Genomic DNA, 72,089 nt, shown 5'->3' on the forward strand with positions numbered 1-72,089 from the left:
AAACAGGCTAGACTACATTTATGTTTTTGTTCTTTGCTATTCTTCTTCCTGAGTGTACACAGTACAAATACAACAGGGTCCCTGGCCTTGTCAGTCTCTTAATGGCTGGCTATACTGTTGTTGTTCACTGACTTCATAACATTTAATAATTGTGACCACCCACCAGCCACTAATAAGTTATATATTATATTATGGATCTTTTGACTGATGTTCTTCTGGATTTTTTGCTTTTAGGTGCACAAAAGACAGAGGAGGTGTGTCATCATCATCCACCGTTGTGGTGCCAGACCGACGTCCTGCTGCTGTACACAACATGACGTGTCAGTGACCTGACCAGGCATCTCTGCAACTTGTGCAACTGAGTGCTGTTTTGACATCTGTTGAAGATGCCCCCAAAGAAAGCAGGTAGCAGGTCCTCCGGTACCAAGAAAGTTGCCATGGAGAAGATGGAACAGAAGAAGAAGGAAGTGTTACTTAAGTCTGGTGTGCCTCCCAAAACCTTTTTTGGTACACCAAAAATGACGCCTGCAGCAGCGGTGTCGGGGGGCCAAGCTGGGGGCAGCACTTCCACATCAGTGGGCCCAACCCACCATCCCAGGCCCAAGCAGATGAGTGTGGAAGAGGTAGCCAGCCTTATGGTGGAAAGCAGTGATGCTGAGCCTGAACTAAACTTATCGCTATCTCAAAGTAGTACACAATCAACGCAGGAGGGAACACAGCAGATAAGTGGTCAACAGCCGCAGCTGCAGCCACCGCCCGCAATAGTAGCTGTTGTTCCTCCCGAAGTAGGGGCAGTTCAGGAAATTGAGCCTCATGCAGAGGAAGAAGAGGAAGCCACTCCTTTAGAAGTTCCATTGACTTCCAAATCCCCAGCAAGGAAAAGCAGGGTTAGTACATCAAGTTCTTCACCAAGCCCCCCTTCTGATGATCTAGATGCCCCTTGGAAGCCACAAACTGAGTCTGAGAGGGAAACACATCACAAGAGCAGGCATGGGAAAAGGAAGGTTCCAGAAAGCCTTACACTTATGGATGTTGATGTAGAAGAGCAGGATGATGATGATGATGAGCCAGTCATCTCAAACATCACTCCCGGGCCTGAGGAGATGGAGACCAACATTTTTACACTATCCAAAATGGGTGCGAGGAATGTAGCACGCATACCTTCAACACAGGTAACACCAACATGACCTCCAGCTTCCATATTTACATTAGTAAAGGGCCGGCAGCGTCCTACATCCAGCACAAGCACCACCTCAGCAGAAGTAGGTAGTGGTACTGCACAGAGTCAAATTCAACAAACACCCTCCAGTTCATCCGGCATTGGAAGTGGGAGTGGCACCTCCAGCAGGAGACAAAAGTTAAGCTCGCCAGTGTGGGACTTCTTTACGGTTAGCGGAAAGGAGGAGAACATTGCTATATGCTCCGTTTGTCATACCTCTGTTAGTCGTGGTAAGCTTGGTACAAACTATGGTACCGGAGGCCAAATGACCCATCTGAAAAAACACCACGCAATCCAGTGGGAGGAGCACCTTAGTCTTATCAAAAGTGGAACCATTGCTGTTGGGCATAAACAAGTAGAAAGTCCGCTCACGGTGGAACAGGAAGAAGAGGGAGACATTCTCTGTGGTAGTGGTACACAAGGTAGCTCTGTCCCCAGCACTGCAGTGGTAACGCCCACATCCTCAGCCACATCTCATTGGCACAAGAGTAAGAGTCAGCCTGAGACACCAAGGAGTACTGCTGGCCAAAAAAGTGCGACGTTGACCAGAGAAAGGAATACCATGCAGCCTACCATTCTTAGCATGTTTAGTAGGCCGGAGGGGCAGTACGAACGCAACCACCCGGTAGCACGTTTGTACAATGCAAAGCTGGCTAAAATGTTAGCACTGGACCTTCTCCCTTTTTCTCTTGTTGAAGGGGTGGGTTTTCTTGAATTTGTGACCACCATCTGCCCAAAATGGAAAGTTCCCAGTCGCTACTATTTCGCAAGAGTTGCTATTCCAGCACTACATCACGATGTGCTGGAATTGCTTGGAAAAGCCTTAAAACAGAGTGCTGTTCAGAGTATACACCTAACAACAGACATGTGGACCAGTTGCCAAGCTACTGATTACATGTGCATCACTTCACACTGGGTCTCTTTTTCGGGTGTTAACCCCTTCCATGCTCATGACGGAACGGTTCCGTCATGAGCCACGGTTGAGCTGTGCTCATGACGGAACCGTTCCGTCATGGTCCCGCCCGCGCTCGAACCCTTCAGCACCGCGGCGGAATTCGCCCAGCGCTGAAGGGGTTAAAGATAAGATATCTGACAGTGTTGTTGACACCGCTGAGATTTTTAAAGACACTCGCAAACATGCAACTGTAGCCATGTTTGCTATGGAGAAATCTCATACTGCTGCAAACATTTTGGATGAGTTTAACAGCAAGGTGTTTGAGTGGCTGCAACCAAGAGGGCTTACCATTGGTTTTATTGCCACGGACAATGGCAGTAATGTAGTTAGGGCCATGAAAGATGGTGGCTATTTCAGGGTGCCATGTTTGGCACACTGCATTAACATTGTTGTTCAGGACTTTCTAAAAAATGAAAGCAAAGTCAGCAGCTTACTGACCACCTGCAGAAGAATATGCACACATTTCAACCATTCTTTTAAAGCCCGGAAGCAGCTGAGGGTCATTCAACGTGAGCATAAAATGCCAGTCAAAGCACTCATCCAGGAGGTGCCAACACGTTGGAACTAAACGTATTACATGCTTGAGCGTCTGTTTGAGCAGTACATACCACTTAATGCTTATGTCATGAAAAGGTCAGGGGATCCTACTGTGAAAGGCATGAGAGTTGAGATGGCCCAATGGGACCTCGTCAAATGCCTGACAGAGATGCTACTTCCTTTTGAGGTCTTCACACGTGAAGTGAGTAGGGAGGACTGTACTATGGGCCAAGCTATCCCATTGTTGTACATGCTAGAGCAAGAGCTGAAGGAGGTGTTAGAAATGTACGCAGGTGTGGATGACAAAGTAGACACATATTATTTGGCAGACACCTTAGTCGCTCGCTTATCTGACAATACAAGGATTCAAAATAACATTGTGTCACATCCACATTACATTACTGCCTCAAATTTGGATCCACGTTACAAATTATTGCTGCGCAGTAATGAAGTTATTCCTTTTTCAGAAGTGGATGTTGCCCAGTACAAAGCTTTGATAGCTGAGGAAGCCACTGACTTTGAAAACAAAAGGATCTTAATTAGAGGCCCGCCCCCCAGGGCAGAAAAAGTACTGCAGGGCACCCACAGTCAAGTTCACTTCAGAGTCCAAGAGCAGTGCGTTTGCCTTCCAGCAGTCAACAACGCTGCCAGCAATAACATCAACAGCACCAACAGGATCATCAGGCACATTTAAAAAAACGGCAGGTGATTAGTTTCTACGGAAAGGGTATTGTACGTCCATGACTGATGCAAAGGCAAAAGAGGCCCAGGAAATCGGAGCACGCCTGAACATTGAGCGGATGGTTCAGGCCTATCTAGATGACACAACAGAGGTCTTCATGGAGCAAAGCCCATTGGTGTATTGGTATGGGAAAAGAAGCCAATGGCCAGTGCTCAGCAGGCTGGCGATAAAGTATGTGGCTTGCCCTGTTGCAAGTGTCTCTTCAGAGCGTGTTTTCAGTGCTGCTGGTGCCATTGTTACTGTCAAAAGGATCAGTCTCTCGACCAAAAGCGTTGAGAGGTTAACCATGATCAAAATGAATCAACACTTTATACCACCGGAGTACAAAATACGTGAATCACAGCAGGAAGAGGAGAGCGACTTCGATTACATAAGTAGTGGGTTGTTAGACGTACTTCTGTCCGAACCACCAGAGTTTGAGGACGAGCTCCTCTTCCCTGACAACTAGGCTTTCAAATTGTTCTCCCTTCCTTTATTTGTGTGTGACTGTGTATCTGTTTTTCTGGTTCAAAATCTAATCACAACAAATCCATCAACAGTCTCCTCTTTTTATTTCCCTATTGGAGTTGCACGTCTGTGCATAACTGTCCACTCCACTCCTCAGGGCCCTGCTCCATCTTCCTTACTCTCCCTAAGTACATTTCAAGCAAGCCAGACATTGGATGGAGATGAAGAATAGTACAATACATGTTGCCTCTAACAGTCCCTCCATAAGAAGAGAAACGTGACTCCAGCTATATTCCATTTTTTTTCCAAGCCGAAAGAAACTCATCACTGACTGCCAGAAGGCTAGGCAGGCATCAGATCAGACAGCCAAAGAGAACACCAAGACAGGTAATGAGTGATTATTGTGAATGATGGTGGCATGCATTGGGTGTGGTCACAGTTAATGTTTCCTTGTTGTTTAATAATAACCACATTGTACTCCTACCACTGCAGGTGCCGGCCAATATCCATTGCAATTTTGTAATATGGAATATATTATAAACTTAATCAGTCACTACAGACTGAGTTGGTGTTGGAGAATACGTACCACACGGTCATCATCATGATGCTGCTGAGCATACTATCTTTGCACACAGTCAGTTGGATCGGAGAAAATTGATGGAATAACTGCGTTTCATGGCCTGACTTAAAAGGTAAACAGTTTGAACAAGAACCACAGCAGACCTAGGCTAGATGTGCGTGTAGTGGTGTGGACTGGAGTAGAGTGTAGTGGTATGAGGGACAGTGGCGCATTGATTTAGTCACTTCATTTGGAAAATGCTAGGTTGCTGCAGTGCATATGACATTTCTCTGGCTCGTTCAAAATGTAAGTAAGGGGTAGGGTGCCTGGCCTGTGCCGCGGTTCTCCTGTTCTGTGGCTGTGCTGGCTCCTGATTCCTGTCCCGTTGTTGTTGTACCTTAATGCTGTAGAGTAGAGACTATGTATCCTATCCAAGCTGCCTCAGTCTGAAAGTGTTCTCTCCAGAGTGTTGTCTTCTCGTCTTGCACTCCACTGTAATTGAGTTTATTGTTTTAAATGCAGTAATTTTTCAATACCCCGTTTGTTTTTCCGTCTACACTTACAGGCCGGCCTTTAACCTGTGCTATAGTGGGAGAAACGACTCACACTTACCTTACCAATCCGCATCAGGCAGGCAGTGGTACCCAAGATTGATGTGCGGAGTGTCCATGAAAGGGAGGACCAAAAGGAATGACGAGAATGATGCAACTCCACATTTGGACCAGGATAATACAGTAACTTTAGTATCATTCATCATTCGTCTTTAAATGTATTTGATTGCTTTTTTCTCTTCAATCATTACGACTGTGTGTTGTGGTTTGTTTGGTAATTGATCCCTACAACTATTTTTTAATTTCCTTTGCTAGCTTGAAAAATAAAAGTAAGCCCGGTACAGCATGTAATTGGGTTCGGTCTGAGCTCTGAGGGCGGCAGACAGGCAAGTCAAATTTCAATTTCTTCCCTGACTGTACTGTCTCATTGGGTAATAGTAGTTATTGTAAGTACAACTCATTATCATTAACCATCAAGTTCTCTTCCTCAGCATGCATGCATTTGCTTTTTCTCACTTTATACTTTGATTTATTTGATAATGGATCATGGTCGTCTCGTCTTACAAGATTGTGTTTTACTTTTGTTGTGTCCATGCATACTGTCTGTTTTTCTTTCTCAAACCTTTCCCAAAACCCCACTTCCCATCCATTCATCAATCCCTAACCCTCTTCCCCCGGGCTGTGTGATTTATATTGAGGTGTGATGTCATGCTAAATGTACACCAATTGATCACATGCTTGCTGGGGCAGATGTGGTGAAAGCAACACTAATTGAATTTCAACTAAGGCAGGGCAAGGATCTTCTTCTGCTTGCCCACCCATGCTGTAGTTTACTTTGTGTTCTGTTCTACTACTCCTCCCACAGTCTCTCAGTCAAGTGACTTTCTATTTCTTTTTTCAAATGCTATTGCCAGTGTCTACTACTACCACCACAATAATGGCATCTTGTCCGTTAATTTGGGAAACCAACCATGCAGCCATCAGTGTGCCGAACTTCATTAATCACAGGTAAGATAAGTTTGGTGGGAGGTATGGACTAGGAGGAGAGACTGACAGTACTATTATGACAATTAAAAATAAGTCAGTGAGGGGTACTGCATCTATCGGTTTGTGTGTTACAAAATCGGCAGATCTTTTAAATCAAACACTGGCTGTGGGCATGCAGCAGCACGGAAACAAAGTAACAAACCATGTAACTTAGATTGAATTCTGAAAACTGTAACCCACCACAAAACATTAACATCATATAAGTAAATAGAATAAAATGTAATCTCCCCTAACAAAAATAAACTATCCCACTCTGACCTAACCCACCCCCCTCCCTAACCCCAACCAATGTCCAAAACGAAACGAAACCGAAAGTTGAAGAGTCCCAAATGTCCGAAAGAATCCCCAACGCCCAAAAACCCACCCACCAACAAAAGGAATTAAAAAAGGGGCAAATGACGAGGTCCTCTATTGTCGGCGGGCCTTAAGGTGTTTGTCGACCAGGATCTTTACCCGCTCCTCCATGTTCTCCTCTAAGCGGGCCATCCGGCGGAGCAGCTGGCGGCGAAATGCCCTGCAGTTACATGCAGGGTGGTGGACAGCAGTGCTTGAGATCGAGGCGCGGCGGCGGGCGGATGCCGGACCATGGCGCCATGAAAGTGGAGGCAGGGCCTGACTGGGGCCCGGGGCATTGGAGGAGGCTGCAGCTGCAGCCTCCTCCTCTGCCTGAGCCACCAGCCGGCGATAATGTTCGCAGATGGCCTCCAGTTTCCGGTGCCGGGCCGTAGCGGCCAACTCCTTTCTTGATGGTTTAGTGGATGTGGAAGGAGTATCTATATCAAGAAAGAAAAAGAGCATGTAGCCAATACTCTTAGCAAAACAGAAACACTAAAATCATTCAACACATAGTGTCACAGTATCACTAGCAAGCACAGTTCATAACATTTGTGATTTGGTGGTAAGTATCTCTACTCCTACTTCCTTGGACTCTAACATTCGTGGGAGTTTCCGACATTATAAATATAATCGTACTATGTACTCCGGTACACCAGTCGTGTTGTTCTTATCTGTAGTTTAGCCCAATTACATAACCTTGTTGTAGCCGGCATGCCAGCTCAGTCAGCTAAGCTTGCACCCTAGAGAAACAGATATGAGCCACATGATGCAGACTCACGTTAGTTTTATTTACTACTACTGTCTGCAGGTGGGGAAGCTCATATTTTTGTATGCCGCCTTACGGCCATTGGCACTGGCCATACTCTGTTACATGAGGGCAAATGGCATGCACAATTTCACTTACACCCTGCCATGGCTACTACAAAAAGGCTGATTATTTATCTGATCCAATGATCATTGCTTATATATTCAGATTATAGATGCTAATACGATACGACATCAGGTCAGTAGCAGTCGGTGGTGGGAGTGCTGCCGGGCGGTGAGTCGGTGACGTGGGAAGGTGCAGGGTGGGGATAGTAAACTATGGATTAAGGACAATCACAGGTAATTAAACAATACATTAAAAAAAAAATGTTGCACGCACTGCATCGCATTCGGCGGTGCAGTGCGCACATTGAAAATAATTTTCTTTATTTTTATGTTGATTATTACCTGTATTTGGCCGTAATACACAGTTTACTCGCCAGTGCCACCCACCAGTCCCCTCCCCATGTCACCGCCCGCCAACACTCCCACCACCAACCGCTACTGCAGAGGGTACTTTGCTTTCATTGATTGTGTAACCAATAACCATAAACAACAGATAGCCCACCCTTTGCAGGCTGGATGCCCCAATCGAACATACATTAATAATAATAGGTAGGGAGTGGTCCCCAGAGTGGGAGGAAGGGGCTTCCGCTTGATAATAGATATATATATATATATAAATATATATGACGTGCTTGCAAACTACTGCAAGTGTTCTGTATTCTGATAAATACTACCTATATTCCCCTAGGCTTTGCTACTGTCGCGCAGTTTCTTTTACATTTTCTTCAAAGTAAGAATCTCCAGTGACACTTTCCACCTATAGTGTCTATATTGATGATAGTACATCCAGGCATACATCCATTAAAGTAAACGTTTATCCTTTCTCATACTTAGTTGGTTTCACCAACAACCACCCATGCTGCTGCTCCTTCCTTGCTTGCCTTGGCTTTGAATTTGAACCAAACAACGCTGATTTTTGCTATCTAGCACTATCCACCCATACTGTGTCGCCCACCCAGGCAGGCATTCTTTCACCTTCCACCCATCCTTCAACAACCCATGCATCTGATCTGATTACTATCAGCCAACTATGCATGCTTCCAACAACATATCCTCCTCTGCCAGTTAGTCATATTATTTCTCTCGCCCGTCCTTTCCCTCTTTGTTCAACACATCCATCAAGGTCATCTGATCTGAGTTTGTCTTCTCCATAAAACTTTCACAGCTGATTTTGAAGTCAAATAGAAGAGGCCATTGGTTACTCTACTCACGCTGCTAATGCTAAGTAAAGGGTGTCTTCTTCAACCGTTGTATAATAATAAGTCGCACAGTACAGTGAAATAGTGAACACACTTCCATCCAGTAGTAATGTCAAGAAGTAATGAATATAACTTACCGCCGCCGGCCACTGCTGCTGGATCCCCCCTGTCTCTCCTGCAGGTGCCGCCAGTTCGCCTGCCCCCTCCGGAATGGCCGCATCGCTAGCCCCGACGGCACTGGTGGATGGTAGTGTGCCTAGAAAAAAACATCACAAATTTTTAGATGCCTGGAAACCTCCCCCTATTTTAAGTGTTCACTTGGAACATTAAAAAAAAAAGTTAATACAACATACATCAGCACTAGACAGTAAGTACAGTCAGTAGACAGACACTAGTAGTAGTGATATGGTTCCACTTCCTAGGGTCATCTAGTCCTACTCTACTCTTTTGAAAGTTAGCCTGAGCCATGTGTAACCCTTTTAGATTCATCATGTCGACTACTACTCTTTTTGCGCATATTTAATTATACCTGCCAGCTTATTGACATGTGCAGTAGATGCCTTTGAGGCCACTTGACTGTTGCATACAAGTGAAGAGGTCGGAAAAAAAAACACTTATTGAGTTTGTTTAGTTCATATTGCTTAGCCATCACATACATGTTACACTTTTTGCCATGACTGCACAATGCTAGCATTCACCAGTATACTATCTAACGGCTAACTCGCAGCATTTTTCTCATATAATAGGCCGAAGATTCCCTTCTACAAACCAGAGATTTACAGAAAATGTTATGATGCAAGATGATGTAACCAGTATTTCTACGTTCTACGGTGAGAGGTCTTCCAGGATTCTAAAGATCTTGGCTCTTGTTCTTGTTGTCATGCACTTGTAAATGTTTACTGTTTTAATCTTTGGCTTTTTGCTGGCTTATTGACTATGGCTGTAGTAAATAAAATTTCATTTTAACGATGTACAGAGTTTGATACTTGTTTCAAATAAACCTTTTGAACTTACACATAGACTCTGTGGTATTTGGTGTGGTGGGGTGGACTTACACAGGCGAGTGAGCAAAATAGTGTTATTATGTTCTGGGTTGTCTGTCTCAGTCATCATCAACATTGTGTATCTTCTTCATGGGGGGGGTCGGGAGTGGGACCCTAATGTGAGACACTCACACTTTAGCTAGTCGGTCAGGTGATCCTGGGTTCTTCGGACTGAAGTGTGATCAGTAAGGTCCAACCTCCCATCAGCAACATCCTATTTTGTTGTGCATAGTTCTGTATGTGGCTCTGCAGAATCACTAGATAAGAGTAGTATCATGTACTATCCAATCAAAAATACTAGTCAAATATCTGGTTGGCCATTTTGTTTGTGGTAATTGTCAAAGCCTCAACATTGAGAAGACTTGAAGAGGACAACCCAAAGGACAGGACACAGTGGCTAGAGCTATTGGTCAATCAGAGTTTTATTATTCCAAAGATAACCTTCTATAAAGAGTGGGCAACTGTGCAAGCTTCGCTACAGACAGAGTAATGTAATAGTAGTAGTAGTAGTAGTAGTAGTACAGAGAGTCATAGCAGAGGCAGTTAGAAGCAACTTAGTTAGAGGCAGGGATAAGCAGAATTTGGAAACAGATAGTCAAGGTCAAAGAAGTAAGCTTTTGTAAAAAATAGAATTAGAAAGTGGAACCATAATTTATAGTTCGGAAAAAAAAGATGCAGTAAAAGTTAGGGAAATATAAATGTCAATATAACCACTGGAGGACTTACTGGGGCCAGCAGCAGGAGCCTCGGTAGAGGAGCGGTCCTCTGGTTCCCCCGCCGACTCTGACCCCGTCTTCTTGCCCCTGGGTGGTGCTGATGATTATGTAAAATATAATAAAGCAAGAGACAAACATTAAGGAGTGCTGTGAAAGAAATAATAATAAATCATTTGGAAAAATAAGTCAAACAACATTTTAGGAAACAACAATTGCAATAAAATTGACCTATCTAATCAGATGGATCGACTACTGGCTTCTTCCTGCATTCACGGATCGTCTACTTATTTAGGAACACTCCAGTGTTCCATAATCATTCTGATTACAAATACTAACGAAGCCTAGTAAGTACCACCTGATCTACACCACCTATTCCAGACGGGCCAATTGTTCACTAAGTCTGCATTTCCTTTTTTATTTCAGCCATCAAATGCATTGATGAGATGGAGGACACATGCATACATTAGTGCATACATACATACAACAAATTGTGGGTTGGTTGCATGATTCTGATCTAGTTGTGCTACTGACTGACCATGCTGCTAAGCCTACCACTCACTAAACAAAGTACAAAAGGTTCGACGGAGGACTGGGGTAAGCAGCACTCAGTGACAGAGGAGGCGTCACGCAGACAGCATAAAACAATTATTAACTAATACTAACAAACTAAACCTAGTATCCAATATCCATCCACCACTATTTCACAGTAGGACAATGGAAGGACTAGAGTCTCTCTAGCAAATCGCATTACCTAACTTCAGTTCTGTAAAATAAACTCTTATATAATCAGCATCAGCACAAGCTAGCGCAAACTAAGTTGCAAACAAGTAAGAGTACCACCGAGCACCTGGGTCCTAGTTAAATCAAAGAACATTTTGCTTTTTGGAACTTAATTTACCAGCAACGCTTGGCACGCAGCAGTAATCTTGTTCATCAAATTTAATAATAGTATACACAATAAGTTACTCACCAAGCCCGATGACCTCGACACCTAGCAGGTCCAACAGGTCCTGCTCCCGGTCCAGGATGTCGGACCACCGGTGGGCTAGTTGATTGTGGGTGCGCCGGACTCCAGAGCACCGGAACACAGCCCGTCGCACCTTCGCCCACCGACGGTGCTGCTCCTGGGTAACGTACCCAGAGCCGGGCCTGCCGCCTGCTGCCAAGGTCAAGGGGAGGTGGCGCTGGATGGAAAAAACAAGGGCAGCTACCTCCTCCTCCCCAAACAGTTGCCGGGCCTGCACCCCTGCAGGACGCATTCTGCCGCAAGGCAGGCGGCCCTTCTCTGCTCCTGCAGGTCCCTTGCCCTTGCCACTCGGTCTGCCCTTGGCCATGGTTCTGGGGTGGGTGGGAGGCGGAAAAAAAGTTAGGGGGAAGAAGATAGAAAGAACTTTATAAAAGTAAAAAAAACACAGTAAAAGTAGAAATACAATGCAAAATATAAACTTAGGCAAAGAGAGAGATAGATAATAACTAAAAAAGTCAGAATAAATGTTTTAAAGACAAAGGATTGAACAGATAAAGGGAGGATACAAAAGTAGGCCCAGAACCATAGAATAGAGTGAAAAACAAGATGGCCGCGCCCATTCGCGACCGCGTGGGTAAGTTCGCATGATATTTCTCGCGAACATGTACTATTCATCGCGAACAAGTAAAATGCGCTCCCGAACACGTCAATGCACATCGCGAACACGCTATCCGCGACCCGGAACAGGAAATAAGGCATCACGAGCGGGCAGGACAATAGAAAAACAAGATGGCCGCGCCCGTTGGCGACCGCATGGGTAAGATCGGGAGATATATCCCCCGAGCATGCAAACAGCTCCCCGAACACGTTTCCGTACGCAGAAACTGTAGTGAGGAGGAGGTTTTCATACAAGAACTAAACAATCTACAGGAACGTTTTAAACATAGGGGTTATTCCTCTGACGTTCTAGAAACTGCTAAAATGCGAATATTACATACACCTAGACACACATTCCTTAAGAAGAAAAAACACAATGAGAGCAGAACACAAGAGAGCTCCAAAAAAGTAGGTCTTATTACGGATTTTCACGTAGAAAGCAATGCTATTTATAAGATCATGTCCAAACACTGGCATCCTTATTATTGGACACATCATTAGAGAAACATCTAAAAACTAAACCTAAGATTATACACAGAAGGAATAAAACCCTTAGGGACATTCTTTGTACCAGTTACTCACCACCCAAACCAATGACTTTATCCTGGTTACCACCAAAACCCAAAGGTTTCTACAAATGCACACATTGCAATATGTGTCCATTGGCCAAGAATGGCATTAAAGAATTTTGTTACAATACTTCAACTGTACACACCATCAGAGACTTCATGAACTGTGATTCCAAATTTATAGTGTACTGTATTAAATGCCTGTGTGATTTAATCTACATTGGTAGCACCATTCGAGCTCTAAAAGAGAGAATTCAGGAACACATCAGGGCTATCCGCAAAAATGATAATAGTTACCCATTGGCAGTACATTTCAACACAGTTCACCCAAGAAGTTCCCTTTTAAATATTAAGTTCCACCGAATAGCTCAAGCTTTCAACAATCCTAGAGGTGGGGATCGCACTTCCGCCCTTAGAAAACTAGAAGCTCAATGGATTATCCGTCTTCGGACGGTCGAACAGGGGATCAATCTTGATAAAGAATTACATGTGTTTCTCAATGACTAATACTAACGTTGAACACATTACTACTGAATAATGTAATAAGGGTATTTAGAAAATGGTTAGGATCAAATGACATCTGTAATGACAATATATTTGTCTGATGGTCTCCTGTTCCAGCTATTCTTTACTTTTTCTGTGCTTTCTATGCCCCCTCTTTTCTTGCACAAACAAAAACCTCAGCAACACTGTTACACTTGGGTGTTTTTACGACAAGGTCCTCCACAATACTTTTTGACGTCTATCCCTATTTGGACTCCTATGCACGATCTATCACTACTGTGATTCTCAGTAGGTGTGTACTGACCATCATGATTCTAGTACATTAGGGTTCCACCATCACATCCATGTGTATTTTGAATCTTATCTTGAATCATGGAAAATATGCGGAACTACTTGGGTATATCCTCACCCTCATTCGCTGACTGGGCTACTTTCATTATTCGCATGAGATATATGGACTTTCCTCCCACTACAACATGGCGGGTGCTTATACTCCCTGACTCCACACAATCACGTTTTCACTGTTTCGGGCAAGAAACTCATCTAGGCGCGTTGTCCTTTTACTATTTTTATGATCGTACTATATAAAACGTGCAGCCTACGACTGGGGCAGCTCCGACGGATGACGCCCGAACTGCTGCTCGCACATTGTGTTTAGAAGTAAGTGCTCACTAACTACTGGCTGGCTACAACAGTAAACAGTGAAATGTCGAGTCACTCTGACTTGAATACGGTATCCTGAATATCGGGTTGTTTGTTCTCTTTTTAGGCACCTATCATAGTGCTTCAGAGGGTAACAACTCGCTCTTGGGCAATGTGAGTATCATATTCCGCTTTTTTACATAGGTTCAGTTTGGGGCTTTAAAATAGACATTACATTATTTTTCCTCTGTTGGAAAATCATGATTGGACCAACACTGTTACTCTTTATACTTGTTCTGGCAGGAAGAACACCTAGGTGCTTTGTCCTTCCTCTATTTTCATGGTCGCACTTTTCAAATAGGTGCATCTAACGACTGGGGCTGCTCCGACGGATCGACGCCCAAACTACTGCCTGTAAACTGTTTGGAAGTAAGTTCTTAGAGATCATTGGCTGACCACGATAGCATAAAGTGAAATGTCGAGCTACTTTGACGTAAATATGGTCTTACGAATATTTGACTACTCATTCTTTTTTCAGGCACCTATCATAGTGCTTCCTATGGTCTAAAAAATACTGTTGATTATTGTGAGTATGATACTCTCTTCTTATTATTACACAAGTCTAGATCAGGGCTTATAGGACCCCAAAATAGAGATTGCTAGGTTTTCTTTTCTGGTAAATTAGATTGGAGCAATATACAACAGCTTCAGAACACTGCAGCGTCAACGGATGGACGACTCAATTGCTGCTCGCACACTGTGTTTGGAAGTAAGTTCTCAGAGGATATTTCAACCGAATGTGGATACTGATAGTCTGAGTTTTCGCATGTTAAAGAAATCTTTTTTCGCTATTAAGGTCCGGACTGTGGCTTGTAATACCACCGGATGGAAATCATGATTTACAATCTGCCGAACAATGGGATTAGAACAACTTATATTTGTTTTTGTATACTGCAGCTTTGTGTACAGTTGTACCAGATTTGCGACACGTGACATGTCCGTTATGGTCCTCTAGGAACCGTCACTGTTAGGATTTGACTGTTTGACTAGGGGTATCATATCACAACTAGGTACCAGCTCCTACATTGTACGTGCATTGAATAATTGGGTATCTCTTAGACTAATCATAGTCTTCCTTTTGCTTTTCCAAACAAACTTTTCCTTTCATTCTTGTCCGCCGTAGACAACCGGATGATGAATCAGTAAAAACAGGTCTTATACGGTCACTCTGCCGACCTTTGGACAACAATTTACTTTGGATCGGGACACATGTAAACTCATCCTGCAGTATTATAACATTGAAGGTACTTGCCATCTATCTAGGATGGTGGGGGTGACTTACCTATTTCAAATGTAACACTATGATTGGATGTTGCATGATACCCCACTCACGTGTCATGGGTCATGTTCGCAAGCTTTGGTACTTTATTTTTTTCTTCTATTTATGATACTTTCCTATCTTTTTTACACGATTCTGTAGAATTTTTCTTGCACTTTGGCATTGACTCTCTTGGGCGACTTCCTGCTCTTGGCCCTTTCCTTTTTGGGTTTGCTAAGGAACTATTCAAAACACCAGGGATTTGATCACTTATCCGTTATGACCAACTCTCTTCTGAGAAATTTCTCCCTTTTTTCCTTTTGAATTGTAGCCAACCACATGCCTCCGTGCACTAGTGCACAGATTTTTGTACAAAGACCAATATGTTTGATTTCACATGTTAATATAAGTATTTTTTGTGATAATTACATTTACAGCCTTGAAAAAGTTACATTACGTAACGAAACGCGTGTCGGCTGTTCTGGATTGTCTCCTCGATGGGGTGGCGACGTTTGACTCTTCTCCCCCCACAGCGTTCTTGTATGTCTTCAAAGGACTAAATGTGTATATTGGGTGATCAATGTGTACACCGTAGTGTTCAAATGTAACAATGGAATAATGAGAATGGTTTTTTGAATTGTGTAACTTTCATCGTCAGTCAGAGTGGATAAGTATTTACTTTTTGTAACAAAACATGATACAGTAAACCTTATGAGAAAAATATGTTGGGACATTATTGTCTTTTCTTATAAAAGTGCCAAAACATACTAATGGTTGGTAGCTCAGGGGACAGCAAGGACCATTTATATAGCTACTTAGGGGTTTATGTGACCTAATCTAGAAAATATCTGGCTGACATTGCCACCTCAACGATAGAGTGCCGGGGTAGTACCCAGTAAGAAAACGTTTTGTGTAACAAGTGTCCCCCTGAGGGCCTTGTTCTTTATCACATCCATGTAGTGGGATGTTTTTCTACCTTGATGGGCACCGTAAATTGATAAGATATTTGGGAATTTGATGTGCGACTGGTATATCCATCACTACCACTATAACATTGTGTAAAGCTCCCCGAACACGCTCACCACGCTCCCGAACAAGAAAAATCCATCGCGAACGGGCGCACCAAGCAACTACGCAGGGTTAGTGGTGATGGACGGAGCATCAGAACCAATCAAACACTCACACACAGTCAACAGATCTGGGTTTGATCCATCACTGTTCTTTAGCCCACTCTGCCACCCCAGTTCAGACATGGCCATATGCAAATCAGTCTGACCCTGTGCCTCATGGGAACAGTCCAGCCCGAACTGCCAAGCCATGCCTTCCCTGGACCGGAAACAAGCTTCCTAGGATCGGTTTCTGGCATTTCAGCCGTCTTCAGCCAGGCTTGCTTGAATCCAGTGGCAAAGTGAGCAAAGGACTCACAACTGAGTATACCCTGCCAACTTATGGCGAACAAAGCGGTACAAAGGCGGCAGTGCCATTAAAAAAGGCATCATAATGGGACCGCACTACAAGGTTCCTGCACTGCATGGACTTAAATGTCCATGCTGTGCTGGAACCTATGTGCATGCAGAAGGGGGGCACATGTTATGCCAGCCTGTATGCATTCACATTCGGTTGAGGTACAGGAGGGCCCTGTAAGGACCCCTTCATTTGCTCTCCTCTAAGGTTTACATGGTGGAAGAACCTCCATGTAAACCCTGGAGGAGAGGAAACTTGTAATATGCTAGGCCGGACCATGGCGGGCCTGCCAAGCATAGTGCCACCTCTGACCACCGCATCTACACCAGGAAATGGCGGGTGGTCTGACTCCCAAAGTCGTAATTGGGCAGTCAGAGCGCTGGAGCGGTGGTGACTAGATCAACAACCACCGTGCCACCACAAGTCTGGCGGGTCTCGGACCACCAGACTTGTAATAGTGCACTAAAGAGGTGACATTTACTATTCCCAGCCCAATCTATGCCAATTTGAGAAAGTGTTGGACACTAAAGGGTGACTTTTGCCACTTCCAATCCCATATATACCAATTTGGGAAAGGTGTTGATACTAAAACTGTGATATTCACTATTCCCACTTGAAACTGAACCAATTTGCGGGAGGTGTTGGACACTGAAAGGGTGAAATTTGCTATTTCCAGTCCAATCTACGTCCACTTTCGGGAAAGTGTTGGACACTGAAAGGATGACGATTGCTATTTCTACTCTATGTATACATATTTGAGAATGGTGTTGGACACTGAAAGAATGGCATTTAGGGGCTGATTAGGATGTTGGTCTAAAAGCCTCCGACTGTAGGTCGTGACTTTCCGACCGACATCCATGGTCTAAAGTCCTACTGCTTAATTACAATGTAGGGGGTCAGAGTTAAAACCAGCCGGTTCAACTGACTGGCTTCCGAGGGGCTCAAGAAGCACATTGGGCAGTCAGAGGCCGCACATAATCCCTTACAGATGGCATTTCTGATGCTGGGGTTATGATGTCGGTTTCCGACACTTTTCATGTCGGGCTTTCTGACATGAAAAGCCTCTCAGAAAGTGATTTTGAGGGCCTCTAGCAGGGCCTCATGCCTCTGCAGCCACTGGCTGGGGGCGTGAGGTGCACCCCTGTATATCCCTGCACTGTGAGGTGCCTGCTACGTGGTGCAGGGGTTTACAGAAACTCCCATTTCTCTAAGGGAGCTTGTTCTGTGCCCGGATTCAGAACGCCACAAAAGCTCCCATAGGGAAATTGGTGTTTGTGACCGCACCATGTGCGGTCGCATTGTAATACAGTGTTCGGAACCAGTGACCTATGGTTGGTCGGTTTCCACAACGAGACGATGTTGGTCGGAGGAAACTCCGACCGACATTGTAATTAGGGTCTTAATATTCCCACTCCAATCTATACTTATTTGGAGAACATGTTGGACACTAACGGGGTTAAAATTACTATTTTCACTACAATCTAAAACATTTTATGCAAGGTGCTACAGACATTTCATGTACACAATCCTTACTCCATGATCACTCGTAATTTTTCAACTATAAAAAAATAACACTAACCAAAACTACAAACCTATATTTTCATGTTTAAAATTTAACATATACAATTGTTTTCTCATTATTATTTTTTTAAGATATACCGCCAGTGATAAAGATTGAACTATAAAATAAAACATGAAATCATAAAGCAAAATTAACAATAATAAAATAAAAAATATATAAAACAAATGTTTCAATTAATAATTAGAAAGTATTTTTACAATTACAATTCAATTCAATTCAATCAAGCTTTATTGCAGTTTGGTTTACCATAAAAGCACATTAAAAAAAGCAGTCTATACAGTGAGTTAATCATTCAGTCCAGTTCATCTAAATTCTAAAATTATTAAAACAATGATCCTTATAATAAATAAAATACAATCTGTTCTCTCGTTATCCAGTGATCTTAGTGCAGATATGTAGCAGTGTTATTTATCAGATTCCTTCGAATTGTCCACATAGAAAACAAATATTTGGCAATTGCAGACACAATCACTGCATTAGTATTAGTTTTTAGAATCCTAAAAAAAAAAAAAACATTGCTTTACGCCCAGGTTTTTGCACAGCTGAATTATCCATTTCCTCCTAATGTTAGCATATGCTGGACAGAAAAGGATAACATGATGTACAGTAGTTTCTTCCTCAGTTCGACAACCTGGGCAGGGACGTGCTGGACCCTCTTTCCACCTATCAATATTAGAGTAAAAAGGCAAAGTGCCATATCTAAATTGCAAATAGAGCTTTTTCGCTAAAGTAGGTGGTATTACATCAATCTCCGGCTCAAAGCTATAAAAGGACTTAACATCCAAGAAGATGTCAGTTAAGCTTGAAGTTTTTACTGAGCGAAAGATATTGCTTAAATTAAAGTCTTTTACAACACAAGTCATGGTTTTCTTAGAAATGGCTGGGCAAGAGGCCTCAGGGTTTAGCCAGAGTTCCTCGAGCCCAGTCAATGTAAGTGATTGTCTTACAAATGTTAACCAAGGGATCCTACCGGATCCTAATGAAGCCATGACTACTTTAAGCTCCTCCTTGTAGTTCACCAGCTCAGGAATGCTCCACAGGCACTTCCAATAAAGTAGGGGCCGGATAGCGATAGTGTCTGCGATTGGACGAATGTTCAAGTCTAGTCTGAGCGGGACCAAGGGAGTGCGTTTTGGCAAATCCAATAGTTGCCTTATAAAATTATTTTCTGTTATCGATAGGTCACTTGCCGATATATGTCCCCAGAGTTCCGCCCCATAAAGGGATGATGCCCTGGCTTGGACTCTAAAGATTTCAAGGGGGGCACTTATTGTTTTGAGGGTACAATTCTTCTGCACTTTTAGAATTCCCCCAGCTGCTTTGGTTAGTCTTAGGTTGGCCTTGGCCAGTTGAGGACCCCACCCCATTTTATCATTCAAGGTTAAACCCAAATAATCAAAGGTTGGAACCCTTTCGAGGGGTCTGCCTTCCATCATTGGATGGGGGCAGTTAACAGTACTAGCATTAAAAACCATGTACTTGGTCTTATTTATATTGACCACCAGGTTCCTTTTATTACAGAATTTGGAAAACTGATTCAACACCCGCTGCATCCCCATTGGGGATTTAGAAAGCTGCAGCGTATCATCCGCAAACATTAGTGCGGGAAATCTTTGGGCAGCCAATTTGGGGGAGTCAATGTCGTTGATGGCAAGGAGATCTTCAATAAGGCCGTTGAGGAAGAGGGAAAACAGGGACGGGGCAAGCACACAGCCCTGTCTAACGCCTTTCTCAATCGGGAATGATCCAGTTAACTGACCTTGCCTACCAAAACGAACTCTGGCAAACGTGCCTTCATGTACGATCTTAAACTGATAGCATAGATATGGCGGAACCCCCATTGATAATAAAATGGTCCATAGCTGGTTCCGGTCCACCATATCAAATGCGGACTTTACGTCCACGATTGTAAGATATAGACTACCCCCTTCCTGGACCACATCCTTCCAGTGGAGGACCTGCAACCAATATAGTTGGTCTATTGTTGATGTTTTGGCCCTAAATCCCGCCTGTAGCGGGGTCAGGATGTTGTTATCATTGGACCAAGCCTGTAAACGTTGTAACAGGAGCCTGGCATAGATTCTTTGGGTCACATCAATAAGGCTAATAGGCCTATAATTAGAGGGTTGAAGCGGGGAACCCTTCTTATATATTGGAATTATCTCCGCCCCCAGCCAAGTACTTGGGAGTGGTAACCCCTGCAATATCGCATTAAATAGTACCTGAAGGTATGGGCCCCAAACTACTGGTTCGTCTCTATATAAGTCACCTGGGATCCTATCAAGTCCCGGTGCTTTGTTTGGCTGAATTCTTGAGATGGCCGACTGAACTTCGACCAACGTAAATGGTTGTACTGGCCACATGGGGTTCGGAGCCAATAGGCTCGGTGGGGCTTCACTTATAAGTATGGAGGAAAGAGAATAAAGATCTTTAAAATAAGAGGACCATGCTTCTTCAGAAACGTTTGGGGCAATTGTAGTCATGCCCTCTGATTTTCCAGTGTGGACGAGATTCCAAAATAACCTTGGGTCCTTTGCCACAAGTGCGGATGTAATAGCAGACCAACGATCTGCCTCCCATTCTAATTTTGCGTTTCTTAGCATTTTCTTGTATGCTTGCCTGGCTTCTGTAACACAAAATCTGTTACCTTGTCTTAGGGCCAACAGTAGTGCAGCTTTCGCATCCCTACAGCACCTATTAAACCATGGGTTCCCATCATTACGAGGTTTAGGCCTGGCAAGACCTGTCTTATGGAAAGTGTCCTTTAATAATGCAACCATTTCACTATGGATGTCCATAAGTTTGCCCATATCAATGTCCGAGGGATTGGTAGGAGTGGAATTTGCCCTTTCGAGCAGGGGGATTACATCTCGATACATTTTTGCCATGGTTTCACTGGACGATTTCACAGCTGCCCATCGGATTCTTCTCCCACCTTGCACTATTCTTAAATCGCTGCTTGGGATACTCATCGTAAGACTATCCTCCCTGATTAGTTGGAAATCCATCTCAATTATCAGGGGATTATGGTAACTTTCAATTCGAAGTGGAACGCTAAAATCTATAATTTTGGGCCACAGAGACAAACTAGCCCAAAAATAATCTATTACAGATGCATGCCCCATGCCACTGTAAGAATGCTGAGCTGGAATGTCACTCTGGAATCGACCGTTACAGGCTCTGATAGAGAACGTATAGGTAAGGGAAATTAGCTGAAGGACTAGGGCTGTCCAATTTTTTACAGGATAGGCATTAGGGGCGAGACTGACCAGATTTCGTCTTCTTCCATTGTGATCGGGGGGGCCCCTTGAAGTGGTTCAAAATGACAATTGAAATCTCCACCGATCAACAAGGCAACATCACCCCCAAGCAGGTGCAATAGGGTAGTTAGTTTATCTAAAGTGTTAGATGTTCCACACGATCGCACTGGCCGTGAATATATATTGATGAGTGCCAGTTTTGGTGTTTCTTTGTGAGACATCAGGATACACGTAAGATCAGGACTATTTGTTTCTAGCCTTTTCAACGTGAATCCTAGATGGACACCCACCCATATACACAGCCCCCCTGACGGTCTGCCACTCGGTCCTTTTACTGCAGGTTCCGCAAAGGTTACATAGCCTAATCTATGGGTAGGACCTAACGCCCACGTTTCCTGGAATAAGCAGATCCCATGTAAATCCACGAATGAACGCCAATCCGGGATATCTAAGTTAGATGTGAGGCCCGCTATATTCCAAGATAAAATATTTAAGGTCCCCATTGTCATTGCCTGCTTATTTCCCAAACTTCCCTCTTGACCAAATCCAGCAAGACCGTGCACCCCAGGACTGGCTAAATGCCCATCGAAGTGCGTGCGGACAGTCTGGTGTTGCAGCACAGGGATAGAAGGGGGAGGTGGACCATCCCCTAACTCCCCTGAGATTACATAAAGCTTTTCCTTAGGGGTCATTCTTGCTTCGGTAGAGGGTGAAAGATTAATTACGGTGTCCGCCACCCCCAAAGAATCCCTCCTGATAATCTTCAAACCTTCCTCCCTTTTATTGACATCTGTTCGATGGGCGAATAGGGGACTGGGGGGCATATGAAGTCAGTCCACTTGGTCCAGCAAACTATATCTATTGTTTATTGGAAAACCCAACACTTCACCCCTGACCTGTCCACCCCTACTTCTATCTACATAATGCCAGGAATCCTCTTGCTGGAGCCATAGGTCGTAAGTCCTATGATTGGAGGCCTGGTGAGCATGATCTATTTGATAAAAGTGGTCTAACCTCAAGGATTTAATAATTGTGTCGGGGCTTGTCTGGTGCCTGCTGCATACGTAATCAACTGCCCTATAATCCTCAAAATGAATAATTATGCAGTCCCCAACCACATTTTTTGGCTTGCACCCCACCCACCCCACCCTTCTAACAAACAAGATTTTACTTTGAATGGATCTAGGCAAGGGTCTATGGGTGTTCAACCAATGCATTGTCTTATTCTTTAGTTCCTCATACGATTCATGTTTGATGTTCCTCAACTTTGGAACCCCGGTTAGGATAACCACATATGGAGCACAATCCGGAGGTAAGTTGATGCATGGTAAATCTCGAGAAGCGTCTTTTTCCCTGGGTTGATTTGGGAGCTCCTTTCCCGGGGTTTCTATATTTTCGGAGATTACCTGTTGCAGGGGCTGTCCTTTTTCACAACTATGGGGCCATTTTTAGGGCCGGTTATGCTAGAACTTGTGTTTGGCCCCTGTGTGATGGTTGATGTGAGTTGATCATTTACAGTAATAGGTGTTAGCTTATATTGGGACTGCGGGACATTCGCTGGTGTAGCCAGAGCTTTAACTTGGGCTTGAATAACAAAAAAGTCTTTTCGGAAACCCATGTTTTCCACAAGCAGTGTCTCCATTTTTCCCAGCCTGTCATCTAAGGATTTCAGTTTTTGCTCCACAGGCTGAATAACGGAAGATAGTACCATACTTAGTTTTCCTACCAATAAATCTAAGTCGAGGGAGCATGTGGATATAGAGTCTGTGCCATTCCTAACAGGGCTATTTAGGGAAACCACAGGGGGGCTAGGCTCGGGTTGATCTACAATAGGGGGTTCCGGTTGGATGTTGTGTTTAGACTGTTTAGGTTTTCTACCCCGAAGTGAGGAACCAGCCCTCTTCCTTTTCGGGATAGCACCCTCTTTGCATCTTGTCTTGTTCAGAGTATTTATACTCACTTCGGTTTGGGCAGGTATTGTATTTATGGACTGTCCACTTAGTAATTGGATTGACCCATCCACCTGGTCTAGTGAATTGTTTCCAGTAGGATGTACATTAGTAGGAAACTCTTCGATAGCTGTATTTGGCTGGAAAGGACCAGGTGAACATGCTTGTGCAACGGGGCCCAGGGATGATCTCCTTAAGACTACCGGGTCCTGGGACAAACGACGTTGCGTCATTACAATTTCACGTTCCAATACCGATGATGCTCTTGTAATGAATTGGTCTAGAGTCCCAGCTACAAGCCCTATTGGTGTCGGTTTTAAACCCCTTCTAGCTGTCATAGTGGTCAAATGTTAGTATTGGGTACGAGTTATAGTTTGTACTCACGGTCCCCTCTAGATGTCAGGGGGCTGGCCCGGTCCAGCCTCCCTCGGCCCCTGACAGCCACAGACGGTCCCGCCCTTGTCCCAGGCTTCTCCCGGCACGTCCCGTGTGCGTCCTCGTGGGCGAGGGACAGGGCTGGGCTTTCAGCGCCTCCTGGCACGTGGGATGTGGTAAATTTTAATTACCTGAACTTAATTTATGCGGTAAAATTCAATAAGAATAACTCAGTAAATATAAGAGGCAGAATCCGTGGTATTCGAGGTTTTAAAATGGGTTTATTCCTTACAAAGGAATTGGTTCGAACCAGGCAATCGTATTCCGTCACCACGAAGGTTCGGGAAGGGATAGAGCGATACTTTATTGACAGGTTATCATATATAAAGTAAATGCATTACAGTGAAGACATATGCAGAAGGCGTGACAGCTGAGATGAGAGATAAGAATACACATACGTAATGAATAAAGGCGTTACAATAGGCGTGCATGAGGGCATGTACTAGAAACGTCATTCTGATGATGACACAGGTGGGTGGATCCATAAGTGAATCCTGCAAAGTCAGCAGTAATACTTGGCAGAGATGCGCGCACAGTGGCATGACGTGTGATTGACGTGTAACTTGGAGGGTGAAGGGGACTTGACATTTAGCCCTACATGAGGAGACAGAAGTCTGGGATGTCAGAACAACCTAATCCCAAATCGTATCTAATATCTTGTGTTTAAGGAACTGTATTATCTGGAAGGAAAGGTCTCTCAGGCAGAGGCTATCCTATACTAACTACTAGTACGTGTATAAGCGTCTACGTGTCTACATGTGATGCGAGGGGGCATGGGCCTACCATGGCAACAGAAGCCATGAATTACTTGCACGGAGACAGTAAGGCCGGGCCCTTTGCTCTGTAGCTGGAAGGATGTTTACCTAAACTACTAGACAGGAATGCATTTCTCGAGGAGCGGAGCAGATAACTTGAAGGCTGAATACAGTTTTGGCAGGCAACAGGCCGGGTCAGGCACCGTTAGCCGCGCAGGAAGTAAGACAAAGGTCATGGATACAGATACAGGTCCAGGCTGAAGCATTCAGAGGCAGAAGGCAGGAAAAGCTCGATGGCAGAATTCAGGGCCTACCTTGCCAGAGCTGAAGAACGTGAAAAGTATACCATATAAAGACGGTGGCAAGGCATACTTAGGAACGGAATATTCGACCCATTCATGATGGATCTGAAAGAGGACATGTTAACGTTGGACACATATGTATTTGCGTCTTCATAGCTTGAAGTGGAGGGAACATACATGTACTTGTAGCATGTACATGGAGCCGTTGGGGTCTAAGATAGGGGACACAATCGATCATAAAAATTCATATTTCCTCAAGGGGATCCTGGGGATTGTGGTTCTCCGGCGGAGCAAAGCCCGGCCGGTCCTCCGATGTACACGGGGGGGCGGAGCCAAGCCCTGCCGCGGGAACGACAGTAGAGCAGGGAGGCAGGCAGGAGAACCTCACTGGCGCCCAAAGGAAGCGAGGTAAAAGGAAAGACCGTACATTATAATTGTTTAAATAAAAATGTTATATATTTTTCAATTATTATTTTTAATTACTTTCTTAAAATGCATTTTAACATATTTTTAATTTTTGGGAAACTATTTTAATCAACATATTTATTTGAATATGTACAATAAAGTAATAATTTTGTTAATGTATTACATTTAATATATATATTTTATTCAAGTATAAATTAATACTTATAACACTTATTAATGTAACAAAATACATTTGAAAAATGTGCAATATTTATTTGCATATCATTAAAATATTTACCATGAACTATATATTAAAATATATACTTTTTCCCAAAAATATCCCCACCCTTATCACCTAAAATCCCTAAAAGTACAGTAATACAACTAGACACACAAGAGTCAACAGTTTCATAATTGATCAATTATCTTACTAAAAACAAAATAAAAAAAATAATAAACATATAAATCAGGCACAGCAGAATAAATTACATACAAGATATTACTTACAAATTATATTACCTGCAACTATATTTTCTAAATGGATATTGTTTGCAAAAAAACACTTAAAATGATATTGTTTCATGGATTCTGCTAGTTATGCAGAACTGTGTGTTAGGCAGGATGCCTTTGGTAGAGTTGTATAGGGTACTAATAGCACCCACAAGTAGTACTCAGGAGACCTGTTAAATAAGTTCTTGACCAAAGTTGATAGTGCCAAGTTGCACTTGATTCTGCTGGTTATGCAGAACTATGTTTTAGGATGGCAGAACATCAGAGTGTAGGGACTGAGTCTCTCTATAGCATCAGTGCCTGTCACCCCAATCCTGGCTAGCTCACAGTACCTCACCTAAACTCCCAACTTTTCTAAAGGAACAGGTAATTTCGGCAACCTCAAACTTGACCCTCTAGTCCCCAAGGGAACCATGAAAACAGAGCCTCAACTTCCATTACTCACTTACTTACTCATGCATGCCCTTAGTAAACAAAATAAAGACACGAAGAAAGTTTACAAAACATTTATTGAAACTATTCTAGTCTATTATGAAACACATGTGCTGCCATCATTAGGCAGATGTAACTAAACAAAGTAATTAGCATTACTAACAGACTGTATAGGACAAACATCCCAAACATGGTAAATTATATATCTGTCTAGGTCTACCCATACTTGCGGGCACAGAGATATATTTGTAATCTCAGGGATTGGCATAGGACCTTGTACCTAGTGTATGCGGTTAGGTGGTCGGCATCATAAGGGTAAACTTAGAGACATATGTACAACCCCTTGTGCTGCTGGTGCATCACTTTTTTTGATGCACCAGCTGTGCAGTTTGGTGCTTCATATTTACAAGGCCACGTAAAGCTACCCATGGATTCCGCTGAATTTCCAGATTTACAATGTTTTGTAAATGTGGGAATGCTCCAGAATCCTACTTCTCCCAAGGGGAGGCATAAGGAGCCGCAACAAGGAGAAACACTTTTATTTCTCCTCAATTTTTCCTCTTTGTATGGTGCTGCATTATGCAGCACACATAGAAAGAGGAAAACACCTCTTGTGATTGTTTTTGTACAGGAAGGCTTCCCTTCATGCACAAAAATAATCATCCCCACAACACAGGCACCCTTGCACCATGGTGCAAGGGTGCCTACATTGGCGCATGGCAGCCAATTGTGTGACAACACAGAGGAGAGCTAAGGGATCCGTTATATTGCTGTAATTAGGACACATCCCTGTGCTTCGAAAGTAAAGCAGCACGGACCAGCCAAATGGCTTGCAGCACCGTGCTGTGTTACTTTCTTTTAACCCCTTCGCCGCGACAGGAATTCCGCCACAGCGCTGGGGGGGTTTGGGGGCAGTTGCGGTTGCGCTGTGCTCGTGACGGAACCACTCCGTCACGAGTCACGGGTGAGCTGTGCTCATGACGGAGTGGTTCTGTCACGTCTCCGCCCACTGCGCTAATCGCCCGCACAGGCGGGGAATTAGTGCCGCGTGGGCGGAGCGGCCGCCAATGGCCGCAGCATGACAGAACCACTCTGTCATGAGCACAGCGCACCCGTGGCTCATGACGGAGTGGTTCCGTCATGAGCACGGAAAGGGTTAAATAAGGCCCTTTGTTTGCGAAAGGCTGCATGTCAGGCAGTGCTGTCATTCCAGAACTGTCATCTCTGCCAGAAGTCTCCTCTCTGCCCCCAGGGGACAGGATACAGTTTACATAATAAATTATTGTGTTTGAGATACAGTTTTGTGATGGTGCTATGTCTAGATGTTAGGAGCTGTTGCTGAATGACCAAAGAAAACAGTACACTATGTTGTTATATATTCCTAGCATCTTTATAGGAGATGTGCAAACAAAATCCCAAGAAGAGTTTCTGAGTAACAAACCACATGAACTGCCTATCACAATGTCATGAAAACAAATGTATTATATGTGGCTATGCAGAGCAGAGGCAGCCTAAAACATCTGAAACTGAAAACTATTGGAGATCCAAAGTGGGCGCAGAATGGAAATCACTGCAATATTTTTACCTTTGATATTCCTGTCAATGATATTTTTGACATCCCAATATTCTTGGAACAATTCTTTTGTGTCACGATATTTTGTACGTGATATTTTGTCCGAACACAGATACAATAACACCATTGCAGGACCTTCATTGTAAATAGGCAGAGCAGTGCTGTTTCAATTATAAATAGGCAAACAAACTTCTGTGCCTTTAGCTTATAATGAATCCTGAGAAGAAACATAAACAAGTTGCAAGAACGTTATTTTTTCCATGCATCAGATGGTCTTATTAAAAACATGTTGCATGCATACATTTTCATGTACCTTTCAGAATTATGTCAGTATGTTCCTATTAATAAAAGTCCTATGGTATCAGGAAAAGAGCTTTACATTCATTTCAGAAAGCATTTCAAATCCTTTGCATGCTTAGCAGATACATTGTTTTGAAAGGCAGTATTATTTTGAGTTGTTATCATCCCTGACCTGCTATTCAGCAAAACTTAAGCCTGTTTCAAAGAGGACCTTTACAGCAATATAGGTAAAGTGAGAGCAGTGAAAAGCTTGACAATTACCTTAGCACTTCTTTTAAAACATGACAAGCATGACACACTCATAAAAAGAAACACTGTAGCTTACCCAAAGAAGTAGTTCACTTTTCTGTAGAATTGATAAACTTGATCACTCTTCAAAAAATCTAACACCACATGTTTCTTTTAATTGTAAAGTCATACATTTCCTCAGCAAGTCTTACAAAGCTGATGGGAGCAACATGTGTGAATTCTTATTAAAACAAGCCCATCCTTTCTCTTTTAACATGTCACTTAACATGCTGGAAAATAATATTTTTCAGCAAAGAAACAGCTACCACAAATTGACTTACTATCTTAATCTATTTTGTGCAGTCACAAATCATCCCAATGCCACTTTATTCAAAAGGCCCTCTCCATCACACTCAGAGCCTCACTAGTCTTTGTCCCCATCTCAGGCACCCAAGTCACGCCCCTTCAAACTCTCTTTTTGTACGACTAGAGTTCTCTTTGGAGATGTGCTTTCTTAGCATTTTTCTCCAGCCCTCAACTGAGATATTTTCTGTTCATGGACTTAGTCACCGAGTCCTTTTGTATGATCATGGAGATTTTCCGCTTTTGTTTAGATCTTTTGAGAACTAGTATGTTGGTTTTCAAATATTCTGAATTGTACGTTTTTTTTGTGGCTAAAAGGTCACTTATTCCTTTCATTACAATGAAGTGTAGTCTCAAAACCATTCTGGGATTGCTTGTTTTCTGTTTCAGTGTAGACCTGGCCTGGCAGTTCGGCTGAACTGTTCCTATTGGAGCAGGACCAAGGCTGTGCTGAAAATGGGTGGCTCCTGTTTAAGGTGGCATGGTGGACAAATAATGATTGCTGGAAATGTGGTCGGAGTAATTATCAATGCCTGATTTATTAATTCTTTTCTCCCTACTTCGCCTTTTGTGCAAACAAATGACATTAGTTAACTAAATTAGCTCGTATTTAGTAGGCTTTTAAAGGTAATGCTTTTCAAAACACATCAAATTGCCCAGTCCTACAAGTACATAAAGGATTGGGTTAAATAGAGCTGAAAAATAGAATCATTAAATAAAATTGTTCAAATTATATATATTTCCAATCGTGACATTTTACTCCTTATGACACCCTAGCCGAAGGAAGGCAGGATTCAAACTGCAGAGACATGGTTTATCCAAACCTGCCTTTTTTGGCAGATAGTCCCATCAAACTAAGAGCCTCATTTACAAGAAAATGATGCAGCGCGGTGCCACAAGCTATTTGGCTGAACCAAGCGGCGTCATTTTCAAAGCACACGGATGCATCCTATTAACAACAGTACGATGCATCCGTGTCCTTTTCTCTGCGCTGGCACTCAATTGGCTGCCAGGCGCCAGCGCAGGCACCCCCAGTCATTTTGCTAGGGTGCCTGCGTTGCGGAATGATTGTTTTTGTGCAAAGAAGGGACACCTTCTTGCACCAAAACAATCATTGATGCCACTTTCTTCTTTCTATGCGTGCTGAGAAATGCAGCACACATAAAAAAGGGAAAAAAGAGGAGAAATAAAAGTATTTCTCCACATTGCCATAGAATTCTGATGCATTCCCAGCTTTATAAAGCTTTGTAAATCTGGGAATGTGTCAGGTTCCATGGATGTTGCGTGGTGACACCAGCAGCAACACCCATGGAACGCCCCTTTCATGCAGGGTAATGCATAAAAACGGCCCATATTTACAAGGCCATGAAAAGTCAGTCAGGGTGACTTTACCTGGCATTGTAAATATGGGCAGGCACACTGCGCCACCGGTGCATCAAAAACGTGACGCAACGGCTGTGCAATGGGCTTGTAAATGAGGCCCTAAACGTGCAGCTTTTTGTTGTGTCATATGTTCATGTGTCGTTCCAGCATGGTACCGAAGAATGCACTGGATAGCAGAGAGGGCAGAAAGGTGCGGTAACAGCAATTATGCACCCACCTCACCATGCCTTGTGGGCAGGGACAGTACAGGTCACGGCATGCTGTGTGGTTGTCTCTGTTCCTGGTGGTGACCGCCGTCACAGTTACTGGACGTCTTTCACTAAGATAATGTTCGGAGAACTGAAAGGACTGCTTATTACACACACACAAAATGATGCGGGAAGAGGCTAATAAAAGAGTAGCCAATGATGAGACCATTGGGATCTGAGTAGTCTGTAGTGACCTGCTGGTCACTGATCTAGTTGTTCTGATGTACCAGCCAGTCCCAGAGGTCTGGCTTACACCCCACCCCACACCCATCCAGCACAGGCATCACAGGACATGTGACCCTGCCAATAAAAGGGGCCCGGTGCACGTGCCCTGGGCCAGATCCACTAACTAACTATCTGTGTCATCATTATGTCTGCATGAGGGCCTAGGGCCCTGCACCATTACATAGACCCTGACACCGAGGCAAACATGGCTGCTATTGTGGGACCTCAAAACTGCTGTTCACGGAATCTCAGCAGAGCTGCTACCAGAAGCCAGAGATACTGATAAAACATTTCCATTTGTAATATAATGCTGGATTGCTTACCATGCAATCTTCATTGCTCCAATTTCATATTTTGCATCTCAATACGTACTAAATGGATTTGTGTGGCCCCACTTCATCCTGGGTACTTCTGCCTCAAGCATGCTTTCCTTTTTTTGTTTTTACATTATAAGACCTGCCCCGATTACTGACTACTAAAAGCAACAGTCTCTAATGCACATCGGGTTATATCCAAGCTTGGGAAGGGTGGGAAAGTAAGTGCTGGGAAGAGCAGTTTGGAATTGGAGTAATGCAGATTACTGATAAGTAATCCAGAGATTACTTCCTCATTGAGACTCCTCGTCTCATTCTTACTGAAGACAGAAATACCGAAACTCAATGTCTCTGCTAAAGGAATAATCATAACACAGGATTTATACAATAACTGTATTTAGTTATTAAAATATGAACCTGCTCTCAAAAAAAGTCCTCTTTATGATACCTTTTTTCACATTAAAAACCTCTGTAGCAAACTGTGTCAGAGTACATTGGACTGCATTTAGCCTGCAATAATTCACAGAAGTACAAGTCTTGCTCACCTTCCTGATGCACACATGTCTGTAAACAAACCACCACATCATTGTGTCCGTGAGGCAGCCATGCCATATTTGGAATGTGCTAGGAATTAACCTAGAAGAGAGCGAAATTACCTCCTTAATCTATTGACCCAAGGTGAATAAGGAGGATTTGCAACCCATATTGGCCTGCCCCAAATTGATAAACAAAGAGTCTCATTTTTTATACTCTGCTGATCTGAACAAATAGATATTGATAGCTCTGGCCACATCCAACAAATTTGGTAATGCATCCATCTATGACTTTTGACCAGAAGTAAATAAGAAAAAAGATTCTCTGGAGTCCTGTGAAAAATTAGTTTCATTTTTGGAACAAAATGTGGGATTCCACTCAAAACTATTTAATCATCAAAGTATGGGGGACTGAACATCAATGGATTAAATTCTAGCAACTGTCTAGCAGTAACATTGTCCACTAAAATGAGACTTGTCAAAGTTCAATATTTGTCTGAAACGTTGTCCAGTGGTTCAAATGGAGGCCGTTGCAATGCCGTCAGAACTATATGCAAATCTCACAAATAAAAAATATTTCTCAGCTTAGGCCTTCGAATCTCATGCCTAAGAAGTCTAGAAATATGTTAAAGACATTGATTTAAAAGGGTTTATTCCAACAAATAACATCCACGGCTGGAAGGCATTAATGAGCTTCAAATCTTGTCAGCAAATGACAAACCGGTATCTGCAGACTCTCGAGACCACCATTCTCGAGACCACCATTCCAATGCAGAATGTGAGAGACAGAACATAACAAGGTAAGTGACGAGTTTGTAACATATTTATATTCAGGCCCACTGCTATTATATGGCAAGTTTGAGTAATTTATGGGGCAAGAAAAGGCAAATTATGTGGCGTTAATGCAGCACATTTTGTTGTAGAATAATCTTTTCATTTTTACACTTTTTTTGCAACTCATTAGTACCTGTTTAACACCCAAATTTAGCAATGCGCAGCAGAAAGGTGACCATTCAACCTTTGCAAAGGGTCTTCTTCTGCCTGGCAACACAAGCCGCTGCATTTTTTGTAACTTTTCAACCGTTTGAACTAGAAACAAAATTTGCAGATGATGGATTATGTTGCAAGTGCGGCAAATATCTAATTATGCAAAAAACGCGTTGGAAACACAATCGCATAATTCCAGTGGCCTTGTTTATATTTAACTATTTGCACAACAACATAACAGCACATTCCCCTTTTGATGAAAATAATTGCTCGCTAATAACAATAATATTTGAAGTAGTCTTTGAATTTACTTGCCATCTTCACTTAACAAGAACTAATTTTTCTATTCTTGTTGTAGACACTCATCACAACATCTGAAGAATCATTGGTCTGTTTTTTTCCTTCAGAACTCTTTAGCATACCTGAACAAACTGGCATGTCTTGTCACTACATAACTCACTACACGAGAAGGACTCTGAACATGGGTAAAGAGAAGCAGGTCCCACATTTTTCGGCCAGATTTCCCCAAGGGGGTAAAAGGAAAGAAAAGGAGCAAGGGGGGATACAAAAGAGAAATGTATTTGGTAAAACCCAAATGGCTGTAAAGACTGCCCTCACCCACTAAATAATGGCATGCTCCATCATAGGGATGCTAACACACCCTGGCGCATACCAACATACAGGATGCAGCGCAAAAGAAAATGAGTAACACCATCAGGTTGCATCCAACTTGACCAATCAGATTCAGTACCCATACTTTTGCTCTGTCTGACAATCTCTGCTTGTTGTTGTGCCACCTGAACAAGATTTCTTCTTTTCCACCACCCCTTACCATCAAGCAGGAATGCACCTTTTGCAATGTGAGCAGGTAAGGAAAACTTTGACTCTCCTCTTTTTTGCTGTACTTTTTTTATCAAAACCCAATCATTAGCACAAAAACCTTTGTCCTGAGAACTGTTCCTTTCACAACTTTTAATCAAAAGTTGTTTTTGTGTTCATTTTGAAAATATTTTGTCATCTAAACAACTTTTTGTGAATCAATCATACAACTCTTGACTTTTAGCCAATCTGAAAACAGATTAGTTTGAACATCCCTTTTTCTAGTTAAGGTAAAAGGAGAAACACATGCTGTGCAACTAGGTGACACATTGTAAGTCCACACGTTGGATCTCAAAAATCTACATACATCACAACTTGATGCTAGACAAACTGAATTCATTTTTTTGAGAATCTATTCACCCTTTCCATTAATCCTTGAGAAGTGGGTGAATAAAGAGCACATTTCAAATGTTTCACATCCTGCAGTTTTGAAAATGTGCACTTGTGTTTTGAAATAGTGTGTACTATTGTCTGTTACAATGTCTTTTGGTGCGTCTCCGTGAGAAACATATTCTCTAATAACTTAATTGTAGAATAAGAGCTAGAAGAATCAACAATAGAATAGTACATCCACTTAGAATGATAAACGATGAATAAAAGCAAGAACCTCGAATTGCTTGTTAAAACCGAACAAAGACCAGAAACGTTTGATCCAATGATTTCCCAGGGACCATTTAACCCCTTCGATGCGTGTGACAGAGCGGTTCCGTCATGTGCGTCGGTCGCGCAGTGCAGATGACGGTACCGCTCCGTCACGGCCCCGCCCGCGCACAAACCCTTCAGCACAGCGCGGTAATCCGCGCCACGCTGAAGGGGTTAAAAATGAAACACGATGCTCCAATGGTGCTCCAATTCTTGTATGAAAGAAGGCATTCAGAGTAATTATCAATGAAACATTTGACTTGTGCATCCAGCATTGGCTAGTAGCAAATTTGCTTCACTCTTTTACACTTTTTCATAATACCCAAATAACCCTGATGAGCCGACAAAATGAGATCCATTCTTAAACCTTCTGGGGGTATAAAAGAATCATGTCACACGGCCACATCACTTATAATAGACAATTCCTCAGAAATTTAATAAGCTACCTTTATTTCACCTGACAAACACCTGGGATCAGGCCCACCATTTCTTATCAATTGTTTAAATTGTTTACACATGTGAAATTTCTCATCACACGATTATGCATTAACCCATTTATTTCAGTTATTTTGATTGCACATTCCCTGACAGCATTCACCAGTGCCACAGCACATTCCGTGTTCTATGGGAGTCCTCTCACAAGGGCTCCCATTGACCATGGTTTGATCTGTTCCTGTCGCAAGCACTGGACCCAGACACACAAGTGGTGCAGCGCTTTTAAAAGTGGGGCAACACTGGGTGGTAGGAATTTTGTGGCTTCATATGGATTCCAGAAGTTTCCATTACAAAAATATAAGGAAAATGCATGATTTCCGGCAAACTTTGAGGATTGCAGGGCGTTATGGTTGAAAAGAATTATGGGATCCACACAAGAAACACCACCCAGGAATCCCCTCATTGTCTAGTTTTCAAAAATGTCTCTGGTTTGTAGACGTTCATGGGTGATGACACAGCACAGTCCCAAATACCGCAGCTATCCCTGTTGCTTTTCTATCAATGTTGCACTTTAGGGCCTTTTGCGCAGTGGTCTTGTGGGCCACAAACACAAGTGGGGTACCGTTCTTATCGGGGGACATATGGGAACACAGGGCTCCCCACAGATTTCAGAACTTTCCGTCACAGAAATGTGAGGAAAATTTGTTTTTTTGGTCAAGGTTTGAGGTTTGCAAGGGATTCTGGGTGGAATAAAAAACAGTGACAGCGACACAAGTCACTCCACCTTGGATTCCCACTGGTGTCTAGTTTTAAAAAATGTGCAGTTTGCAAGTTTGTTCAGTTTCCTTAGGTGTCTGCACAGCTAGGGCCCAAATTTTATGAATGTCTGACAGAAAATCGACCTACAAAAATATCGACACAAAAATATGGTTGTCAAAAATTTCGAAGTCCTATCTACATAATGGGAAGTACAAAAATATCGAGAAAAAAAATATTGTTGTCAAAAATATCGATGTTAAAAATATAGTTTTTAATGTTTTTGTAATAATAATGTAAAATTAAGTACATAATACATATAAATAAATAAACATAGTTAAAATATTAAAACACGTTTAAAAAATAATAACTAATACATATAATGGTAATACAAATTAAACATATACATATTAATTAATATATATACTTACTCCACATAGTGCAACAGTAGGGAAAGCATTGGATAGCGTAGGGGTAATAATTACTATTCCCACTCCAGTGAGCGAAACAGTAGGGAAAGCGTTGGATAGCGTAAGGGTTAAAATTACTATTCCCACTCCAGTGAGTGCAACGGTAGGGAAAGCGTTGTATAGCGTAGGGGTTAAAATGACTATTCCCACTCCAGTGATTGCAACAGTAGGGAAAGCGTTGGATAGAGTAGGGGTTAAAATTACTATTCCCACTTCATACTTATTAATTAAATTAATTTTGTAAAATAAATAACACCCTATTCCCCCAGAAACACCCAACCCACTACACATAAAGAATAACACAATTAAATTATTTTTCAATTAATAAAAATGTATTAACAATTAATAAAAAAGTAACAATAAATTAATTAACAATAACAATAAACAAAACATAATAATACATTATTTAATATAATTATAACTTATTCAATTAATAAAAAATAATTACCAATTAATATTATTTAACAATAAATTAATAATCAATACAAATAATGAAAACCATATTAATTAATTAATTATAATTAAATTACTTCCCACTCTATTCCCCTATAAAGCCACAACCCACTACACATAAAAATTAACGTAATTATTTTAATTATCATTTAATCAATTTATAAAAGTTATTTACCAATAAATAATTAATTAACAATACATTAATTAACAAAAAATAAAAAAATAATAATACATTAATTAATTAATATAATGATAAATCAATCAATTAATACAAATTAATTAATAATTAATTAACAATAAATTAATAATCGCTAACAATAAATAAAAGCATTAATTAATTAATTATAATTAAATCACTTCCCAACCTATTCCCCTATAAACCCACAACCCGCTACAATTAAAAATTAACATCATTATTTTAATTATCAATTAATACATTCATTAAAATGAATTACCCGACAATAATTAATTAACAATAAATTAATAATCACTAACAATAAATAAAACATATTAATTAATTGGTTAAATTACACCCTATTCCCATATAAACCCACAACCCGCTCTGATACTAAAACGCAAAATTTACTTTACAAAAATTACTAATTTCTAAACATTTATTACATATATTTAAAAATAAAAAATACATTACTAAATTTTTTAAACATACATATAAAATACATACTAAAATACATTACACTGATATAAATATTGATTATTATTAACAACGATATTTTTGCTAACTGTATTACTTACTTCAATATTACTTACTTCGATATTAAAAAAACCGATGTTACTTACCTTAAGGTCGATATTCTGGTCACCGATATTCTTGGCATCAATATTCTGTCCCTACGATATTAAAAACTCGATATTAGTGTAGGTCGATATAAAAAAAATCAATATTTTGACTGCACACCAAATTCCATAACGGCCCACTGTGGAAAAAAATTGTCAGTTTTCAGTGGAATAAAGTGATGCATCAATGTTGCCTTTTGGAGTGTTTTCTGTCACAGGCACTAGGCTTACCTCACAACTGAGGTGCCATTTTATTAAAAGACATGTGAGAGAATAGAATGGCAGAGCATTTGTTTTTACCAATTGGATTTCACTGCATATGTTCCTTCCAAATGGAAGTGTTAGACGGACCGGGAGGGTCGGCCGAGGACAAGGGGAGAGGTCTCCGGGGAGAGCCGTCTCCAGCGATCGTACAGACAAATAACTTCCCCCCCACAGACAGATGCCACACAAGGAGATGAGTTAGCGTTCTTTATAAGCACTTCTTAAGATACGATGAAAAGGTACAAGGAGGTCTGGACTCAGGGGTCCCCTCGATTCAAGTCTCTCAAGATGGGAAAAGGGGGTAGCGGGACAGTCTGGTTACCAGTCTGGTAGTTGAGATGGTATGGTGGGTAGCTCACAATCCTCGAGCTTAGGTGGTCTAGCTGGTACGGGCCGCGGCAGCGCCAGCAGGTCCCAGTGAAGATGGTCGATACACGGGCCGCGGCAGCGCCAGCAGGTCCCAGTGAAGATGGTCGATGTACGGTCCGCGGCAGCGCCAGCAGGTCCCGGTGAAGATGGTTGTTACAACGGGCCGCGGCAGCGCCAGCAGGTCCCGACGAGGATGAATGTTGCAGAAGGCCGCGGCAGCGCCAGCAGGCAGGACGATAGATCACAAGATAGGGCTACGGCAGCGCCAGTAGTCCGTCAAGGCTGAGTTCTCTCGGTGTCTCTCGACTCCAGGATACAACTGCCTTCCTGCTCCGCAGCTGCTCCAGTTATAGGGCAGGTGCCCTTTGATGTCCGGACCCTCGCACTTGGAGGTCGGAGGGTCCGGGATGAAGGTGTTCAGACACCCAGCGGGGGGTGGAGCCGGTGCCTGGGGGAGCTGGAGGCGATCGTCACCTGGCGGGGGAGAGTCCTTGGCGCTTCGTCCTCCCATTGACCTGCCAAGTGATCCGCTCACCTCCTGGGTGGATGGTGGTGCCGGGATGTCGGGGCCGGCCAGGCCCAGGGTTAGGGTCGGGGGGAGGCCACGCGGCCTCGTGGCGCAGGGCCCAAGATGGCGGCTTGACCCGGCCGAGGGAGCCGGTGGTGGCTTGGGCCCGTGCTACAGGGAGGTCCGAGGGCAGGAGTTCCGTCGGGAGACGGGGTGCGGGTGATTCTCGTGGGTCGCGCCTGGAGGGCCGGGGCTTGGGCCCTGTCATGCGGGGAGGGAGCAAGCCCTTCGTGTGGCCTGTCCAACATGCGTCCCCCCCAGCTGAAGGCGGGGAGAGTCACCCATCTCCTTGGGGACTCTCTTCGTCGAGGCGGAAGAAGCGGGACAGGCCATCTGCGTTGGCGTGGTCTTGGCCCGGTCGGTGCTCCACGGTGAAGTCCATTCCCTGCAGGGAGATGGACCAGCGCAATAGTTTTGGGTTTTCCCCCCGCATCTGCATCAGCCACTGCAGGGGTCTATGGTCGGTTTGTACCCGGAAGTGGGTACCGAAGAGATAGGGCCGGAGCTTTTTGAGGGCCCACACCACTGCGAAGGCCTCCCTCTCGATGGTGCTCCAGCGCTGTTCTCGGCCCAGGAGACGTCGGCTGATGAAGGCCACCGGCTGGTCATGACCCTCGGGGTTCACTTGGGAAAGAACCGCTCCGATGCCGTGGTCGGAGGCGTCTGTCTGTACTACGAATTCCCGACTGTAATCGGGGGCCTGGAGTACAGGGGCGGTGCATAGGGCGGCCTTCAGCTTTTCGAAGGCCGCTTGACAATCGGGGGTCCAGTTAATCCGCTTTGGTTGGTTCTTGGACGTGAGACCCGTGAGGGGCCCCACAATGCTGCCGTAGTCCCTCACGAACCGCCGGTAGTAGCCGGTGAGCCCCAAGAAGGCTCGGACTTCGGTCTGAGTGACGGGGGGCTGCCAGGACTGGATGGCAGCAATCTTAAGTTGCAGTGAGGCCACCAGCCCGCTCCCCACCTGGTGCCCCAGGTAGGTCACGGACCCTTGACCAATTTGGCATTTGCCGGCCTTAATCGTGAGGCCGGCCCGCTGGAGGGCCTGTAGGACCTCCTGGAGGTGGAGGAGGTGGTCGGACCAGTGGCGGCTGTATACAGCGATATCGTCCAGGTAGGCAGCGCTGAACTCTTCGAGCCCCGCCAAGACCTGGTTCACGAAACGTTGAAATGTAGCGGGGGCGTTCTTCATGCCAAAGGGCATGACCTTGAAGTGGTAGTGGCCATCGGGGGTAGAGAAGGCGGATCGTTCTTGAGCTCGGGGTGTGAGACCGATCTGCCAGTAGCCCGCTGTTAGGTCGAAGATACTGAGGTAGCGGGCGGCCCCCAGCCGGTCGATCAATTCATCCGCTCTGGGGATAGGATGAGCGTCGGTTCGGGTGACAGCGTTCAAGCCCCGGTAGTCGACGCAGAATCTCAGTTCAGGTGTGGTGCCGGGGGCAGCGGCTTTGGGGACCAATACAACTGGACTGGCCCAGGGACTGTCCGAGGGCTCGATGACCCCGATCGTGAGCATTTTGGCCACTTCCTCTTGTATGCAGGCCCGTACCCGATCTGGTACGCGGTAGGCCCGGTGCCGGACAGGGGGACTTTCCCCGGTGTCCACGTCGTGCAAGCACCAAGGGGTGACCCCGGGAGTGAGGGAGAACAGTGAAGCGAACCACAGCAGGAGGTCCCGGCAGCCCTGGCGTTGCTCGGGGGTGAGGGCATCGGAGAGCCGGACCCCGTCCACGGAACCGTCGTTCTCCTGAGTCTTCAGGAGATCCGGGAGGGGTTCGGAGTCCTCCTCTGCTCCACTGTCTGTAGCCATCAGGAGGCTGAGTTCTGAGCGCACAAAGTGTGGTTTGAGTCTGTTGGTGTGGAGGACCCGAAGGGGGTTCCGGGTGGTCCCCATGTCGATGAGGTAAGTGACGGGGCTTTTGCGCTCGACCACCTTGAAGGGGCCCGTCCACTTATCTTGCAAGGCACATGGTTCGGTGGGGGACATAACCCACACTTGTTGTCCAGGTTCGAACTCGACGGAGGAGGCATTGTGATCATACCATCTCTTCATGTCTTCCTGGCTGGCCTCGAGGTTCGCCTTGGCCATCTCCCTGAAGCGCCGGGTCTGATTACGTAGGGCCAGGAGGTACTTGAAGACGTCTGGAGGGGTCTTTAGGGGGGCCATCTCCCAACCTTCTTTGACTAGGCTGAGGGGCCCTCGCACAGGGTGCCCGTACAGGAGTTCGAAAGGGCTAAAACCGAGGGACTTCTGGGGAACTTCTCGGTAGGCGAAGAGGAGGCACGGGAGTAGTACATCCCACTGGCGACGGAGGGGCTCTTCCAATCCCCCAATCATCCCCTTGAGAGTGCGGTTGAATCGCTCCACTAGTCCGTTCCCCTGGGGGTGATAGGGGGTCGTGAATCGGTAGGTGACCCCGCACTGTTGCCAGAGGGATTTCATGTATTTGGAGATGAAGTTCGTGCCTCGGTCGCTGACGACTTCTCGGGGGAAGCCCACCCGGGAGAAGATCCCCATTAGGGCCCGGCCAACCACCGGAGCTGTTACCGTTCGTAGAGGCACCGCCTCGGGGTAGCGGGTGGCGTGATCCACCAGTACTAGGATGAACCTATGTCCTTGTGCCGTGCGGGGGTCCAGGGGCCCCACAATGTCTATTCCTACCCTCTCGAACGGGGTGGTGACCACCGGGAAGGGTTGTAGAGGGGCCTTCAGCTTACGGCCACTCTTCCCGCTGGCCTGGCACGTGGGGCAGGACCGGCAGTGGTTCAGGACGTCGTTCCGCATCTTCGGCCAGAAAAAGTGGGTCACTAGGCGACTGTAAGTTTTGTCTTGGCCCAGGTGTCCAGCCAGGGGGACATCGTGGGCCAGATTGAGCAGGAAGTCTCTGAAGCGGAGAGGTTCCACCAGTACTCGACCGGCCCCTAGCTCTGCGATCCTCTGTTCGCTGTATAGCAGGTCGTTCTCCCAGTAGACCCAGTGAGTTCCGGTGGAGTCCCCTGCGCTCTGGGCGCTGGCTTGTTGGCGGAGTCCCTCGAGGGAGGGGCAGGTCTTTTGCTCCTGGCGGAACTGTTCTTGGGTGGGCCCCCCTTCTTGACGCCACTGAGCCAGGCCGGGGACGTCCTGGAGGTGCGCGTCCCCTTCGGTCGTTGGCTCCGGGGGGTTGGCCTCATCGTTGTCTTCTACTGGGGCGACCGGGGGCGGAGGTGCTGGCCATTCCGGTTCTTCTGGTCGGGGAACGGCACGGGCTGCCCTGGACCGGGTGGTTACGCAGGCCCAGTCCGGGAGGCCCAGCATCCCCAGGTGCTCTCTTCTCTCGACGGTGGCCCATTGGGAACTCTCAAGGTCATTCCCCAGGAGGCAGTCCACGGGGGCATCATCCCGGACCGTCACTTTCAACAGGCCGGAGACCCCTCCCCATTCGAAGGGGACGCAGGCCATTTGACACAGACTTTCGGAATTGTCGGCTGAGCGGACGGGGCAGAGAATGTTCGGCAGGATCTGCTCGGGTTTCACCAGGTGACAGCGGATGGCCGTCACACTGGCGCCTGTGTCACGTAAGGCCTCGGCCCGATGCCCATTGATGGTCACCCACTGACCGTATTTCCTGGTGTTGGCGGGTAGGGGAGCCCGCGGGACTATGTCTTTTCCCCCTAGGCACGCTAGAACCATGGCGGCCGGTTCCCACTCTTGCTGGGCCTGCTCATACTCTTCCTGTTCCTCTGACAGTCGTTCTTCCCCCAGGGCGGCGGCAGCTACCTGGCGGGGCTTGGGTGTTTGGTTCTGCGGGCAGCTCGGGTCATTGGCGTAATGGCCGACTCGCTGGCATCGGTGGCACGTGACATTGGCTCGGAACCCTGGACGCATCGGGGGGTTTCCCCGGCCGGCCGGGGGCGGGGTGCTGGCCACGGGTGTTGCCGGGAGGGTGTCTCTCCCTCGCCCCTGGCCTCCTCCTCCTCCCCGAGGACGGTGCTGGCCTTGGTTGCTTCGGTTCTGCTCGTGCGGTCCTCTCCGGCCCACTCGGGTGCTCTCCCATCGGTCAGCTTCAGCGGCGAGCTGCCGGGGGTCGGTCAATGTACTGTCGAGGAGGTGCTGCCTGAGCTCGACGAAGCAGTTGTTCGACAGGTGTTCCCATACCATGAGGTTAAAGAGTTGTTCGTAGGTCGTTACATGGCTCCCCTTGATCCACCCCTCGAAGGCTCGGCTGAAATAGTTTACGTACTCCACCCAAGTTGTACCCGGGATCCGGGTGCAATCTCTGAACCTCTGGCGGTACATCTCGGGTGTGAGGCCGTAGCGGGTGAGGAGGGCAGCCTTCATGTGGTCGTAGGACGACATTTGGTGATCTGGGAGCTGCAACAGGGCATCGCGACCTTCGTTGACGAACCTCCCCCATAGTCCAGCTCCCCAATCACTCCGGTCGATCCGGTGGGAGGTCATGGCGATCTCGTAGGCTTTGAACCACTGCTGTATGTCGTCTTCTCGGACATACTCTCGGACAACATCCTTGGGGATGTGGACTTTTTTCTCGGTTGCCCCTGGGGTGTGCGGTCGCTCAGGCACCCCCGTCTCTTTATTCTGTTTCCGAAGTTCTATTTCCGCCAGTTTGCATTCGTGTTCGAGTGTTATTCTTTTTTCCTCAAGCTCTCTCTGTCTCTGTTTTTCTTCTCGCTCCTCTCGGAGCCGCAGATGCTCTAGATTTAGTTTCTGCTCGGCTAACTTTAGTTCACCGTCCATCTTGAGTCGTGCCATTTCCAACTCGTGTAATCTGGTCCTTTCTCTTTCCTGGATCTCCTCCTGCGAGAGGCCCGTTCCCCTCTCCTCGGGAGCCGTGGCGTTCCCCTCTGGTGCAACACTGTTTTGGTCGGAGGATCCGGTGATCCCAGTTTCTGCCCACGACTCAAGGGCGCGCTTCAAATCATCTTTGGTACTCAGGCCGGTGGTAGCAATGCCTAGTTCCATGCAGAATTGTTTAAGTTCGCGGTGGTTATACTCTTCCAACTTATCCATTTGGAACTTTTCAGTGGAACCGCTATCTTTAGCTGACATCGTGGTTTTGTCGTGGGGTGAGCTACTCTCTGTACGATTACGCGTTGATTCGGATCCCACCGCTGGCCACCAATGTTAGACGGACCGGGAGGGTCGGCCGAGGACAAGGGGAGAGGTCTCCAGGGAGAGCCGTCTCCAGCGATCGTACAGACAAATAACTTCCCCCCCACAGACAGATGCCACACAAGGAGATGAGTTAGCGTTCTTTATAAGCACTTCTTAAGATACGATGAAAAGGTACAAGGAGGTCTGGACTCAGGGGTCCCCTCGATTCAAGTCTCTCAAGATGGGAAAAGGGGGTAGCGGGACAGTCTGGTTACCAGTCTGGTAGTTGAGATGGTATGGTGGGTAGCTCACAATCCTCGAGCTTAGGTGGTCTAGCTGGTACGGGCCGCGGCAGCGCCAGCAGGTCCCAGTGAAGATGGTCGATACACGGGCCGCGGCAGCGCCAGCAGGTCCCAGTGAAGATGGTCGATGTACGGTCCGCGGCAGCGCCAGCAGGTCCCGGTGAAGATGGTCGTTACAACGGGCCGCGGCAGCGCCAGCAGGTCCCGACGAGGATGAATGTTGCAGAAGGCCGCGGCAGCGCCAGCAGGCAGGACGATAGATCACAAGATAGGGCTACGGCAGCGCCAGTAGTCCGTCAAGGCTGAGTTCTCTCGGTGTCTCTCGACTCCAGGATACAACTGCCTTCCTGCTCCGCAGCTGCTCCAGTTATAGGGCAGGTGCCCTTTGATGTCCGGACCCTCGCACTTGGAGGTCGGAGGGTCCGGGATGAAGGTGTCCAGACACCCAGCGGGGGGTGGAGCCGGTGCCTGGGGGAGCTGGAGGCGATCGTCACCTGGCGGGGGAGAGTCCTTGGCGCTTCGTCCTCCCATTGACCTGCCAAGTGATCCGCTCACCTCCTGGGTGGATGGTGGTGCCGGGATGTCGGGGCCGGCCAGGCCCAGGGTTAGGGTCGGGGGGAGGCCACGCGGCCTCGTGGCGCAGGGCCCAAGATGGCGGCTTGACCCGGCCGAGGGAGCCGGTGGTGGCTTGGGCCCGTGCTACAGGGAGGTCCGAGGGCAGGAGTTCCGTCGGGAGACGGGGTGCGGGTGATTCTCGTGGGTCGCGCCTGGAGGGCCGGGTCTTGGGCCCTGTCATGCGGGGAGGGAGCAAGCCCTTCGTGTGGCCTGTCCAACAGGAAGGCAGTGTGTATTTTGAAAAATACCCTCTAAATCTTATGCTAGTACAGATACCTACCGATTCTGAGATGTACACATATCCACTGCTTCTAAACTTCATATCTTGTGCCCATTCCAGAAATATTGGATTCCTTGAAACCCCTTTTTCACTCTCCATATTTAAAGATATGCATTTGCATATACTCAAGACACAATGAAAAAAACATTATGCGGTGCTGCTCATTTGTTGGCTCTAGGCAACTTGGGTTCTTAGAGAACCTACAAACACTATATATTCCCACAATTGGAAGAGTTTAGTGGACATATAGGTATATTTCTCTTGTAAATAGTCTATTGTAAGTTAAGTCAACAGTTAGGTGCCAATTCCGATCCTGGAAAAACAGGGTACGAACCGTCGGACGGAGCATTTTCTCCGTCCGACTCGTACCCGGTCAGAAAACATTACAATATTGCAAGTACGATTCGTATGGAAAAACTATTTCCGTACAAATCGTACAAAACCCGACCGACGAAAATATCCATACAAATGTGATCCGGGAAAGCACCAACGTGACGTCGGGACGCATTCAGGCTGCGATACGCAAACCAGGAAGTACGATCCGCACCGACGTCACCCCGCACGGATTATATTTTCTGACAAAAACTGCCGGGAAATCAGGACAACGCGCACAAGGAGCACCTGTACGCGACGGACAGCCATGGACCCGAACCTACGTGTCATCCCAGCCCTCATAGCAGTCCACCTGCTCTACAGGAACCGCCGCAGACGCTGCAGAAGGTCAGAACAACACCCAGGGGCAAAGGGGGGGGAGCAGGGGCAGGAAACCAAACCCCCACCCATGTCACAAGTCATACATGCCCTGCACATACCTGACCTCCAGGGCCTGGTCACCTCGAGGGTGTGGGGGCGTGTCCAGCAACGCCAGCGTCAGCCACAACGGAAGTGGGTGATGACGCGAACCACCAACCCAACAAATCCGGTACGTACCGTACCCATGCCTTAAGAGCGTGGGAACGAGACGTACCACGCCCACCCCTACGTCACCCCAATAATGGCGGTACAGCCCGTACCCACGTTCTAAAGGCCTGTACCCACCCGTGTATGTATGGAGCGTACCCCCACCCCAACAGTGTATGTACGGACCGTACCCCCACCCATGTATGCATGGAGCGTACCCAGACCTGCGTATGTTCGGAGTATACCCCCACCCGTGTATGTACGGACCGTACCCACACCTGCGTACGTATGGAGCGTACCCCCACCCCAACAGTGTATGTATGGAGCGTACCCCCACCCCAACAGTGTATGTATGGAGCGTACCCCCACCCCAACAGTGTATGTACGGACCGTACCCCCACCTGTGTATGTATGGAGCGTACATGGCCAGACACAGGAGGGGTGGGTGCCTATCACTCCCAGCAGTGCCCAGACACAGGAGGGGTGGGTGCAGAGTCCTCCCAGCAGTGCCCAGATACAGGAGGGGTGGGTGCAGAGTCCTCCCAGCAGTGCCCAGACATAGGAGGGGTGGGTGCAGAGTGCCCCCAGCAGTGCCCAGACACAGGAGGGGTGGGTGCAGAGTCCTCCCAGCAGTGCCCAGACATAGGAGGGGTGGGTGCCTATCACTCCCAGCAGTGCCCAGACACAGGAGGGGTGGGTGCAGAGTCCTCCCAGCAGTGCCCAGGCACAGGAGGGGTGGGTGCAGAGTCCTCCCAGCAGTGCCCAGACATAGGAGGGGTGGGTGCAGAGTCCCCCCAGCAGTGCCCAGACACAGGAGGGGCGGGTGCAGAGTCCTCCCAGCAGTGCCCAGACACAGGACGGGTGGGTGCAGAGTCCTCCTCGCAGTGCCCAGACATAGGAAGGGTGGGTGCCTATCACTCCCAGCAGTGCCCAGACACAGGAGGGGTGGGTGCAGAGTCCTCCCAGCAGTGCCCAGACATAGGAGGGGTGGGTGCAGAGTCCTCCCAGCAGTGCCCAGACACAGGAGGGGTGGGTGCAGAGTCCTCCCAGCAGTGCCCAGACATAGGAGGGGTGGATGCCTATCACTCCCAGCAGTGCCCAGACACAGGAGGGGTAGGTGCAGAGTGCTCCCAGCAGTGCCCAGACATAGGAGGGGTGGGTGCAGAGTCCTCCCAGCAGTGCCCAGACATAGGAGGGGTGGGTGCAGAGTCCCCCCAGCAGTGCCCAGACACAGGAGGGGTGGGTGCAGAGTCCTCCCAGCAGTGCCCAGACACAGGAGGGGTGGGTGCAGAGTCCTCCCAGCAGTGCCCAGACATAGGAGGGGTGGGTGCAGAGTCCCCCCAGCAGTGCCCAGACACAGGAGGGGCGGGTGCAGAGTCCTCCCAGCAGTGCCCAGACACAGGAGGGGTGGGTGCAGAGTCCTCCCCGCAGTGCCCAGACATAGGAGGGGTGGGTGTCTATCACTCCCAGCAGTGCCCAGACACAGGAGGGGTGGGTGCAGAGTCCTCCCAGCAGTGCCCAGACATAGGAGGGGTGGGTGCAGAGTCCTCCCAGCAGTGCCCAGACAGAGGAGGGGTGGGTGCAGAGTCCTCCCAGCAGTGCCCAGACATAGGAGGGGTGGATGCCTATCACTCCAGCAGTGCCCAGACACAGGAGGGGTGGGTGCAGAGTCCTCCCAGCAGTGCCCAGACATAGGAGGGGTGGGTGCAGAGTCCCCCCAGCAGTGCCCAGACACAGGAGGGGCGGATGCAGAGTCCTCCCAGCAGTGCCCAGACACAGGAGGGGTGGGTGCAGAGTCCTCCTCGCAGTGCCCAGACATAGGAAGGGTGGGTGCCTATCACTCCCAGCAGTGCCCAGACACAGGAGGGGTGGGTGCAGAGTCCTCCCAGCAGTGCCCAGACATAGGAGGGGTGGGTGCAGAGTCCTCCCAGCAGTGCCCAGACATAGGAGGGGTGGATGCCTATCACTCCCAGCAGTGCCCAGACACAGGAGGGGTAGGTGCAGAGTGCTCCCAGCAGTGCCCAGACATAGGAGGGGTGGGTGCAGAGTCCTCCCAGCAGTGCCCAGACAGAGGAGGGGTGGGTGCAGAGTCCTCCCAGCAGTGCCCAGACATAGGAGGGGTGGATGCCTATCACTCCAGCAGTGCCCAGACACAGGAGGGGTGGGTGCAGAGTCCTCCCAGCAGTGCCCAGACATAGGTGGGGTGGGTGCAGAGTCCCCCCGGCAGGGCCCAGACACAGGAGGGGCGGGTGCAGAGTCCTCCCAGCAGTGCCCAGACACAGGAGGGGTGGGTGCAGAGTCCTCCTCGCAGTGCCCAGACATAGGAAGGGTGGGTGCCTATCACTCCCAGCAGTGCCCAGACACAGGAGGGGTGGGTGCAGAGTCCTCCCAGCAGTGCCCAGACATAGGAGGGGTGGGTGCAGAGTCCTCCCAGCAGTGCCCAGACACAGGAGGGGTGGGTGCAGAGTCCTCCCAGCAGTGCCCAGACATAGGAGGGGTGGATGCCTATCACTCCCAGCAGTGCCCAGACACAGGAGGGGTAGGTGCAGAGTGCTCCCAGCAGTGCCCAGACATAGGAGGGGTGGGTGCAGAGTCCTCCCAGCAGTGCCCAGACATAGGAGGGGTGGGTGCAGAGTCCCCCCAGCAGTGCCCAGACACAGGAGGGGTGGGTGCAGAGTCCTCCCAGCAGTGCCCAGACACAGGAGGGGTGGGTGCAGAGTCCTCCCAGCAGTGCCCAGACATAGGAGGGGTGGGTGCAGAGTCCCCCCAGCAGTGCCCAGACACAGGAGGGGCGGGTGCAGAGTCCTCCCAGCAGTGCCCAGACACAGGAGGGGTGGGTGCAGAGTCCTCCCCGCAGTGCCCAGACATAGGAGGGGTGGGTGCCTATCACTCCCAGCAGTGCCCAGACGCAGGAGGGGTGGGTGCAGAGTCCTCCCAGCAGTGCGTTGTGACCCATGTGTGTCCTGTGCCAGACTCAGACCCCAGGGTATGGATGTTTGGAGTTAATTCAGTAATCAGGCATGGTTTGACTTTACAACACAGACATGTAGTGGAATAATGCTAAATGACGGCATCATCTTGTGATTGTGATGATTTTTATTAGTGCTGGGGTACGTGTTTGGGGGGGTGACAAGAGGTGCTTGGCGGGAGTGTAGAATCCAAAGTTCACAGGGGGAGTTGGTGTCCTTGCCATTGACAGTCATCAGAGTCTGTGCCACAGTCTTTGTCAACATTGGTCAGACAGTGACCAGCAAAGCCATGTGGCAGAGAATGTCCTTTGCTGCTGTGCTGCTGTTGGGCCAGAGAGTCAGGTGCCAGGCCAGGTGACCTGGGAGATGGTGATGTTCCGCTGACTCTCACGGTCTTTTTCGTGGATGACCCACCTTCCTGCGGGGACCCTCAGACACCTGCCTTGACGATGCATGGGACGCTCCATCAGATGTATCCTCCTCCTCCTCCCTCCCTGTGTCTGGTGCTGCTCTACGCCTGGTGGCACAGGGAGGGTTTGCCAGGCTTTGGGCGATCTGATGGAGGGATTGGCTCACGTCCCTGTGCACCGCCAAGATCTCTGCAAGTCTTGCCTCCATCCTGGCATGATGCTCAACCTGCAGGGCCTTCATCTCATTGAGGGTCCCCACTACCTGGGCGATGCCCCTGGAGTCACGCCGGTATGCGTCCAGGATGGTTCTGACGTGTGCCATAGCCGGGTCCTGAGCCAACTGGTCAGGTTTGCGCCTCCGCCGTCCTCCACTCCCACCACCCCTGCCCACTTGCGCCTGGCCTGCCGTTGTGGGCACATCGGGTCTCCGGGACCCCTGAGGGATGGCATTTGCGGTGTCGCCTGCCTCTTCCTGGGTGCCCGGAGAACCTTGTCCCTCCTGGACAGACTGGCTGCATTGTTGTGTGCGGGCAGGGCTCCTGGTTGTCTCCTGGGATGTGGCAGTGTTGGACAGGCCACACGAAGGGCTTGCTCCCTCCCCGCACGACAGGGCCCGAGCTCCGGCCCACCAGGCATAACCCACAAAAAGCACCTGTACCCCGTCTCCCGACGGATCTTCTGCCCTCGGACCTCTACTCATCACGGGGCCCAGCCCCACCGGCTCCCCCGGCCGGTTCAAGCCGCCATCTTGGGCCCTGCACCACGAGGCAGCGTGGCCTCGCCCCGACCCTAACCCCGGGCCTGACCGGCCCCGACATCCCGGCACCACCATCCACCCGGGAGGTGAGCGGACCACTTGGCAGGTCAATGGGAGGACGAAGTGTCAAGAGCTCTTCCCCCGCCAGGTGCCGATCGCCTCCAGCTCCCCCAGGCGCTGGCTCCACCCCCTGCTGGGTGTCTGGACACCTTCATCCCGGGCCCTCCGACCTCCAAGTGCGAGGGTCCGGACATCAAAGAGCGCCTGCCCTATAACTGGGGCAACTCCGGAGCAGGAAGGCAGTTGTATCCTGGAGTCGAGAGACACCGAGAGAACTCAGCCTTGACGGACTACTGGCGCTGCCGTAGCCCTATCTTGCGAACTATCGTCCTGCCTGCTGGCGCTGCCGCGGCCTTCTGCAACATCCATCCTCGTCGGGACCTGCTGGCGCTGCCGCGGCCCGTTGTAACGACCATCTTCACCGGGACCTGCTGGCGCTGCCGCGGACCGTACCTCGACCATCTTCACTGGGACCTGCTGGCGCTGCCGCGGACCGTGTATCGACCATCTCTACCGGGACCTGCTGGCGCTGCTGCGGCCCGTACCAGCTACACCACCAAGCTCGAGGATTGTGGGCTAACCATCATCTCATCCGAACTACCGGACTGGTAAACAGACTGTCCCGCTTCCCCTTCCCTATCCTAAGAGACCTAAATCGAGGGGACCCCTGAGTCCAGACCTCCTTGTACTATTTCATCGTACCTTAAGAAGTGCATATAAAGAACACTAAATCTTATCCTTGTGTGGTGTCTGTCTGTGGGGGGGGAGTCACTTGTCTGTACGATCGCTGGAGACGGCTCTCCCCGGAGACCTCTCCCCCTGACCTCGGCCGACCCTCCCGGTCCGTCTACCCTTTCTAACATTGGTGGCCAGCGGCGCGATCCGAATCAACGCGTAATCGTACAGAGAGTAGCTCACCCCACGACAAAAACACGATGTCAGCCAAAGATAGCAGCTCCACCGAGAAATTCCAAATGGATAAGTTAGAAGAATACAACCACCGCGAATTGAGACAATTCTGCATAGAACTTGGCATTGCTACCACCGGCCTGAGTACCAAGGATGATCTAAAGCACGCCCTAGAGTCGTGGACAGAAACTGGGGTCGCCGGACCCTCCGACCAAAGCAGCATCACACCAGAGGGGAACGCCACGGCTCCCGAGGAGCGGGGAACGGGCCTCTCGCAGGAGGAGATCCGAGAAAGAGAAAGAACCAGATTGCACGAGTTGGAAATGGCACGACTCAAGATGGATGGGGAACTCAAGTTAGCTGAACAGAAACTCAACCTCGAGCATATGCGGCTCCGAGAAGAACGAGAAGAGAAGCAGAGACAGAGAGAGCTGGAGGAGAAAAAAATAACGCTCGAGCACGAGCGCCAACTAGCGGAGATAGAACTTCGGAAACAGAATAAAGAACTGGAGGTGCCTGAGCGGCCACACACCCCGGGGCCAATCGAGAAAAAAGTCCACATCCCCAAGGATGTTGTCCGCGAGTATGTCCGAGAAGACGACATACAACAGTGGTTTAAAGCCTACGAGATCGCCATGACCTCCCACCGGATCGACCGGAGTGATTGGGGAGCCGGACTTTGGGGGAGGTTTGTCAACGAGGGTCGCGATGCCCTACTGCAGCTCCCAGATCACCAAATGTCGTCCTACGACCACATGAAGGCTGCCCTCCTCACCCGCTACGGCCTCACACCCGAGATGTACCGCCAGAGGTTCAGAGATTGCACCCGGATCCCAGGTACAACTTGGGTAGAATACGTGAACTATTTTAGCCGTGCCTTCGAGGGTTGGATCAAGGGGAGCCAGGTCACCACCTACGAACAACTCTTTAACCTTATGGTATGGGAGCACCTGTCGAACAACTGTTTCGTCGAGCTCAGGCAGCACCTCCTCGACAGTAAGCTGACTGACCCCCGGCAGCTCGCCGCCGAAGCTGACCGATGGGAAAGCACCCGAGTGGGCCGGAGGGGGCCACACGAACAGAACAGAAGCAACCCAGGCCAGCACCGTCCTCGGGGAGGAGGAGGGGGCCAGGGGCGAGGGAGAGACGCCTTGCCAGCAACACCCGTGGCCAGCACCCCGCCTCCGGCCGGCCGGGGCAACCCCCCGTGGCGTCCTGGGTTCCGAGCCAACGTCACGTGCCACCGATGCCAGCGAGTCGGCCACTACGCCAATGACCCGAGCTGCCCGCAGAACCAAACACCCAAGCCCCGCCAGGTAGCTGCCGCCGCCCTGGGGGAAGAGCGATTATCGGGGGAACCAGAAGAGTATGAGCCGGCCCAGCAAGAGTGGGAACCGGCCGCCATGGTCCTGGCGTGCTTAGGGGGAAGAGACATGGTCCCACGGGCTCCCCTACCCGCTAACACCAGGAAATACGGTCAGTGGGTGACCATTAATGGACAGCGAGCCGAGGCCTTGCGTGACACAGGCGCCAGTGTGACGGCCGTCCGCTGTCACCTGGTGAAGCCCGAGCAGATCCTGCCGAACATTCTCTGCCCCGTCCGCTCGGCAGACAACTCTGAGAGTATGTGTCAAATGGCCTGCGTCCCGTTCGAATGGGGAGGGGTCTCCCGCCTGTTGAAGGTGACGGTCCGGGACGATGCCCCCGTGGACTGCCTCCTGGGGAATGACCTCGAGAGTTCCCCGTGGGCCACCGTTGAGAGAAGAGAGCACCTGGGGATGCTGGGCCTCCCGGACTGGGCCTGCGTAACCACCTGGTCCATGGCCGCCCGTGCCGTCCCCCGATCAGAAGAACTGGAATGGCCAGCACCTCCGCCCCCGGTCGCCCCAGTAGAAGACAACGACGAGGCCAGCCTCCCAGACCCGACGACCGAAGGGGACGCGCAACCCCAGAACCTTCCTGACCTGGCTCAGTGGCGTCAAGAAGGGGGGCCCACCCAAGAACAGTTCCGCCAGGAACAAAAGACCTGTCCCTCCCTCGAGGGACTCTGCCAACAAGCCAGCGCCCAGAACGCAGGGGACTCCACCGGAACTCACTGGGTCTACTGGGATAACGACCTGCTATACAGCGAGCAAAGAATCGCCGAGCTGGGGGCCGGTTGAGTACTGGTGGTACCTCTCCGCTTCAGAGACTTTCTGCTCAACCTGGCCCACGATGTCCCCCTGGCTGGACACCTGGGCCAGGACAAAACGTACAGCCGCCTAGTGACCCACTTTTTCTGGCCAAAAATGAGGAACGACGTCCTGAACCACTGCCGATCTTGCCCCACATGCCAAGCCAGCGGGAAGAGTGGTCGGAAGCTGAAAGCCCCTCTGCAACCCTTCCCTGTGGTCACCACCCCGTTCGAGAGGGTGGGGATAGACATCGTGGGGCCTCTGGACCCCCGCACGGCACAAGGACACAGGTTCATCTTAGTACTGGTGGACCATGCCACCCGCTACCCCGAGGCGGTGCCCCTGCGGACCGTGACAGCTCCGGTGGTTGGCCGGGCCCTAATGGGGATCTTCTCCCGGGTAGGCTTCCCCCGAGAAGTCGTCAGCGACCGAGGCACGAACTTTATATCCAAATACATGAAGTCCCTCTGGCAACAATGCGGGGTCACCTACAGATTCACGACCCCCTATCACCCCCAAGGGAACGGACTAGTGGAGCGTTTTAACCGCACTCTCAAGGGGATGATTGGGGGATTGGAAGAGCCCCTCCGTCGCCAGTGGGATGTACTACTCCCGTGCCTCCTCTTCGCCTACCGAGAAGTTCCCCAGAAGTCCCTCGGTTTTAGCCCTTTCGAACTCCTGTACGGGCACCCTGTGCGAGGGCCCCTCAGCCTAGTAAAAGAAGGTTGGGAGATGGCCCCCCTAAAGACCCCTCCAGACGTCTTCAAATACCTCCTGGCCCTACGCAATCAGACCCGGCGCTTCAGAGAGATGGCCAAGGAGAACCTCGAGGCCAGCCAGGAGGACATGAAGAGGTGGTATGATCACAATGCCTCCTCCGTTGAGTTCGAGCCTGGACAACAAGTATGGGTGATGTCCCCCACCGAACCATGTGCCTTGCAAGATAAGTGGACGGGGCCCTTCAAAGTGGTCGAGCGCAAAAGCCCCGTCACTTACCTCATCGACCTGGGGACCTCCCGGAACCCCCTTCGGGTCCTCCACACCAACCGACTCAAACCACACTTTGTGCGCTCAGAACTCAGCCTCCTGATGGCTACGGACAGTGGGGCAGAGGAAGACTCCGAACCCCTCCCGGATCTTCTGAAGACTCAGGAGAATGACGGCTCCGTGGACGGGGTCCGGCTCTCTGACGCCCTCACTTCGGAGCAACGCCAGGGCTGCCGGAACCTCCTGCTGCAGTTCGCTACCCTGTTCTCCCTCACCCCCGGGGTCACCCCTTGGTGTTTGCACGACGTGGACACCGGGGACAGTCCCCCTGTCCGACACCGGGCCTACCGCGTACCAGATCGGGTACAGGCCTGCATACAGGAGGAAGTGGCCAAGATGCTCACAATCGGGGTCATCGAGCCCTCGGACAGTCCCTGGGCCAGTCCGGTTGTATTGGTCCCCAAAGCCGCTGCCCCCGGCACCGCACCTGAACTGAGATTCTGCGTCGACTACCGGGGCTTGAACGCTGTCACCCGGACCGACGCTCATCCGATCCCCCGAGCAGACGAGCTGATCGACCGGCTGGGGGCCGCCCGCTACCTCAGTATCTTCGACCTAACAGCGGGCTACTGGCAGATCGGCCTCACACCCAGGGCTCAGGAACGGTCAGCCTTCTCTACCCCCGATGGCCACTACCAATTCAAGGTCATGCCCTTCGGCATGAAGAATGCCCCCGCCACGTTTCAACGCCTCGTGAACCAGGTCTTGGCGGGGCTCGAAGAGTTCAGCGCTGCCTACCTGGACGATATCGCTGTATACAGCCGCCACTGGCCCGACCACCTCCGTCACCTCCAAGAGGTCCTACAGGCCCTCCAGCGGGCCGGCCTCACAATTAAGGCCGGCAAGTGCCAAATTGGCCAAGGGTCTGTGACCTACCTTGGGCACCAAGTGGGAAGCGGGCTGGTGGCCCCGCTACAACTTAAGATTGCTGCCATCCAGTCCTGGCAGCCCCCCGTCACCCAGACCGAGGTCCGTGCCTTCTTGGGGCTCACCGACTACTACCGGCGGTTCGTGAAGGACTACGGCAGCATCGTGGGGCCCCTCACGGGTCTCACGTCCAAGAACCAACCGAAGCGGATTAACTGGACCCCCGATTGTCAAGCGGCCTTCGAGAAGCTGAAGGCCGCCCTGTGCACCGCCCCTGTGCTCCAGGCCCCCGATTACAGTCGGGAATTCGTGGTACAGACCGACGCCTCCGACCACGGCATCGGAGCCGTCCTTTCTCAGTTAAACCTCGAAGGTCATGACCAGCCGGTGGCCTTCATCAGTCGACGTCTCCTGGCCCGAGAACAGCGCTGGAGCACCATCGAGAGGGAGGCCTTCGCAGTGGTGTGGGCCCTCAAAAAGCTCCGGCCCTATCTCTTCGGTACCCACTTCCGGGTACAAACCGACCATCGACCCCTGCAGTGGCTGATGCAGATGCGGGGGGAGAACCCAAAACTCTTGCGCTGGTCCATTTCCCTGCAGGGAATGGACTTCACTGTGGAGCACCGACCAGGCCAAGACCACGCCAACGCGGATGGCCTGTCCCGCTTTTTCCGCCTCGACGAAGAGAGTCCCCAAGGAGATGGGTGACTCTCCCCGCCTTCAGCTGGGGGGGACGCATGTTGGACAGGCCACACGAAGGGCTTGCTCCCTCCCCGCACGACAGGGCCCGAGCTCCGGCCCACCAGGCATAACCCACGAAAAGCACCTGTACCCCGTCTCCCGACGGATCTTCTGCCCACGGACCTCTACTCATCACGGGGCCCAGCCCCACCGGCTCCCCCGGCCGGTTCAAGCCGCCATCTTGGGCCCTGCACCACGAGGCCGCGTGGCCTCGCCCCGACCCTAACCCCGGGCCTGACCGGCCCCGACATCCCGGCACCACCATCCACCCGGGAGGTGAGCGAACCACTTGGCAGGTCAATGGGAGGACGAAGTGTCAAGAGCTCTTCCCCCGCCAGGTGCCGATCGCCTCCAGCTCCCCCAGGCGCTGGCTCCACCCCCTGCTGGGTGTCTGGACACCTTCATCCCGGGCCCTCCGACCTCCAAGTGCGAGGGTCGGGACATCAAAGAGCGCCTGCCCTATAACTGGGGCAACTCCGGAGCAGGAAGGCAGTTGTATCCTGGAGTCGAGAGACACCGAGAGAACTCAGCCTTGACGGACTACTGGCGCTGCCGTAGCCCTATCTTGCGAACTATCGTCCTGCCTGCTGGCGCTGCCGCGGCCTTCTGCAACATCCATCCTCGTCGGGACCTGCTGGCGCTGCCGCGGCCCGTTGTAACGACCATCTTCACCGGGACCTGCTGGCGCTGCCGCGGACCGTACCTCGACCATCTTCACTGGGACCTGCTGGCGCTGCCGCGGACCGTGTATCGACCATCTCTACCGGGACCTGCTGGCGCTGCCGCGGCCCGTACCAGCTACACCACCAAGCTCGAGGATTGTGGGCTAGCCATCATCTCATCCGAACTACCGGACTGGTAAACAGACTGTCCCGCTTCCCTTCCCTATCCTAAAAGACCTAAATCGAGGGGACCCCTGAGTCCAGACCTCCTTGTACTATTTCATCGTACCTTAAGAAGTGCATATAAAGAACACTAAATCTTATCCTTGTGTGGTGTCTGTCTGTGGGGGGGGGAGTCACTTGTCTGTACGATCGCTGGAGACGGCTCTCCCCGGAGACCTCTCCCCCTGACCTCGGCCGACCCTCCCGGTCCGTCTACCCTTTCTAACAGGCAGGAATGGGGGTGGTGGTTGGCACAGTTGTACCTGACGCAGGTGCTGCAGGTGGTTGGACACCAGAGGGGCCAGGTTGGTCTGGGTCATCCACGGAGTGGTGAGAGTCGTCGCTGCTGGTGGGGTCCTCTTCACGCAGAGCCTGGTCCTGTGAGTCTTCCCCCCTGTTGGGGGGAGATCGATGACGTTGACCTGTGTGTGAGAGAGACAGTGTTAATTGTGTTACATGCGACATCCATGTTTCATTCATTTGTGATTTGGCACAGTTCCTCTGGGTGGTTGGATTTGGCTAGCATTCCTCACACAGTGCACTTGTGCATGGGTATGTCCCTTGGCCACAGCTTTCGACACTTTACCTATGTGTGACACAATCTTAGTTGATGCATCTTTTGTGAACGCAGTCAGCAGTGTAGTGAGCGGGCGTAGCAAGCCATGCAGAGCCGCCTTACGTGTTGCACTGTACGTGGCCAAATGGTGTTTATTCCATGCTATTTGAGAATGCAGGTAGGTAACTGAACAATTTGTGACAGGGTTCTGACGAACACAGTGGGTAGGTATACTGGGTGTAAGGTTCTGTTTGTGCCTGCAGCACGGAGGTACTCGTGCACAGATTGACACATGGCCTAGTGTTTATCAAAGGTTGAAGGGGGGGTTAAGGCACTGCCAAACCTTGTCTACATGCACACAGTCCACCTGCTGACGAGCGGACATGGCCACACCACCCAAGGGTGATTTGGTCTCCCTCTGTCTCCCTTTCTCCCTCCCTCTGTCAGCCTCCTCCCTCTGTCTGTCTCCCTTTCTCCCTCCCTCTGTCAGCCTCCTCCCACTGTCCATCTCCCTCTATCTCCCTTTCTCCCTCCCTCTGTCAGCCTCCTCCCTCTGTCCATCTCCCTTTCTCCCTCCCTCTGTCAGCCTCCTCCCACTGTCCGTCTCCCTCTGTCTCCCCTTCTCCCTCCCTCTGTGAGCCTCCTCCCTCCCTCTGTCTGTCTCCCTGTGTCCACCTCTGTCTCTGTCCCTCTCTCTGCCCCTCTCCCTCCCTCTGTGTGTCACCCTCTGTCACCTCAGCCCAGCTTCATGGGCACACACAGTTTGCAGGTCTTGCAAAGGCCATTGGCTTGTTCATGTGGGTTTGTTTCTTCTCTGCCGGCACCCATTGGGCGTAGTGTCTGAGTCTGCGCTGCTGCTGTGGCGGTGTGTGCTGACACTCTTTCAGTGTGCTGCATCTTCATTGGCTGCTGTTATGTGCAAATTGTGCCTTCATACCCATGTTGTCCTGCAACGGGGCCACCATTAGCTGGCAAAACAGTACTGTGTGGGGACACACTGTTGGTATGGCTGTGCCCTAAGCCATATGGGCTAAGGGCATTATTGTGTGCTTCAGAGTTGCTCTATGTTAGTTTTGAGGCCCACCCTCCCGGCATCGGGGACATCCTGTCTTGTGTTGGTGTTTTGTGTGGCCTGTGACTTGGCATGGCCTTGCTTGGGGCATGGGGCATGGAGGCGCTAGTGGCATGTGTGTGTTTTTGGAGTGTGGTTGTGTCCGGTGCTGGCTTTGGGGGGGTTGCGTGCATGATTGGTATTTGTGTTGTATATGGCGTTCCCCCATGTGAGGTGAGTTGTTTGTGTACTCACCAGGCTCTCGAACTCCTTGTAGTCTGTTGACTCCCAACGGCGGCAGCGTGGCCATCACCTTCTCCTCCCAGGGATGGTAGTGTACCGGTCTGCGGGGCGGCCCTCCTCCAGTGATGTTGGCCTGGTTGTGCTCGTCCGTCATTTTGCGGCGGACCGTCCTCCGCAGATCGTACCACCTGGCTTGGCACTCATGCCTGGTCCTTCTGGTGGCCCCAACAGCATTCACGGAATTGACTATCCTCTCCCACATGGCAGTTTTTTCTGATATGCTGGTCCGTCTGACCAATGTTCCAAAGAGCTGTGGCTCGACTCTGATGATTTCGTCGACAAGGGACTCCAGCTCAACCTTTGTGAACTTTGGATTCTTTTTGGTGGGCATGGTGTGGGGTGTGGGTGTGGATGGTTGTGGGGGTGTGGGTGTGGATGGTTGTGGGGGTGTGGGTGTGGTTGTGCAGGTGTGTGTGTGTGAATATTTTGAGGGTGTGTTTGTGATGGTGGTTGTGTGAAGGAGTGCAAGTGTAAGGTGTATTGATGGTTGGAGTATGGTACAGTGCATTGTCTCTGGGGTCTGGCAGCAGTGGATCTGTTGCAAAGGATCATGGTTTGTGTGTGTTGTGCCTTTTTATTGGTCCATTTGTGGGTGTGGCTGTGTTTGAACTTTAGGTGGGTGTGTTATAAGGAGTGGTAGTGGTTTGGGCCTCTGTTTCTCTGTTTGTCAGTTGCAGGTCAGTGTATAGGATGTGTTTGGCCTTGTTGGATATGTTTTGTGGTGTTGTGTGCCTAGGATTGACTGTCCTTGTGTTTTTTTGGTTAGTTCTGGTTCAGTAGGAGTGTTTTTAGCCTGTGTACGGTGCGTACATGGGCCATGTTGTTGTACAGTGCTGTCCTTTGCTATGGCTTAGTACGACTCGTACATGCACGATGTTGGGTGAGGGTGCTGGTGTGTGGGCCTGGGGTAGGGTGCGTACGAACACGGGCAGGATGTTGGTCCGCACCGTCCATCGCTGGTGGTGTTTCGCACGGTACAGACAAGGGGGGCTGGGTGTAGGGTCCGTACATACACGGGTGGGGTGGGGGTACGGTCCGTACATACACGGGTGGGGTGGGGGTACGGTCCGTACATACACTGGTGGGGTGGGGGTACGGTCCATACATACACGGGTAGGGTGGGCGTACGGTCCGTACATACACGGGTGGGGGTACGGTCCGTACATACACTGGTGGGGTGGGGGTACGGTCTGTACATACACCGGGGGGTGGGGGTACGGTCCGTACATACACGGGTGGGGTGGGTGTACGGTCCGTACATACACGGGTGGGGGTATGGTCCGTACATACACGGGTGGGGTGGGGGTACGGTCCGTACATACACGGGTGGGGTGGGGGTACGGTCCGTACATACACGGGTGGGGTGGGGGTACGGTCCGTACATACACGGGTGGGGGTACGGTCCGTACATACATGGGTGGGGTGGGTGTGCAGTCCGTACATACACTGGTGGGGTCGGGTTACGGTCCGTACATACACGGGTGGGGTGGGGGTACGGTCCGTACATACACGGGTGGGGGTACGGTCCGTACATACACTGGTGGGGTGGGGGTACGGTCCGTAAATACACGGGTGGGGGTACGGTCCGTACATACACTGGTGGGTGTTCGGCGCGTACATCCGCGGCCGGGGGGCATTTTGCGCGTACATGCGGGGTCTGTGGTGGGGTGTTTGGCGTGTATGCGGGCACGTGTCTCCATGCTTGCTATGGGAGTTCGGCCCGTACGGTGTTTTTTGCATACAGTTGTGAAATCGAAAGGACGGAAGTGATCGTACTTGCGCGGTCGGACTTCATTTCTCTGATTCATACGGTAAATCGTCCGGGGATGTGTCGGACACAATTTCCGACCCGAGGACGTGTGGGGGCTTTTCCGGATGTGAATCGTATGGAGTTTTTCCCATGCGAATCGTACTTGGCAGTTTGTACGCTTCTTGTACGATTCGGATGGTAAAAAGTTCAGATTCAATTCGGACGGGGGAAATTTTTCCAGGATCCGAATCGGCACCTTAGTTTCTTTGGAAAAACCTTGAGGGATGTGCACATATAACCCCTTGCTGAATTCAATATTTTGCTACCTTTAAAAAATCTATAGTTTTCCACGATCACCAATGGGTTTTGCAGTGGTTTCCACCACTAACTGGAATTAGGTTGAGAGTACCAAAAAATAGAAAAAAAGGCTACTTCTTGTAAAAATGCCAAAACGGTGGTAAAAAAATTAGGTTTTATCGTTCAACTCTGCATGTTTCTGAAAGCAGGGAAGATGGTGACTTAGCACAGCCAACCATTTGTGGATGTCATTTTAGGGGACACTTTTACTGTAGCACCTGCTTCCTATTTTACCCCTAAATCTCAAAATGTAGCTTATTTTCTCCACCCCTTCCAGGGAACTCCACAAACCCTAGGTACCCCCAGCACGTAAGAAGAAAATTATGACATTTTGGCATGGATATCTTGGGGCCGATTCCAATCCTGGAGAAAGGCCGTACGAATCGTTGTACGGAGCATTTTCTCCGTAGGACTCGTACCCGATAAACTTTCCCTACAACCTAGGAAGTACAATTCGTACAGAAAGCCTCTTTCCGTACGAATCGTACAAAAGACCGTACGGGTAAAAAAAACAACGATTCAGATCCGGAACAGCCTGTATACGACGTCCGGACGTATTTAAGCAGCGGTTTCCAGCCCAGCAAGTACGATTCGTCCCTACAGCACTCCGTATGGCTCTTTTTTTACGGGAGCCAAAAACAGCCGTAAAAGCAGAGTCCTACAAATGGAGCCCCGGTACGGGACGTACATTCCATGAACCCCATCGTACGTGTCATCCCGGTCCTCTTAGCCTACGACCTGGTGCACAGAAACCGACGCACACGCCGCAGAAGGTAGGAACAACACCCAGGGGCCAGGGTGGGGGTGAGGGGCAGGAAACATACCCCATACCCAAAGCCAAACCTATAAGATGGAGCCCATACATTACCACCAGGGTCTGGTCACTTTGGGGGGCGTGTCCAGCAACCCCTGCATACCGCAACAACAGAAGTGGACGTGTACGGTGCGTTGCACACATACCCGTACGGCACCAGTACAATAGTGATATGAGGCATACACACGCAATGAATGAGGGGGTACGGTGCGTACATACGCGATGTTGTTGTAAGATGTGTACATATGCATGGGGGGCCTGTACGACTCGTACCCCTGTACGACTCGCACCCCTGGAACAACTTTTCCCGGGATACGAGTCGTACAAAGTTCGCTTCGTAGCACGTAAAGTCATTCCCCGTGTACGGGACGTTTTCCATACGATTTGTAAATCGGAAAGCCGGTCCGGATCGTACTTGTACGGTCGGACTGTATTTTTACGATTCGTACGGAAAAGTGTCTGGGTCCGTCTCGTACAACTTTTCCCGATCCGATTCGAACGGATCGGGCCGATCCGTATGTATTTTTCCAGTACGAATCGTACTTCACGGGTCGGACGGGACTTGTACAATTCGTATGGAAATAATTACGGAAACGAGTCGTACGAAAAAAAAAAATACAGTATCGGAATCGACCCCCTTATGTGGAGAAAAGTAATGGGTCCCTAATGGTGAACTGCCTCAAATAGCCAAAAAGGGCACACCACTGGGGAGGAAGGCTCAGTAGTTAAGAGGTTAGGGTGCATACGTTGGCACAAAGTCTAACCTCACCATTATGTTTTCATTGTGAAACAACTGGAAAAAGCCATTGGGTTGAATCATTTGACATGATAAAACCTTCTGTACATAATTGTTTTAGAAACTGTTTAAGTTAATCTTTTGCGCTGAGTGGAACAGGTAAAACTTTGTGAATTACAGGTTATGGATCTGGTTTGAGTCTTATGAAATGCTCGAACTTCTTTACCATTGCCACATGTTCACAAAGTATATAATTAAATTCACTCAATATTTCTTCAATACGGGTATTGTTTATACAGCTATCCAATTATACAATAAGCATGTCACCTACCATTACAGGACTCTTAGTACCCAGATAAAGATAAAACCCATTTCTCTAAATCTTGCATCCAATAATAATCCTACCTTTTTATAGCTACATATATCATTGCAGGCTTTAAGATTAACATCAGTTTCTTTAAGGGTAACTTTTCCATTCCTATGGTCATAAAAGATCATATAAGCTAAAATTGTAATTGGAGATCCTGAATATGTCAGAACTAGTAAATTCACACCTCGGATCACAGCACTGAACTTGAATTAGCAATTGAATTGCATTCAACAGTTACAATTACTTTGTTAAGTTTCTCTGTAGAGATGTGCTAAAATATGTTTTCTATTAGTATTCACAGGGTCCTTACTGCTCTTACAAACAACTTGAAAGTGACCAGTTTTGTTCATAACATTCAACTATGACAGGGAAATTGGGATTGTTCCCTAAATGATTTATTAATCCACATCTAGAGCAAGTATAAGTGCTCTTCTTTGTGGGGTTTCCGATATCAGAATATGTGGAAGACACCGAACTCACAGAAGCGTCCGATTTTACACTTTGGGTGATTAGTATCTCTCCTAGAAGCGTAAACCAGTGCCTCCTTGCCATATGAACAAACTAATATCACACCAGCTTTCCCACTCTGGATGTTTAATGTTACTTGAGGACTCAGTGGGATGGGAGGGAAGGCACATACCCGGAATTAGTGACACTGAATCGTTAAGGCATCCACAATGGATGCTTTAAACAGGAGAGAAACATGCATTCTAGAGATCTGCAGAAAGATCCACTGTTGTATTCCTGAACCTCCTGCAAATCTCATAAGATATGTGAGTTGCCTATCTCAGACTCTGAGCGGATTGTTAAACCTTCTGCTAGAATTTCCCCCCCCCCCTCGAATATTAATTGCTCTGAAATGTACAATATTCTCCTCTGCTAACATCAAAACTCTGCAAACAACCTTGTTCAGAGACAGGAATCATTTCCCAAAGTGTCTTTTCTGGTATAACATTGTAGTGAATAGTCCATCCTTGAAAAAAACTAAAAATAAAAATTCCACAACAGGCATTTCACAAGTTTCATGTGTGGTAAATAGAAGTTGTTTTCTATGGGACACACAAAGAAAAGACAGAATTTGCAATAGCAAATATTCCCTTTACATAGTAAAGTTTCAGGATTGTTTATTAAAAAGACAAAAATATGCTTGAGGAGGAGTGCCCAGGATAAGGCTGGGCCTCACAATTTTATTCAGTAAGGTTTGGGATAAGACATTCAGATATGGATGTGATGCAACTTCTATCAGGTTTGTCTTTAAAGTGTGATCATAAAATTACACCCTATACATACACATTATAAAACCTGCTTCATACTGTAAGAAATGTATTTCTTTCTTGTACACAGCATGTTGGATTATAAATCAAATGTGTTATTAAGGCAGACAGCACTGCTCCCCAAGTCCTGATATTATTCCTGCTGTTTCAGGCCCCATAACCACCTGTGTTGATAGGAAGAGGGTGTATGCAGCAACAACAATAATAAACATTGCCAATAAAAATATAAATCAGCAAAGGGGGCCTAGGGGCAACATAATGCACTGCATAGCACGTGTAGATGAAAGAGCCAGTCAGGCTGAGGAAGGAGCAGTTAAAAATAGAGCAAGACATAGGCAGGGGGAGAATGCAAGGAAACCCATGGAGTGCTCAACAAAATAGAAAGAAAGAGTCTCCTCCGGGAAGCAGTGAAAGGATACAATTCATCCATTCAGAACACTGTGTAACCAAAATGCTCCTTGCCGGCATGGGCATAACAAAACTTGAGGGGTCCCCCCTAGAGGGTACATGAAGAGGCCCCCTCCATACAGAGTCAGGAGCTCTCAGGCCGGGGTACTGTGCTGAGGAGTCCCCCTGCAGTCCGGGGTCCCTCTGCACTGCGGGGGCTGCGGGGCCCTATGTTATGCCACCGCTTGCCAGGACAGACGCAAGAATAAGAGTGAAGCCAGTGAATCATGACTAAGATAAACAACAAAGTCATCACTTGATCTGAAGCTCGCTCTTAGAATGCCTTATGAACTAAAAACAATGAGGCTTATTTACAAGCCCCTTGAGCCACTGGTGCATCACTGTTTGGGAAACACCTCTGGGGCAACTTTCTTCCCTATATTTTCAAGAACACCTGAAGCCACCCGGCGTGGCTTTTCCTGTCCATGTAAATATGCCCTTCTCACACAACACTTTTCGTGAAAGGGGCATGACATGGGTGTGGCAGTTCCCACGCAACACCCATGCATTCTGCTGCATTTCCCGATTTACGAGAATTCGTAAACCTGCAAATGCATCAGGATGCTATGCCATCCAAGGGGTGGCTTAGCGAGGTGCAACAAGGAGAAATCTTTACATTGCCCCATGTTTTTTCCTCTTTCTAGGGGTGCTGCATTCCACAGCATATATAGGTAGAGGAAATAACCTCTTTTTTGGCTATTGTTTTTGTGCAGTAACGTACCCGTTCCTGCACAAAAATAATCCCCCTGCAACACAGGCACCCTTAAACCATGGCGCACTTGCAATCTGAAATAAATGTGTTTTAAGTGCTTAAAATCGAAGAGTATGTGCTGCTGTAATATTCATTCTGGAGAAATGTATCCAAGAATGTATCTTAGAGTTTTAGAAAGTTATGTAGACTAAAGTGAACATTGCTGCAAAAATACTTGGGGACTTTACGGTTAGCTAATTTCCTTGCTAAAATAGGCCATGCCAAAAACGACTTGGGCAATTGTTTTTCTTGTAAGATATTCAGGGAAATGATCTGCACCTCATTTACTCTGTTCGTCAGGTTGGCTGAGACATTGTGTCTGCCATCCTGATGGACAGAAGAGTGCCATATTTGAGTTAACTGCTGGTCCGGCAATGATCTCCATGAATTCACAGGAGTCGCTGCCATGGTGGGTACTGTAAAGGCACTGTACATTTGATTCAGAGTTGCCATACTTCAGAGTGGCACGTGACAAACTGTTTTGTTTATCAGAAACAAATTCCCAAAACAGGAGTATGTTTTGAGAAAACCTAAAAATTCCTGCTACTCCTGAGCCGTGAATTTCAAGAAGCCATCAGGCCACAACACCCGTTGTGGCCTTACAGCGCACTCTGATGCCTCGCGCCAACTGCTGTCCCAGACCCCCATAGAGCTCAGAAGAGACTGCAGACCCCCCACCCCCTGGTTGCTAAGGCTCTAATTTCAGGGAGACAAGTGCACAGGTGGTAGCCAGCCTTGTTGGCCCATTCCCCCTTGCCTACACATAAAACAGGACCCTCCTATGTAATATATTTCCTAAGTAGAGACCAAGCTGAGCTGCACATTGCCCACCCCTGCAGATTGGGTTTTAGTACTAAAACCTTCTTTTTTTATTTTTATTTTTTTTAATTTTTAATTGAAGTCCACAATTCTTTTTTTTAATAAATGATCTACAGTTCATCGACAATATTTCATCTCATTTAGCATGAAAAATTACTAAGATCTGAAAGAAAAAACAAATATCATACACCACGCATTATAGCAAAAGTTATTAACATCACATTATCTACATATAATATACTATAGAGCGTACAAAAATTGCTATTTCCCGTAATATCAATAACTGCGCTTGAATTTTAATCAAAAAAAGTCCCCCAGATTCTGTCAAATCTTCTAATACCCCCCCACTCGTTGCACGAAAGTCCTCTCACTAGTTTTAACCCGTTTCATCTTATGTAGCCATTCAAAAAAGAATGGAATCTGCTGTGTACACCATTGTTGTAATAAAAGAGACCTAGCCACTGCCATAGCAATATATAGTAATTTAGCCACCTGGGCAGGAAAAGAGAGATCAGGATCAAAACCATACAAAATTAATTTCTCGTTCACTACGATTTCAATACCACATTTGATCTGGAAATGGCTGAAAATCTCTTCCCAGAATTTTGCAATCTTATCACAATAAACGATAACATGTGACCAATTAGCTGGAGAATGATGGATACATCTAAAACAATGTGGAGAATGATTAGGAAACATTTTAGCAATAGGAGCAGGTGTACGATAAAGTAACCACTTACTAAAAAATAGCATTCGACGCCAATTCGCCCCCGTAATGTAGAAAAACTAAATCTATTAATAGCAGAGCAAACATTCAAAGGCATTGCGTGATTTTCCTGCTCCAACCATTTTTTGATTGCCTTTTGGCTAAGGTCCAACCTCCTATTTTGAGCGAGATGACGCTTCCATACCCCTGGTTTTCTATCAGGCATGTCAACCAATAATTCCTTTATTAACTGACTTTGCTGATCTAACTGAGTAATAGCCAATTGAACCAGGAATTTATAAACAGATTTATATGACCCTAATAAGATGAAATTTCGGGTAACTAATTGAGACATTTCCGTCAGAGAAATCCATTTCCCATTTCTCAAAAAATCTGAGATTTTCGAGAACCCTACCGCAGCCCAATTAACAACAAGATCTGAACCTTGTGTAACACCCGTCAGTGGAAGAATACTGGATAGTAAGGAGGATGTTAAGTTGATCATGGGAATAGAATATCTTTTAAACAGAATACTGGATAGTAAGGAGGATGTTAAGTTGATAATGGGAATAGAATATCTTTTAAACAGAGCCTGACGTTTTTTTAAAAACCACTGCAGTGACTTATAACGAACAAATTTGGGAGATTTAAACACGTGTAGAGGAGCATGTATCTGATTTTCTTTACAGATTAGATCCATAAATGTATTTATGAATAATTTTTTTACATGAAGTTGAGTTTTGAATCTGGATAGGTACTGGGCAAAATAGGCATTATAATAATCTCTAAGGTTTGGCAGAGCAAGCCCTCCCCGATCCAGATCTTCATATAGCGTGCTGAGTGCAATGCGAGGTGTTTTCTTTGCCCAAATAAAAGCTGTAAACATTGATTCTACTCGAGTAAAAAATGAACCTGACAAAAAACATTAAATAGTTGAGAACAAGAAATGAAAGAGAGGAAGAACCGACATTTTGATCAAAGCTATTCGACCTAAAATGGATAATGGTAGAGAGTTCCATCGTGAGAACAATGTTTGGACTCTTCGAAGAAGGGGATTAAAATTCAGATCATATAAATCCCTAACTGATGCTGAAAAAAAGACACCCAGATATCTCTTTGGTCTAGTGTTGGTGAAATAAAGAATGTCAGGATGTAGCTCCAGAGCTTCACCCCCACATTGTAGAATTTCCATTTTCTTTTTGTTTATACGATATCCCCCTAGAATTTCAAAATCCTCAAAAAGCTGAAATACTTTGGCTTGAACTCTAAGTTCAGGTTTTATGATAAGCATGATGTCATCTGCATATAATTTTAGTTTTGCCATTGATGGAATGGGGGGGGGGATTTCTGCACAGTTCCTCAATGCTATTGCCAAGGGCTCGATGAAAAAGGCAAAAAGGACTGGCGATAAGGGACATCCCTGTCTTGTGCCTCGTTTTACTAAGACTGAGCCCGCAACTATGGTATTAATAATTACATTAGCTTTAGCATTGGAATATAAATATAAATTGTGAATCAAAGATATAATTTTAGGCGAAACCCCAAAGTGTCCTAAAATAATAAACAGTGTCTCCAAAACCACCAGGTCGAATACCTTTTCGGCATCTAATAACAAAACCAAAGTAGAAATCCTTCGTGTCTCAAAATAATCTAAAGCCTCAATTAAATAATGTGTGTTAGTTGCTAACTGTCTGCCCATTCTGATCCGGATGAATCAATTCTGCCGTGATATCATTAAAGCGCACTGACAGAAGTTTCGTTACTATTTTGTAATCAGAATTTAGTAATGTTATCGGGCGATAGGAATTTGGATCTTTACTGTTCTTCCCCTTTTTCAAGAAACTCTCTACGTTGCCTTGTCTGAAGGAGTCTGGTATTGTACCTCCCTCTAACATAAAATTTATTAATATTAGAAAGAAATCACCAAAATGCAGAAAAAAAGACCTTAAAAAATTCCGATGGAAACCCATCTGGGCCACACGCTTTATCATTAGGGAGATCTTTTATAAATCTCTCAAGGTCCCCACTAGAAAATAGTCTAGCCATAGACTGTTGATCTACTTCTGAGAGCCTAGGTCATTCATTATTGTGTAAAAAGGCTTCTGGCAAAAAGGGGTCTACCCTTTGATGTTGACCACATATATGTTCATAGTGTTTAAGCATTATATCCCCTATTTTAACCGGATCGTCTGTCTCTAAATCAGTAAGAGGACATTTTAGAGTTTTAATTAGGTTGGCGGCAGCATGTTCCTTAGCCTGCCAAGCCAAAAATCTGCCCTTGAAGTTGCTTTCTTCGTATATCTTTTGATACTGTTGCCGGAAAACAGCTTCACTCTGAGTACAGTAATTAGCACTAGGATCGCGTTTTGCCTGAGCAAGCTGATATTGGTTAGCTCTAGATGGATTATAAAGCCTTATAGTGCTGAGTACTTGTACTTTCTGCCCTAGGTTTTTCTTCTTAACTCTAAATTCCTTAAGTTGGCCGCATCCTTTCCGATGATGATTCCACGGATAAAAGCCTTAAGCGAGTCCCACACAATGGGGCAGATTCATAGTTTTGAGTAAGACATTTCTTAATCTCTACCTTTATAGAATTAACCCAAGGCTCATCACTTAAATATTGTCTATTAAAGACCCATCGCTTGGGAATTTTTACTGAATTTTCTAAATAAATCTCTAAAATGATCATAACATGATCGGAAAATCCATTATGAAAAAATCTCTGCTGACTGAAACAAAGCTTTCTAGAGGCCAAAAAAAAATCTATACGTGATGAAGACTTGAATCTGCCTGACCAGCATGTAAATTCTGCTTTGGATGGAAAATTCAAACGCCACGGATCGTGCACATCGAGTGTAGCCCCATAATTCTGCAAAATTTTCAATGATTTAGGTTTTAGTTGTTTCCTTGTCTTAGTAGAGGAGTCTATTATCTGATTAATAAGTATATTAAAATCTCCCCCAATTACCACATCCCCTATAACAGTCAGCAAAGATTGAAACAGTTCTTCATAAATCTTAAAGTTGTCCTCAATCGGTGCATAAAAACTAACAAAAGTTATAGGTCTCTGTCTATGTTTAACTGTACATGTAACCCAGCACCGACGCCCCAACTGATCCCTTTCTGAGTTTATAATCTCTGCTTGAATATTTTTATTTAAAAAGATAGCTGTCCCTCTATGGGACGCAGAGGTACTGGAGAAGCCTCGATACGAGGACCAAGCCTTAAACATAGAGAAATCTAATAACTTTATAGAAGAAATATGGGTTTCTTGTAACAGAATTACCGAAGGATTTACTAGTATTCCAGTAAATACGACGACGACGACGGCCGATATGAACTTAATCACTGCTAGCCCGGTTTTGTCCCAACCAGATAACATTGGATCTGATAGCCCCAAGAAAGCAAAAGCAGCTACTAAAGAAGCAAGACAATGTTCCCTTTTAAAAAAAAAAAAATAATAACCTCACAACCCACTGCGAGTCCTGCCTTAAACCTGCAGCCCGATGAGGAGATCTCGGGGACTTCTCAACCCTTTTCTGCTCCACTATGTGCAAAGTCCGCCATAGTCAATCATGGAGCTTCTGAAGCTGTTACACAAGTGAATATGCGTTCAAACATTGTACCTTTGCTGGGGCCGATTTCTCATCAAGATGATGATTCATCGCTATTTACTGTTCAAAAGGAGTTTTGCTCAGGAAACATCATACCAGCACAAGTCTTGGTTCAGATGGAAGGCAGTTCTACTCCCCCTGGTTCCTCTGTATATCCGCCGGCAAAACTAAAGATACATTCTCAATTGACTGCACAGAAGACAGCCTCATCAGAAGATACACTGTCGATGGCTGAACTGGCCACTCCACTACCTTATACCTCGGATCCTTTAAGTCCCGTCTTTAGTCTGAATACTGAGTCAGCAAGTGAGGTCCAGATGACGGTTAAAGACATGCTAAATCTAATTTTAGAGGAGGTTCAGGAGTTGAAAAAAACTGAGAGAGCTGAACTCTCCTCTATACATCAGCGACTGGAGAAAATTGAGGATGTAATTTCAGGTTTCCCTCTAAGACTTCAGGAAGCTGAGGCTCGGATTTCTATCCTTGAGGACCAGATGACAGTGGTAAAAGAAGAGGTTAAGGTGGCAGCCAAAAGCAAGCAGACGTTCGAAAATGAATTGGATGAGCTGGAAAATTACACATGGAGATCCAATCTTCGAATAGTTGGAGTCCCGGAGGGTTTAGAGGGGGCCAATACAGTACAATGGGTCACCTCATTCATTAAGCGAAAAGTCATTCCAGAATTTGAAGGGGACCTGACTATTACCAGAGCGCATCGGGTACCTGCTCACCCCTTTCCTAACTCTACATTGCCACGCACAATACTATTAAACTTCTCCGACTTTCGCATTAAAGAAACAATACTTTCTAAGGCTATGCAGCAAAGACAGTTTTCAGTAAATGAAACATCAAAGTGTCGTATTTTTTCGGACATATCTGCAGCGGCGTCACGCAGAAGGAAGGAATTCGTGAAAATTCTACATCTGTTTAAAGCTAATGGAGCTCAGGCCTCTATTACCCAACAGTCCAAATTGAAAGTTCTAGTGACAGGCAAATGTTTTATGTTCTCTGACTTAGACGAAGCTCAGGAGTTATTGAAGGAAATTTCGCAGGGTAACAAAGAGTGAATGAAAGGAAGTAGAACTGAGCGAGAATCCTCTGTCCTAATCTAATGGCTGTGTTCAGTATAAAAACCATGTTTACTGACTATGATAGCCGGCCACAATGGTATATGTTAAGTAAGATTAGATTAGATTGTTGATTATGTCGATTATGGTACCTTTCACTAGATTTCACTAGAGTTTAAGCATGTCAAATTACCTTCATTGCTGTGGGGGGGGGCGGAGGGCTTACGGGGGTGTGACAACAAGACACCCAGGTTGTTAGGGGGAAGAGAAGTGTGGTTGGCGTGGGGGAGGGAGGAAGGACCACATTTGGCTGGGGTGGGGCAGAGGGGTAGGGTTAGGTGCCTTATGGAGCAGGAGGAGGGTCACAGGCGGTGGATATGGTGTAAAAGTAAGAAAAAAATGAAGTCCTTTGTTTTTTTGAATTTCTTTTTTTTTCTTCTTGATCAAGGTTTTTTATATCTTCTTATGAGGATTGAGTGGATTGCAAATTTTGTTAAATTGCTTTAATGACCAGCAAGGAGCAACTGAAAGTTGTATCATTTAATGTAAATGGTTTAAATAATCAGAAGAAAATGCGGGCCATAGAGATGTGGATTAAAGCTAAAACCTTCTTGAACGCTGCTGTAATTGGCCTGCAATCAGACCTATACCTTGCCACCTCCCGCTGAATGGCCCTTGGCCTATGTAGCTTGCTCAGTCTGCAATTACTTACTGCACTCCAATGGCAACACAGGTGCTGCATAACACCTGGCCTCTACCTAGACCAATTGTATCCCTTGTTTTGTGGGAGGAACTCTCCTGGGCTGAGGCATGCCCTCCCCAATACATCACAGAAGACTTCTCTGACTCTACTGAAGGCTCTATCACAACATGGGTTTCATCTTAGCCTTCCCCAGGTGAATACATTTGCCCCTTCCTCTATACAATGGTGCTCCTCCGCTAAGGCACAGGAGTGTCGCCTTACATGATAAATAAAATGATAATAAAATAAAGTTATTATCATTTTATTTTTATGGTACTCACCCAGTTTTTGTTAACGGGGTGGGCGGGGGCTGGGCTGTAAGCCAGCAGGGGGAGGAGTGGTATGTGCACTTAAGAGCGCATGACGATTTGGCAGGCTGTCTCAGGCCAGCCAAATCAACAAGCACACTTTGCATATTCTCCACAGAGGCTGTGTTACAGTCTGGGTGGGGAACATTCCCAGGCTTCCACTGCCTGTCTGAGCGCCGAACCACAGCACTCAAACCAAGCACAACGCTGCTATAAGCAGCACCATGATTGGCTGGGAGAAACTGGGAGCCTGGGTTTTTCCTGTTCCTGCGTCGTCGACAAAAGAAGAACAGAGGAAAGGTGGCGGCCAGGTAAGTGCAGTTTTCTTCCTTTAATTTAACAGTCCCTTCCTCCTACACCTCCCAACGATTTCACCACCATGGCCCCATAGCCGCGGCTACTGTCTCTACAGCCTTCAAGTGTGAGTGTCACTAGGCTTCTTCCTGATGCACCACTGTCTGCTTCTCTCTTGAGCTCCTGGTCCGTGTTGCCTGCCCCCTTGGGAGTGGTGTTACCGTTTGGGGGACTGAAGTTCCCCCTCACCTATTATGCATTTGAATACCACTCCCCTCCTACAGTCTGACCACCCACTCAGGGCCTGGGAGGTGGGAGGATCCCCTGCAAGGAGACTGTGAACCCTCTCCTTTTCACTTAACTCAG

Source organism: Triturus cristatus, chromosome 7 (assembly GCF_964204655.1).
Source record: "Triturus cristatus chromosome 7, aTriCri1.1, whole genome shotgun sequence".
NCBI classification, from domain to species: domain Eukaryota; kingdom Metazoa; phylum Chordata; class Amphibia; order Caudata; family Salamandridae; genus Triturus; species Triturus cristatus.